General features: G+C 41.8%; 1 protein-coding gene and 1 non-coding gene across 2 annotated transcripts; both read left to right on the forward strand.

Moving 5' to 3' along the window:
* The first annotated feature begins 4,355 nt into the window (after positions 1 to 4,355).
* On the forward strand, positions 4,356 to 4,431 carry TRNAT-AGU (transfer RNA threonine (anticodon AGU)). Its single transcript has one exon. It is a non-coding gene; the product is annotated as a tRNA-Thr (tRNA).
* Positions 4,432 to 14,875: 10,444 nt separating this feature from the next.
* Positions 14,876 to 40,141, forward strand: F2RL1 (F2R like trypsin receptor 1). The gene is made up of 2 exons (XM_066273596.1): positions 14,876 to 15,235; positions 28,485 to 40,141. Exons 1-2 carry the CDS (start codon positions 15,154 to 15,156, stop codon positions 29,588 to 29,590), a joined length of 1,188 nt encoding a protein of 395 aa, XP_066129693.1. The 5' UTR covers positions 14,876 to 15,153; the 3' UTR covers positions 29,591 to 40,141.
* The last annotated feature ends 31,948 nt before the right edge of the window (positions 40,142 to 72,089 follow it).

Here is a 72,089-nt window from a genome sequence, read left to right on the forward strand (position 1 = left end):
AATCTTCCAAAACTCAATCTGGAAGAATCAGAAAACCTAAATGTACCGATCACAACAGGTGAGATCAAAACAATTTTCAAAAAACTCCCAAAAACAAATGTCCTAGGCCTGATGGCTTCACAAGTGAATTCTACAAAATATTTAAAGAACTAACTTTTATCTTTCTCAAGCTATTTCAAAAAATTCAAGAGGAAGGAAAACTTCTAAGCTCCTCTTATGAGGCAAGCATAATTCTGATTCCAAAACCAGGCAAAGACAACACAAAGAAAGAAAATTATAGGCCAATATCCCTGATGAATTTAGATGCTAAATCCTCAACAAAATATTAGCAAACCGGATCCAGCAATATATGGAAAAAATCATACATCATGATCAAGTGGAATTTATTCTGGGGAGGCAAGGCTGGTACAATATTCGTAAATCAATCAATGTGATTCATCACATAAACAAAAGGAAGGAGAAAAACCACAAGATAATTTCAATAGATGCAGAAAAAGCATTTGATAAAATCCAGCAACCATTCATGATCAAAACTCTCAGCAAAGTGGGAATACAGGGAACATACCTCAACATGATAAAGGCCATCTATGACAGACCCACAGCCAACACCATACTCAATGGGCAAAAATTAAAAGCAATACCCTTAAAATCAGGAACAAGGCATGGGTGCCCCCTTTCACCACTCTCATTCACCATAATTCTGGAAGTACTAGCCACAGCAATCAGACAAGAAAAAGAAATAAAAGACATCCAAATTGGAAAAGAAGAAGTAAAACTATCATTATTTGCTTATAATATGATATTGTATATAGAAAACCCTAAAGTCTCAGTCAAAAAACTACTGCACCTGATAAAGGAATTCAGCAAGGTAGCAGGATATAAAATTAATACTCAGAAATCAGAGACATTTTTATACACCAACAATGGACTGTAAGATAGAGAAATTAAGAAAATAATCTCCTTCACTGTTGCAACCAAAAAAATAAAATACCTAGGAGTAAATTTAACCAAGAAGATTAAAGACTTGTACTCAGAAAATTAAAAAACATTGATAAAAGAAATCAAGAAAGATACAAACAAGTGGAAGCATATACTGTGCTTATGACTAGTGAGAATATACATCATTAAAATGTCTATATTGGCCTGACCTGTGGTGGCGCAGTGGATAAAGTGTCGACCTGGAAACACTGAGGTCGCCGGTTCGAAACCCTGGGCTTGCCTGGTCAAGGCACATATGGGAGTTGATGCTTCCAGCTCCTCCCCCCTTCTCTCTGTCTCTCCTCTCTCTCTCTCTCTGACTGTCTCTCCCTCTCCTCTCTAAAATGAATAAATAAAAAATTAAAAAAAATAAAATAAAATAAAATGTCTATATTACCCAAAGCAATTTATAAATTCAATGCATTACCGATTCAAATACCAATGGCGTACTTCAAAGATATAGAACACATATTCCAAAAATTTATATGGAACCAAAAAAGAACACAAAAAGCCTCAGCAAAAGGAAGACTACAGCAGGAGGTATCACACTTCCTGATATCAAGTTATACTACAAAGCCATTGTACTCAAAACATCCTGGTACTGGCATAAGAACAGGCATAAAAATCAATGGAACAGAACAGAGAACCCAGAAATAAACCCACACCTTTATGAACAACTGATATTTGACAAAGGAGGTAAGAGCATACAAATGGAGTAAAGACAGCCTCTTTAGTAAATGGTGTTGGGAAAATTGGACAGCTACCTGCAAATAAATGAAATTAGACCACCAACTTACACCATTCACAAAAATAAACTCAAAATGGATAAAAGACTTAAATGTAAGCAGTAAAACCATAAGCATCTTAGAAGAAAACATAGGCAGTAGGCTCTCCAACATCTCTCGCAGCAATATATTTGCTGATTTATCTCCATGGGCAAGTGAAATAAAAGACAGGATAAACAAATGAGCAGATACATCAAACTAAAAAGCTTCTGCACAGCTACAGACAATAAGAACAGAATAAAAAGACAAACTACATAATGGGAGAATATATTTGACAATACATCTGATAAGGGGTTAATAACCAAAATTTATAAAGAACTTGTAAAACTCAATACCAGGAAGACAAACAATCCAATCAAAAAATGGGTGAAAGAAATGTATAGACACTTCTCCAAAGAGGACATACAGATGGCCAATAGGCATATGAAAAAGTGCTCAACATCACTAATCATTAGAGAAATGCAAATTAAAACCACAATAAGATACCACCTCACACCAGTCAGAATGGCGCTCATCAACAAAACAACATAGAATAAGTGCTGGCGAGGATGTGGAGAAAAGGGAACCCTCCTGCACTGCTGGTGGGAATGCAGACTGGTGCAGCCACTGTGGAAAACAGTATGGAGATTTCTCAAAAAATTAAAAATCGAACTGCCTTCTTGCCAGGGTGCAGCCCCAGGGGAAATCCAGGGGTCCCACAGGAAGAGACGGCGTCAGCGCAAGTCGAGTGAGAGAGCCAAATTCTTTTCTTTCTCTTTATTCTCTCGTTAGCATTTACTGCCAGGCATCTCTGCCAAATGCTGGTCAGCTTTCTTTTTATGCACACACACTAAGTTACAATCACATGGTATTTTGTTTCACTATGGTTACATATTTCCAGATAACAGTTAATTTATATCTATAAGCTATAAATCAGGTGGTAAGTCATTCAAAGTACAGTTATACAATAACTTGAATAGCAATAACAATATTGGTACAAACTTCTAAAAGATTAGTACTAATTAATAACTCTACCTTACTGTTGTTGTGAGTCAAGGGCGCAGAGAGAGAGATTAGCAGACAAAATCATCAAGGACTAGCAAAGGACCACTACTTGCTCAGGCAAATGGCCTTGAGTTCATGCAGTGTCCTAATTTTTTCACAAGACTACAAAAAGCTTGTTTTACTGAGAAATTGGCATAACATCAAGAGTAACTTTTGCTTAAAGATACATAGAGTGCACCTGCAAGATAGCTTAGTAGCAACATAATATCAGAAGGCATTAATTGCTATTGCTTCTATGGATCCCTCCACTTTCCTCTCCTTATTTGAAGGAAAAACCTAGGAAAGTACAAAAATCTCATGAGAATGTTTTACTGAGAGAAGCCCAGCAACTGCCTTCAGTCACAAAACAATTCTCTTAGCAAAACATTCTTTTCTTGCCAGCTGCGCTCCCATCCAAGGCCATGCAATGGGTTATTCCACTACACCTTACCTAAGATTTTATTGTCTAGTCAAATTTTATTTATTTGCTATATTCATACACTAGTTAAGTTCTAACTATATTCTTCTCAGAGTGTTCCACCACCTGCTGGTCAGGTATGCAAGAAGAAAGGAAAGTTTCTCTACTCTTTTTCTCTAGCCTTTTCTACACATGAAAAGGCTAGGGAGGAAAAGTGATGAATTAAGTGAAGGCTGAAAGGTGTTCTGTGTATAGTTACTGTTTCCTATCTATTCATAAGTCACAATCTATTCTTTCTAACATGATTAATAAGAAATTCTCCTACAAACTTAACCCTTTATGAGGGATATTATAGCCAGCCTCTTATGTTTATGAGCCCAGTTCAAGGGGCTTACAGGCTTTTCTGTGGAACTCACACCCTCTGTCTCATTTCCAAAGAAATTACTATGAATCTACAGGGAAAGCACGATACTATTATCCCTGTGCCATATAAATAATAGCACACACCCAGAAAAGGGGGGGATATAAGGCCAGATTAATTCAAAAGATCAAAGGAGGAAGTATCATTGTACCTTTCCTTTGTGGTGACTTTGTCAACGCACAGCCATTGGTCTTCACTGCGGTGACTTTGTCAACCAGCAGCCGTTGGTCTTCTCTGCTGTGACTTTGTCAATCAGCAGTTTTTGATCTTCTTCTGCTGTGACCTTCTCAGCCAGAAGTTGTGGGTCTTCTCCTGCTGTGACCTTGTCAGCCAGTAGTTGTGGATCTTCTCTGCTGTGACCTTGTCAGCCAGCAGTCGTTGATCAGCTCTCGACACCTTCTGACCCAGCTATACCACTTTTAGGAATATACCCCAAGAACACCATAGCACTGTTTGAAAAAAAGAAATGCACCTCCATGTTTATGGCAGCATTGTTCACAATAGCAAAGATCTGGAAACAGCCCAAGTGTTCATCAGTGGACAGTGGATTAAAAAGCTTTGGTACATATATACTATGGAATACTACTCAGACATAAGAAATGATGACATTGGATCATTTACAACAACATGGATGGACCTTGATAACATTATACTGAGTGAATATGTAAATCAGAAAAAGCTAAGAACTATATGATTTCATACTTAGGTGGGACATGAAAATGAGACTCAGGCCCTGGCCGGTTGGCTCAGTGGTAGAGCGTCGGCCTAGTGTGCGGAGGACCCGGGTTCGATTCCCGGCCAGGGCACATAGGAGAAGCGCCCATTTGCTTCTCCACCCCTCCGCCGCGCTTTCCTCTCTGTCTCTCTCTTCCCCTCCCGCAGCCAAGGCTCCATTGGAGCAAAGATGGCCCGGGCGCTGGGCATGGCTCTGTGGCCTCTGCCTCAGGCGCTAGAGTGGCTCTGGTCGCAATATGGCGACGCCCAGGATGGGCAGAGCATCGCCCTCTGGGGGGGCAGAGCACCGCCCCTGGTGGGCGTGCCGGGTGGATCCTGGTCGGGCGCATGCGGGAGTTTGTCTGACTGTCTCTCCCTGTTTCCAGCTTCAGAAAAAAGAAAAAAAAAAAAAAAAAAAAGAAAAAAAAAAAAGAAAAAAAAAGAAAATGAGACTCAGAGACATGGACAAGAGTGTGGGGGTTACGGTGTGGGGGGAGGAGAGGGAGGGGGTTGGGGGAGGGGAAGAGCACAAAGAAAACCAGTTAGAAGGTGACGGAAGACAATTGGACTTTGGGTGATGGGAATGCAGCATAATCAAATGTCAAAATAACCTAGAGATATTTTCTCTGAACATATGTACCCTGATTTATCAATGTCACCCCATTAAAATTAATAAAAAATTAAAATAAAAAAATACCAGTAAAAATTAGTCCCAAACAGCTGGATCTTGATGCATTGTTCTCTGAAAAGAAGATTCCCCATTGAGGGAGTCATCTTATAGTAGGTACTATTTCTTGAGGATTATTTATATACTGGGGTTCCTTGAGTTATAACACATTTCCGTTCCTGCGACAGTAATGTAACCCAAATTTTGGTGTATGTTGAAACACACCCTAGCCTAAGTCACTTACCTATCCTAACACAGCTGTAAAATCATAACCTAGAACATAAAAACACAACTAAGCCACAGAAAAAGGAAAAGGACATAAATATATACTGGACTCTACACTGTACTGCATATTCTGCTGTATGCAATCAAACTAGTTCACCTACGTTATCTCTAAGTATGACACTAACAGCGTAAGCTGAAACACATCTCAATTTTTAAAAGTTTTTTTATGGTAGTTAGCGTCTAAACTTGAAACATTGTATGTCAAGACATTCATAACCCAAGGCCCCCTGTACCAGGAATTGCGCCAAGGAGCATTTTATGGGCATTTAGAAAAGACAAATCCTAACAACCACCCTATAAGAAAAGTATTATGATTATATCAAGATTTCTGATGTAACAGTAATGGATTACAGAAGATGAAATGGAAGTTTAGAGAGGTTGAGGGGATGTCACAGGGATTATCTCCCCTAGTGGGGGGCCCTCAGGAATAAGCTAATCTCCATCAGGAGAACTGTCCCCTGGACAGGATGAGGCCTCCAGTGCTGCTTCTAGAAGTTAACTTTTTCTGGGAGGAAAAGAGGGCATAGGCTGATGCAAAATTCCATTTTGTAGGTAAGGAACCTAAAGCATAGAGAGGGTAATAATTTCTCTAGGGTCACACAGATAAGCCAGAATTTGCCCACAGGGTTAGATGAAGCAAGAGCTAAGCTCTTCCCACATTTCCTAAATAACTCATGTGAGCTATAGCTATGAGAGGTTTCTAAGAGATGGACTGCTTAAATGCAGCCACTGAAAAGAAGTGTCTCATACATGGGACAGCTTTCTGTGGCCATTCTCATCTGTGGATGTGTTGAGAGGCAGTCTATTTCTATTATTCAGGGAGTAAGAATTCTACTCTCATGGCTTGTTCAAGGCCATTTGTGTCTTTTCCTTTTTAGCTATTTATTTTTCTCCTCTGTGAGCTCCTCTGTCAGGGCAGAGGGAAGAGGTGGAATGCTAACCACCCACTTAGGTAACTTTGGGGAAATGTATCATTGGGGATATGGTTAAACAACTGGATAACATGACATTTTATAGAATTTTGTCTACCTGAATTCTCTGGAACCCACATTAGTTTTATTAATTTGCCCCATGGTGAGTTTAGTAAGAGGTCATACACAGGACAAAGGGCCTTTATCAGATATGTAAGCTCCATCCTAGAAATCCATGGGTTTAAGATTGTGGCCATTCAGTTAATGGCTGTTCAAAAATTAATGATGGTCATAGGCAAATGACTTGACTTTGGTCTTAGTAAGGTGACCAACTATTTTACAATGAAAAGGAGAACAAAAATAAAGTGAAGAAACATTTTATTCATTGCAACAATAATACAATATATGATAAATGCATAATAAACACATTTGTAATATTTTATATTGTAATTATGCTTACATGCCTTTAATTTTTAATAATAATTGTAAGAAATTGAATTCATTAAGTTTCCATTGAATGAATATTTTTTGTTAATGTATCATCTTGTAACAATATATTGGAAATATCTAAACAAGAAATACCCTTCATAATGAATTTTACAGCAAGTGCTGCAGCTAGACTATCAACATTCAATCTTAATTTCTTACTTGTCCAAAAATCATTAGCAATTGAAAAAACTCTTTCAACTGCTGCATTAGTTGCAGGGCAGCACAATGTAAATGGAACAAGAATAAATAAATTTTCACATGGAATATGTTCATTTTTAAAATGGCTGAATATTTCCACCCATCTTTTATCAATTTCAACATGTTCATTTTCCCATTGTATTAATTTTTCAGAATTTAAATATACATTCAGTCTTCTAATTTCTTCAAAGAGACAACTGTCATCTATTTTGATGTCTGGTATTTCTTTAGATAAAAACTCAAGACAAGATTCAATATCCATCCAATATATTTGTGATGAAGTAAAAAAAATACCATTGAAAACTATTATTTCCCATGATGTTTGTTTCAGACCATTCTTCGATATATTGAAAACATGTCTGGTAAAAAATTCTGCACTTCTTTGATAAACTTTTCTATTATGCCTGGATTTGATTCCTCTAAGTCTGGCAATTTTCTTTTTATAATTGAAGAAATTTTTCTTCAAAATGAGATTTATATTGAAGGATGAAGCCTTTCAAAATAAGACTAACTTCTGTAGCTGAAATGTGTTCACCTTCAATCTTTTGAATTGTTTTGTGGAAAATAGATGCTTGATTATGTACAAAATACATTAATATCTCAGATATTTTATTATTGAAAAATGATTTCAGGATTTTAGGACATTTGCCTAAACTTAAAAAGTATGAATAGAGAGGCTCAAATAATTGTAGAACTTGCTCTATAGCAGGTGTTAGAGTAAGCCATCTAACTTTTGAATATCCTGAAAGTTTTTTTGTATTCAACATTTGCTTCTTTACAAAATTGTTTTTTTTAAATTTTTTTATTTATTCATTTTAGAGAGGAGAGGGAGAGACAGAGAGAGAGGAGAGACAGAGAGAGAGAAGTGGGGGAGGAGCTGGAAGCATCAACTCCCATATGTGCCTTGACCAGGCAAGCCCAGGATTTCGAACCGGTGACCTCAGCATTTCTAGGTCGATGCTTTATCCACTGTGTCACCACAGATCAGGCTACAAAATTGTTTTAATATAGCAACACAAATGGTAAAACGATTAAAACGCAAATAAATTGTAGTTATTATTACTTCTGCAATTGGTATGGCACATGATGCTGTGTTGATTACATTTGACAAAATATGTGTTTTACAACCTATTTTTAGTATTTTCTTTTGGAGTAACTCTTGTAATTTTACATACACATTATTCACCCCTTTGCATCTTCGCCCACCAAAATGTGTATTTGTATTATCAGCCATTAGTGCAACAACTTTAGATTTCAAATTGTTTTCATTTATTACTCTGTATAGATGGTTTGGCAAAATTTCAGAAGTTTCGCCCTCAATGGATTTTAAATTTAAAAATTTTACTTGAATGCCCTTGGTAACATTAAAATATCTTACTATTATTGGATACAACTTAATTTCATTATGATTTGATGCATCAGATAAAATCATTACAAATGCTGCAGTTTCCAAGTCCTCTGAAAGTATTTTGTCACAGGAATTTTTAAATACTGATTTCAAAATAGCCTCGCATTTTGTTCTGGCATATGAAAATTTTGCAGTGTAAAACTTTTTAAATAATTTAGTCATACAATCCATACTATGAAAACTTTGATTGTGAATTCTGGTATGAAATACAAATGTTTCCTCCATTGTAGCCAACTGTTTTTCATCTTCAGAATAATTTGAAGTTTTAAAAAAACTCATTACTTTACAACTGGAAACTGATGCGTCTAATGATTGCTTATGTTTGTTGGTGGTCAAATGTTTCATTATCACTGCTCTGCCTCCAACTGCAATACAAAATTCTCAGCTGCAAATATTGCAAAAAACAATGATATCTTTCTTTGATATGAAGAATGAAAATTCCTTTTTCAATTTATTGTTGAAATGGCATTTTCTCTTTTTTGATTTTTGCATCCCTTAAATAAAATAAAAAATTAAAAATAATATATAGAGCTACACAAATGCTGCAAGCACATTAGGAACTGAAAACGTTACATCATGGTAGGCATATTTTCTGGAATCTAAATTAACAAAACTAAATATCCAACAAAACCACTAATTTGGAGTGATATTCAGGTGTATTTATCATTTTCTAATTAAAAAACATCTGCTTTATGCAACTATTTAATCAAAATGCGTTATTAATAGATATGGTTTGAAGTTTTCACTTTAAAACTCAAATTTCAGGAAAATACTTGTAAATAAAAGTATGTGTATTTGGAAATTATTAAATAGGTAATGAATTAATAAAATGTGAATTTTGTTTACCTGTCTGATTGAATATTCACTGAGAGGAAATAATTGTGAGTCTACAATGTCGTATGTGCTGTGGTTGTGTTTCAGTAAGAAGTACACAAAGCTATTTGTGCGCTCAGTATATCGTGCGCTCTCTCAAGGTCTTCAATGCAGAGCACAAACGTCTCATAATCTTGTCTTGCTGCACTGTACTGATCCTTGATGAATCATCATGTCAAATACAAATATGTCACATTACACGCAATGGATCCTTCCTGCATCAATCGAATACAAACATTTACAGATTAGTCTTCCAATATCAAAAAGGAGGACACTTTTCGAGGGAGGATGAAACTTACAAAAGATGAACTGTCCTCCCTAAAGGAGGATGATTGGTCTCCTTATCTTCTAGGGAGGATCATGGACTCTCAAGGTTCAAGGCTCTCATGAGGCTATCTGGACTCACTCAATCAGGCTCCTGAGCCAGGGAAGGAACTCCTTCTCCAACATGTTGGACAGATGCTCTGTTCCATTGCTACAAGCCATGCAATGATGTGACCCTCAACCTCATCAGGCAGGCTGAAGGACTGGGACCAGCTGGACTTATTAGGAATCTTTCTCCACTGAACCAAAACTAGCCTTCCACTGTGGCTTCCACCTTTCTCTTTTCTGCTCCTCCACTGCCCAGTAATTTATTTATTTTTTAAAGATTTTATTTATTGATTAGAGAGAGGAGAGAGAGAGGAGGGGAGCAGGAAGCATCAATTTGTAGTAGTTGCTTCTCATATGTACCTTCTTGACTGGGCAAACCTAGGGGTTTCAAACTGGGGACCTCAGCATTCCAGATCAGTGCTCTACTCACTGTGCACCACAGGTCAGGCTACTGCCCACTAATTTAAATGGATAACAGTAAGCTTTATTTTTTTAAAGAACAAGTAAAAATAAGACAACCAATATGATGAAGGCCCTGTGCACCCATCACCAATCTCACACTCCTTCTCTCTGCACCCCCTCTGTGGGATCCCAATGTGGAAGAGACCATGGTGGAAGCATTGATAGTGCTGTTATAAATAGAAGAAAGTGGCAGGCATAGGCTAGAATTTAAATGCAGTGGTATTTATAACCTGTGTCTATAAACTGCATAACTGTGGATAACCTTATCCAACCTTTCTAAGCTCCATTTTGTTGTCTGTAAAATGGAAATAATACACTTATTGCATGGGTTGTTGTGAGGATTAAATTGGATAGTGCTCTGAAATCATTAACATTTGGTTTTTTTTTTGTTTTGTTTTTTTTTTGTATTTTTCTGAAGCTGGAAACAGGGATGCAGTCAGACAGACTCCCGCAAGCGCCCGACCGGGATCAACCTGGCACGCGCACCAGGAGGCGATGCTCTGCCCATCTGGGGCACTGCTCTGTTGCAACCAGAGCCACTCTAGCGCCTGAGGCAAAGGCCACAGAGCCATCCTCAGTGCCGGGGCCAACTTTGCTCCAATGGAGCCTTGGCTGCGGGAAGGGAAGAGAGAGACAGAGAGGAAGGAGCAAGGAGGAGTGGAGAAGCAGATGGGCGCTTCTCCTGTGTGCCCTGGCCAGGAATCGAACCTGGGACTCCTGCACACCAGGCTGACGCCCTACCACTGAGCCAACCAATCAGGGCTAACATTTGGTATTTTAAGTAGCTGTTCCAAGGGTTTTATCTCCCTCCAGAACCTTGAAGAGGAAATGCGCCTTGAAATAGGGGAAGAGAAGATTTGTTGGAGGTCATAGTTAGCTTAAACATCCCAGATCCTGGACCCCTCTGACTGGGAACCCTTCCTACCCCTCCCTTGCCTCCCGCTTTCCATCTTGCCTCTGCAGATTAAAAACATACCTTTCACCCAAAGTGCCCACTTCTAATGTGACCAATCGTCCTCCTTAAAGGAGGACAATCCTTCTTTGGTAAGTTCTGTCCTTTCTAGAAAAGTGTCCTCCTATAGGTCCTTGTTGGGCAGATAAAATGTATTATGCTCACTTTGTGAAAGTGGCACTGCCCACGTGGAGGCCGTCGCCCCAGGTGATATTAATGTGTGTTGGGGGCAGGCAGAATCCTTGTAGCCTTGGTTTTGGGATTAAGCCTGTCCCACCCTTTTTGGTGTGAGGTGGTACAATCCTATCATGCCTCAGAGAAGTGACTTTGTATTAGAGACTTCCCTATTATGTATATTGGATTAAGGGTTTGGATTTCTACACTATAAAATGGGGGCAAAACGAGAGCTTGCGCTCTTGGTTCCTGAGATTATCATTAGAAGAGAGAGCAGAGGAGAGCAGAGAAAGGCCACGTGGAGGAGACCAGGAGAAGCAGCCAAAATGGCGGAGTGCTGAGTGAGATGCCAGTTTGTGTCGAGTTTGTATCTGGGATAAGGAAGGAGATGGGGAACAGAGGTGAATAAGTCTGGTGAGCTAGAAACCTTTGATTCTAGGAAACTCGGATAAGTCAGTAGCTTTGTGAGCACTGAATGTGATTGGGTTTTGGAGCCCAGTGTGTGTTTTTACTTGCCCGCCGGGTGCAAGCTAGAATTAAAGACTATGGCCCATCAGTTTTTGGCTCCGCTGTTTCTTTACCGACTGTCCGAATCCAATGCAAACCTGCATAGGCTGGGCTGCTCTGATGGTGGCCCTGGCCGTGGCTTCTGGCTTTACATTTGGTGTAGTCTGTGGCAGGATTCGATACAGATCGGCAAGGAGCCTTTGAGTGGTGGAGTAGAGGACTGGCTAGTGTTAGGGTTCCCCATGGCTGTCCTTTTGGGGATTGTAGGCTGGCTGACTTTTACAGCCATGCATGAGGAAACTGAGAGCTCTGTGGAAGAAGCTGCCCGGTACCTGCAAACCGAGCAGCAGAAGGAGCTGGAGCAAATGCAGGAGAAACTGATGCTGACCCTGGAGCTGGAGGAGGAGGCCGACCAGGTTTGCGAGATTCGCCTGGAAATGGAGCAGCTACTGGAGGAGGATTCAGAGGTTCGTGAGTTGCAGATTGCCCTGGATGTTGCGGAGAGCCAGCAGCGGCAGGAGGCCGGGGCTGAGGATGAGGCTGGATCCGGAGTTGCAACGTCTGCGGAGCAGAAGGTGGTGGCAGCCTGGGGCTTGAGCCCAGCAGCCGGAGCTGGTGTTTTCAGTTCCTCTTTGGAAGATGAGGAGAATCAGGCTGGAGTTGCAATCTGCAGTCTCCAGAAGATGGAAGCCCAGCTGGAAGGAGCACCTACTGTGGCCCCGGTAAGTCTGCGATCTTGGGGACTGTTGGGCAGGTAAAATGTATTATGCTCACTTTGTTAAAGATAACACGAGGAGGCCGTCGCCCAGGTGATATTAATGTGTGTTGGGGTGGGCTAAAGGCAGGTAGAATCCTTGTAGCCTGGGGCTTGGTTTTGGGATTAAGCCTTTCCTACCCTTTTTGATGTGGGGCGGTACAATCCAATCATGCCTCAGAAAGTGACTTTGTATTAGAGACTTCCCTATTTTGTATATTGGATTAAGTGTTTGGATTTCTACACTATAAAATAGGGACAGAGTGGGAGTTTGGGCTCTTGGTTCCTGAGATTAGCATGAGAGAGCAGAGAAAGTAGAGCCAGCAGCAGAAGGAGGCCACGTGGAGTAGGCCAGGAGAAGCAGCCAAGATGGTGGAGTGCTGAGTGAGATGCCAGTTTGTGTAGAGTTTGTATCTGGGATAAGGAAGGAGATGGGGAACTGAGGAGAATAAGGCTGGTGAGCTAGAAACCTTTGATTCTAGGAAACTCGGATAAGTCAGTGGCTTTGTGAGCACTGAGTGTGACTGGGTTTTGGAGCCCAGTGTGTATTTTTACTTGCCCGCCGGGTGCAAGCTAGGATTAAAGGCTATGGCCCACCGGTTTTTGGCTCCATGGTTTCTTTACCGACTGTCCAAACCCAATGCGAACCTACATGGGCCGGGCTGCTCTGATGGTGGCCCTGGCCGTGCCTCCTGGCTTTACAGGGACATAGGATGAACGTTATCCTGCTCTCCAGAGCCAAGATGGAAATGCTGACTGCCATTGCCATGTGCCCCTCTTTGGGACAGTGTAAGACCTGCCAGGACGGCAGGAATGAAGGGGGTGGCTGATGCCCCATGTGCATGGACTGATTTCCTGGACTATGATTGGAGTGGGCATTGGCTCCTTTGTTGGATGGACTTACGGATTACGGATTTTGGACAATGTAAAATACCCTGATGGGGGTGGGGGGTGGCTTTGCTGGAAGCACTCCCCTGCCCTGGAAAGCTTTTCCCGTGGCTAGAAAGAAGGCCGAGGACATTTTGCGCTTTTGGCAAAGTGCTCAGATATTGGTGAAATGTACCTTTGTAATTGTTGAAACTGTATGATTTTTGCTGTTGTAATTTGTGTAATGTTCTAATTTCCTTGCACAGGGATGCTGGTGGTATAGATTGTGGGTAGTAAAGTGAGCATAGGGGTGGATTGTTGGGTAGATAAAATGTATTATGCTCACTTTGTTAAAGTGGCACTGCCCACGTGGAGGCCATCGCCCCAGGTGATATTAATGTGTGTTGGGGGGCAGGCAGAATCCTTGTAACCTTGGTTTTGGGATTAAGCCTGTCCCACCCTTTTTGGTGTGAGGTGGTACAATCTATCATGCCTCAGAGAAGTGACTTTGTATTAGAGACTTCCCTATTATGTATATTGGATTAAGGGTTTGGATTTCTACACTATAAAATGGGGGCAAAACGAGAGCTTGTGCTCTTGGTTCCTGAGATTATCATTAGAAGAGAGAGCAGAGGAGAGCAGAGAAAGGCCACGTGGAGGAGACCAGGAGAAGCAGCCAAGATGGCAGAGTGCTGAGTGAGATGCCAGTTTGTGTAGAGTTTGTATCTGGGATAAGGAAGGAGATAGGGAACAGAGGTGAATAAGTCTGGTGAGCTAGAAACCTTTGATTCTAGGAAACTCGGATAAGTCAGTGGCTTTGTGAGCACTGAATGTGACTGGGTTTTGGAGCCCAGTGTGTATTTTTACTTGCCCGCTGGGTGCAAGCTAGAATTAAAGACTATGGCCCACCAGTTTGTGGCTCCGTTGTTTCTTTACCAACTGTCGGAATCCAATGTGAACCTGCATGGGCCGGGCGGCTGCTGTGATGGTGGCCCTGGTAGCCGTGGCTTTAGATCCTGGCTTTACAGTCCTCCTTTTTGATATTGGAAGACTAATCTGTAAATGTCTGTATTGGATCGATGTAGTCGATCCATTGTGTGTGATGTGATTGTATCTAAATGAGTACTTTTTTTCTTATAATTATTATTAAAAATTAATAGGCATGTAAGCATAATTACAATATAAAATATTACAAATGTTTTTATTATGCATTTATCATATTATAGTGTATTATTGTTGTAATGAATAAAATGTTTCTTTTATTTACAATATTGTTTTCTTCATTTTTGTCCTTTTCATTGTAAAAAAGTTGGTCACCTTACCACTTCTCAGGGAAGCCTCTACTAATTACCAACAATCACTGCAGTGAGCCCTGGTCTTGGCTTTTTGCCATTTAGGAAAGGGGAGGGAGGGTGACACTGGCTCGTAGTTCTCATTAAAGGTTAAAGGTAGTTCTAGGCGTAGCCTAAGCCTGAAGGAGCCCTCAATCCTAGCCTTCCTGCAATTTGCATTCCAATAGGGCTACTTCACTCGGCCAACCCCGCCCGCAGGCGCCTCGGGCAGTGACGGCGACTGCAGCTCCAGTCCCCGGAGCGGAAAGAGCGCGGGGACGCAGGGGTTGGGGATCTGGAGGAGGCGTAGCGCCCCGCCAGGTGGTTGGGAACTCTGCTCCCCTGCCGGATGGCCGAGGGGGCGGGGCCAGAGGGCGTGGCATACTGCAGGTGAGCCAGCCGCTCAAGTTTCACTGAAACTTAGCCGGCCCTGGGAGGAGCGCAGAGGCTCCAATTAGTGGCGGTTGAGAAGGTACCTTTCTTTTGGAGCGGAGAGTGGAGGCCTGGGTTCTAATAAGTGGCGGCCAGTTCCTCCGTCCACCCCGCGACGGGTCTGCTGTAAGGATGCGAATTCCGGGCGCGGTGTGGCTGCTGCGGGGCACCGTCCTGCTGGCGGCTTCCGCCTCCTGCGATCGCACCATCCATGGTGAGGAACACTGTGGACGGGGGTGGAAGCGGGCAGGGTGTTCTGCTACCGCCCACCACCTCCTCTGCATCCCGCAGCCTCCTCTCGGCGGCTTGGCTGGGGATCCCAGCACCCGGAGAGCAACCGAGTGGGGCCCCCGGGCGAGGCCGACGTCGACGGTGGGAGCAGGGAAGGGAACGGAGTGCGCGAGTCTGAAGGGTACCCGATGGGCTCAGCCTCCCTTCCCACGGGTGGCTTCTTTGGAAACACTGAGTCATTAGGAGCTTTTCGCACACCCTGGCGACCTCCTCCGGGATAGTCCCATGGGACCCCGGTCCAGGAGGCCCTGGAGGGGTAGCGAGTTGGTGGCTCGAGTAGAGTGGAGTGGGTGGGAACCGCCGGCCTGGAACCTTCTACCTCTCTTTTTTGCTACACCTTCAGCCTTTGAACTCCCCCTTTGGGATCGGCCCGTGGCGGTCAGACACCTCAGGGCCGCAGCTGCTCTGGCACGGGGGATCGCCAGGCTATGGAAGTCAGGACCCGACCCCGCTAGGTTTCCGGGGTAACCAGCGCTCAGCCTCAAGTGTGTTAGTCCAGTTGGGCGTCACGCATATTTATGAATGGAAGTCTTTGACCACGGCCTTTATTCGACCAGGTGACCTTAGGGCCTTGGCTTTCGATGGCCCTTCCATGCCACACTGACTGCCACTCGAGTCAAAGGCTGCCAACCCCGGGAACTGAACAGCACAAGAGCCACCTGGTGCTCAGGTGCCAAAGTGTGCAAGGCTGCCTGGTTCCGTGGGTGTGCTGCCCTGGGTGTGTTCCAGTTGTCCTGCGGCGGGTGGAATCTCCCTGGCAGAGCAGGACTCTGAGGGCGGGGGTTGGGGGGTGAGGTCGCGCTACTTGTGATGCTAACGGGCGCCTTGCTGTTTGGAGCTGCGAGGGTAGCTAGCCAGGGTAGCTACCCTTCAATGGGAGGTTTTTATTTCCCTAGGAAGTTGCAGACCTGCGGTAAAAGGCCGTTTCTCACTTTTATCCTTTTCATACAGACATTGTAAAAAGAGCAAATCACTGAATTAGATTGAAGAATGTGATTCTTTTACCTCTGGAGTTACAAAGTGTATTAAGGTGGATCCTTGAAAACTACCCTACTGTATACATTTTATTGTCAGCATTTATTCAATTCCAGGAAGTATGGAAAACGATGAACACTTTTCATTTGCCTTTGTCTTTTATAGTTGGAAACTTAAAATTCAGGAGCTGAACTTAGAATGTGCAAACATTTTGGACAAATATGTGGCTGCAGGTGATTTCAGTGTCTATATGATTCAGGCAGTTTCTATAGTAAGCTTGCTCTGAGTGCTGGTTTGTTCTTGTTTACAAAGTAACTGGGCTTGGATTAGGGGATTCCTGGAGTATAAGGTGAACTTAATTTAATTATTATTATTATTATTTTTTTTTTTTTTAACAGACAGAGAGAGAGAGTCAGAGAGAGGGATAGATAGGGACAGATAGATGGAAACAGAGAGAGATGAGAAGCATCAATCATCAGTTTTTCGTGGTGACACCTTAGTTGTTCATTGATTGCTTTCTCACATGTGCCTTGACTGTGGGCCTTCAGCAGACAGAGTAACCCCTTGCTAGAGCCAGCGACCTTGTGTCCAAGCTGGTGAACTTTTGCTCAAACCAGATGAGCCCGTGCTCAAGCTGGTGATCTCAGGGTCTCAAACCTGGATCCTCCACATCCCAGTCCGGTGCTCTATCCAGTGTACCACCGCCTGGTCAGGCAAGGTGAACTTAATTTAAAAACAACAAAATATCAAGTTACTTGTTAACCAGAATTATTTAATAGTTCACTTTGAGTGTTTTCTTTTTCCTCTGCATACTTTTATTCCTTTGTAGGGTAACTTTCCTTCCAACTTGAAACCAAATTGATTTTTTTTTTTTTACAGGGACAGAGAGAGTCAGAGAGAGGGATAGGCAGGGACAGACAGATAGGAACTGACAGAGATGAGAAGCATCAATCATCAGTTTTTCATTGTGAGACCTTAGTTGTTCATTGATTGCCTTCTCATATGTGCCTTGACCGTGGGGCTACAGCAGACCAAGTAACCCCTTGCTTGAGCCAGCGACCTTGGGTCCAAGCAGGTGAGCTTTTGCTCAAACCAGATGAGCCTGTGCTCAAACTGGCAACCTCGGGGTCTCGAACCTGGGTCCTCCGCATCCCAGTCCGATGCTCTATTCACTGAGCGACCGCCTGGTCAGGCCTAAATTGATTTTGATTAAGAAATTGAGCGTCACCTGTGTTTTTCTAGACCTCAGTCCATGCCTTTGCTCATCTCCTTTTAGTTGACTCTTACGTGTGCTCCTCAGTTTGCTACAAGACAAGTAACAGCTTTGTTGTTCTCCCCAAGGGCCTTGCTTCAAAAGACTGCCTCATGGAAGGAGACTCTCATTTTACGGATGTGGCCCAGTGAATTGGGAGGGGGGCAAGGAATGTACTCCATCAGGCTTCACTTTTTTTCCTCTCACAACAGTAATTGATAATTCTTTGTGTGAATATCTTTAATCTGTCTCCCCACTGGATAACTCTTGGAGGCCAGAGACACTCTTGTGATCTCCATTGCCATGGTCCAGTACAGACATTACCTAAGGGACCGCAGTAAATAGTAAATGAAGAATGAAGTGAGAGAACTTGCCCAGAGTTACCTAGTAGGTTGATGGCAGTTGGGTATTTAAATTGGTTTCTTTCAGGCACTTATTACTTTCTACCATATCCCAAGCCTGGGAGGTCCCTTATGATATAGTCATTCTGTTTTTCTTTTGTAGACGAAAACTTTTTTTCTCTTTGTTATTGGTTTTTAATGATATGAGTAATATGTAATCATTGCAGAGCAAAAATAAGGGGGGGGGTTCAGTTAAGTCACCCTCATGTACAAGTAACCACTGCTCAGATTTTGGTACATATCCTTTCTCATGCTTTCTTGCATCCATCCATGCATAAAATATGTATTCATAAATATAGAAAACCTTTTAGTACAAGTCTGGGATTATGTAAACATTAGTAGCATATCAGTAACTATAAAACACTTTTAATGACTTTAAAATATACTAAAGGTGAATGTATCAAGTATTTTAAATTGGTCCTCTGTTGCTAGACAAATGGGATATTTCCAATGTGTTATATATATAATAAGAGAGAACATGAAGGTGGGATTTAAAAAATTGGTGTTGTTTCCCTGGCTTGCCTTGTAGTTACTAATTAACCTTGGTAGGTGATGTTTTAGTAAAGTCTGTGTTTGACTTTCTTTTGGTTTTATTAGCTGGGCAAGTATTGAAAGGAAAACAGTTCATCCTGAAAAAAAAATCCCACATAATTTACTAAAGTGTACCTAGGAAGAGGTAATTAAAAACTGGAGCTTTTTCTTTTTCAGTTTCTGCTTTTAAAGGTTGTGAACAAAAGAAGATGTGGAGTGAGGAGATAGTAGGGAAAAGGATACAAGTGGAGAGTTAACACCAATCAAGTGCTTGCTTTATACTTGATTCAGTGGGGACTGCTTAAAATAAATGATTGCTTTGAAAGTTAAAAATTTTATATGCATTTTTTTTGCTTGACCTGTAGTGGTGCAGTGGATAAAGCATCAACCTGGAACACTGAGGTCGCCGGTTCAAAACCCTGGGCTTGCCCAGTCAAGGCACGTATGGGAGTTGATGTTTCCTGCGCTTCCCTCTTTCTCTTTCTCTCTCTCTTCTCTAAAGTGAATAAAGTCTTAAAAAATATTTTTTTAACTTTTATATGCATTTTTTCAAAACTGTACTAATCAGAAGTTTTAAAAAGTGAAAATCCCCTATTCTCTCTCCTTTCCACAGACTTCTCTATGCACAAATACATATTTTGTAACAATAGAAAGATAATATATGTGCTCTCCTATAATTTATTTAATTGAATAAATACATTCATGGTCAGTGTATAGAAATATGTTCATAACTTTTTTAAATCAAGTTTTTAATGTATAAGTTTGAATTCTGTCAATGATATATATATACACCTAGGTCAATTTCTTAGGTCAAAGTTGAGGCTAAATTCACTTTTAAATTTAATCCAAACAGCTGAGCCAACTAGCTCTCTGTATTTTGACAGCCTTTTCTCCCAATGAGATGAGTGTGTACTATAACTACCTGTGCTAAATCCATCATAATATTTATCATATTGTATTTTAATTACCAGTTTACCAATTACCCATTAGATTTCATTACCTTAAGAGCAGAGATTGTCATGTTCACTTTGTCTTGAAGTAGGTACCAAATTATTTGCTAAATGAATAGTAAACAGTATCTACTCAGGTAGTATGTATTGATCCATAGTTATTGAGCATTAATTGGTAAATATTCTATAATCTGATTTAAAATTTCTCAAATTTAAATAAGAAACTCATACCAAGGTTTTGTTTTACTTTGTGCTAAATTATTATATTTTTAAATTAATTTATTGATTTTTTTTTTTAAGAGAGATGTATTAGGCCAGGGGTCTCAAACTTGTGGCCCGCGGGCCGCATGCGGCCCACCGTACAGTTTTGTGTGGCCCGCAGACTAATCCACAAAGTTCAAAATATTTTGGATAAAATTAAGTAAGCCTAGGGGCCTACTTGTATTTTTAATTTCTCTAGCATCCTAGCTAGATATTAGCTTAGTTAACAGCAGTTGTGATGCGAATTACAGTTTCTGGTTGTTTTGTGACACTGAGTAAACTGCATGTACGATTGTGCTTGTTGTACTGATTTTTTTTTTGTTTTCAACTGCAGTGAGAAAAGTGTTGCGTAACAGTTGCCTTTTGTAGACCTAGTGTGGCCCGCCAAACGGCTGTGATCTTGCTCTGCGGCCCACATGCTGAGTTGAGTTTGAGACCCCTGTATTAGGCCCTGGCTGGATAGCTTGGTTGGTTAGAGCATTCTCCCAAAGTGCAGAGGTTGCTGGTTCAATCCCCAGTACATACAAGAACAGATTGATATTCCTGTTTCTTGCTCTCTCTCCCTTCCTCTCTCTAAAATCAATAAAATAAACATTGAAAAGAGAGAGAGGGAGATAGGAACATGGATCTGTTCCTGTATGTGCCCTGACCAGGGATTAAACCCACAACTTCTGCATATTGGGATAATCCTCTAACCAACCAAGCTATCAGGGCTGTGCTAAATTATTTTTTGAAGTTACAGCTTTGAGGCATTTAGTTATACAAAGCTAGTACTCATATTCATAAACTAATAACTTAAAATTGATCATACATTTACTTTTTTTTTTTTTTGCTTGACCTAGTTAATCTTTAGCTTCATTGATTTCTGGCTGCTCTATAAGGATACCTCCTATTGTCTTGGTGATTTAAAAGTGTAATTTGTCAATGAATATCTCTTTATTTAATTAAAAAAATTTTTTTGATTAGAGGGAGAAATATTGATTTGTTGTTCTACTTAGTTGTGCATTATTGATTGCTTCTTTTATGTGCCTTGACCGGGGCTTGGACCCACAACCTTGGAGTATCACAGGATGATGTGCTAACCAGCTAAGCTACCCCACCAGGGCAAATAAGCATCTCTTATGTTTCTTTTATTGGCAGTAGACCTTACACCTAGTATTAATGCTGCTTCCCTGTTTTGTTATTGTGGGTTCAAACCTACCTCTGTAATAGCCACCACTGAAGGCAGATTTTGGTAGACTTCGATAAACTTATTTGACTTGAGGCTCTGTATGCTTCATGGCTTGCAAAACATAATGACCTGCAAGTCCTGCAGCCAGTGACCAGTCCAACTGTTACCACTGTACTGACCATGGCTCCATTCGGCTCTATCTCCATCAAGAGTATAGTGCTGGTGTAAACAAACCTCCTGCACTGCCAGTCATATAAAAGTATAGCACCTCAGCCCCGAGACCACAGCCACGAACACCATACCTCTACCAGAAAACAATGCAGCCACCACTAGCAGGGACAAATGTCCCAAGAAAACACAGCAGTGGTGGCCTTTCCATACTTTTACAGAGGGAATACATGTATTACTCACTGTATAAATGTCATAAATTAATGAACTATAGTCATTGTACCACATTGGGTGCACTTGTGCATGGGGATACATTCTGAGAATGTGTTGCCAAGCCATTATGTTATTGTTTGAATGTCATAGAGTGCACTTATACAAATTTAGATGACATAGCCTACTACACATCTAGGCTATTTGATATAGCCTTTTGCTTCTAGGCTACAAGCCTGTACAAGGTGTTACTGTGCAAAACATGAGATTAAATCAAGTACAAGAGAACATGGTGTAACCAAGGGACACAGCAAACACGACATGTGTGGGGCTGCTGCTGTAACACGGCATACTGTTTTACAGCAATTTTTTTTTTTTTTTTTTTTTTTAGCGAAAGTGAGACAGAGAAAGGGACAGATAAGGACAGACAGGAAGGGAAAGAGATGAGAAACATCAATTCTTTGTTTTGTCACCTTAGTTCATTGATTGCTTTCTCATATGTGCCTTGACAGGAGTGGGATTGGGGGGAACTACAGCGGAACCAGTGGCCTCTTGCTCAAGCCAGTGACCTTGAGCTTCAAGCTAGCAACCTTTGGGCTCAAGCTGGTGAGCCCATGCTCAAGCCAGCAACCTTGGGTTTCAACCCTGGGTCCTCTGTGTCCCAGACTGACAATCTATCCACTCTGCCACTGCCTGGTCAGGCTACAGCAAACTTCTTTTTTAATAAGTAGAGTATGTTCTAAAATAACAAAGTTTAGTAAATACATAAATGAGTAATAGTCATTTATTGTCATTATCAAGTACTGTACATAATTGTATGTGCTACACTTTTATGACTGGCAGTGCAGAGGTTTGTTTATACCAGCATCACCACAAACACATGAGTAATACATTGTGCTGTGATTGTCATTTAGGTGATAGGAATTTTTCAACTCTTATTACATTCTATGGGACCACTGTCTTATGTGGTTTGTCGCTGACTGAACTGTCATTATACAGTGCATGATTGTAGTCCCTTTCTTGATAAAGGTTGAGACTAATATTTATATTTTACCATGATAAACAACATTCCAGTAAATATATTTTTTTAATTTTTCTATTGGGGGGAGAAGTAGAGCTAGAGAGAGAGAGGGAAACATCAACTCGTTGTTCCACTTCATTGTTCCATTTTTAGTTGTACACTCATTGTTTGTTTCTCATATGTGGCCTTTCTAGGGATCAAACCTGTGACCTTGGCATGCTGGAACAATGCTCTATCTACTGAGACACTGGGCCAGGGCCCAGTAGATATATTTTTTAAAGATTTTATTTATTGATTTTGAGAGGAGAGATAGAGAAAGGGTGAGGAGGAGCAGGAAGCATGAACTTATAATAGTTGCCTCTCATACTAGTCAAGTTGCCTTGATGAAGCAAGCTGAAGATTTTGAACAGGTGACCTCAGCCTTCCAGGTTGTTGCTTTACCCACTGCGCCACCACAGGTCAGGCTGACTATTCTTGTACACACAGTATTTTTGTACTTTAGCTAGTATACATGCGGGATAAATTCCTAGAAATAAATTGATAGGTCACAGGGCAAAACGCTGTATTTTGACATGTTTTGCCAAATTGCCCTCCAAATAGATTGTACTACGTAGTTTATACTCCTTTGAAAAAGAAACCCAACAATATGGAGAGGTGTGAAGTAAAAAAAGAAAATTCTCTCTTCTCTAGCCATTTTACTCCACAGACATAGCTTGGGTATCCTTCTAGATTCCAGATTTTGTAAATAAATTATAATTTTGTTATACAGATGGAAGCATATTGTTCTGCCGGTCAGAGGCAGATTTAATGGTGGGTGGACCAGGCGCTTGCCCTGGGCCCCGACTTCTGAAGAGCCCTGCAAACCCCCAGCTTGACACTTTTTTCTAATGGCACCAAGTTTGTTTCATATGTGCAATTTTAACATTAATAGTACATAATATTTTTTATTTATTTAAAAATATGGTTAACATGTATTTTTATTTTCCCTGTCTCTTTTTTTTAAGGGACCCAATATTTTCTATTGCACCCGGGTCCTCAACTGACCTTAATCTACCTCTGCTGCCAGTGCTTGTTTTAGTTGATAGTCTATGGTGTCTATCTTTCCATTTAAATATTTATTGAATAGTGTAGTATCTACTATATATTATAGCTAGGGACTGTGCTAGGGATATGGTGAGTCAGGAATGGGAGCTGATGAACTGTGCTTCTTTCCTGTTTGTTTATGGTTGGGATGGAGATGCTGTCCTGAGCATCTGTGGGTATGTATTTTTGCATACTTGGGCAAGTATTGTTGATTACAGCCCCCAAATGAGGATACTTTTATAGCCAGTATATGAATTTAAGTTTCATGTGTGCATTTCATTTTTTCTCTGTTCTCTGAGTTAAAGTGATTTTACCTGGTTTATAGGTGAGTTTTTTAGTTGGGATCTGGGATAGCATCAGGTCAGGACAAGAGTTTGGGGAATGGTAGGACACTGTACAGGGTAAAAGTCTGTACCCTCTGCTGAAGGCTTCAGGGACTTCTGAGCAGCATCTTCACGTTTACCAGTGGTACAACTTCAGACATGAGCAGCATGCTGTTTGTGTGCTCTGCAGCTGGTACAATAAACACAGTTAACATGAACAAGTTTATTATTATTTTTAAATTATTTTTATTTATTTATTCATTTTAGAGAAGAGAGAGAGAGAGAGAGAGAGAGAGAGAGAGAGAAGGCAGGGAGGAGCAGGAAGCAACTCCCATATATGCCTTGACCAGACAAGCCCAAGGTTTTGAACCGGGGATGTCAGCATTTCAGGTAGACACTTTATCCACTGCACCACTACAGGTCAGGCTATGAACAAGATTTTTGATTAACATCATTCATCGTTGTATGTTGGAATATTCTCAGAATTAATTTCTCCCTCCTTTTCTTCCTTACTCTCTTTTTATTTCTCCATACCTCCCTTCCTCCCTTTCTTTCTTTTTTGTTTTTGTTTTTTAGTATTTTTTTCTCTTTTATTTTAGCATTTTTATTTAAAACAGAGTTTGATCTCTTTACGTGAATCTTTCTGACCTGGTATATGCTCTTTTTCATGAAAAATTTAAAATATGAAAGTAGAATATTATGAAAGTGAATCCCATGCAGCCCTCACTAAGCTTTTTTTTTTAAAGACTTTATTTATTTTAGAAAAGAGAGAGAGAGAAAGAGAAAGGGAGGGAGGAGCAGGAAGTATCAACTCCCATATGTACCTCGACCAGGCAAGCCCAGGGTTTTGAACCAGTGACTTCAGTGTTCCAGGTCTCCACTTTATCCACTGGGCCACCACGGGTCAGGGTTAACAGTTTTATTAAGATAATTATGTCAACAATTCAGTAGCTTTTAGAACAGGGGTCCTCAAACTACGGCCCGCGGGCCACATGCGGCCCCCTGAGGCCATTTATCCGGCCCCCGCCGCACTTCTGGAAGGAGCACCTCTTTCATTGGTGGTCAGTGAGAGGAGCATAGTTCCCATTGAAATACTGGTCAGTTGGTTGATTTAAATTTACTTGTTCTTTATTTTAAATATTGTATTTGTTCTCGTTTTGTTTTTTTTACTTTAAAATAAGATCTGTACAGTGTGCATAGGAATTTGTTCATAGTTTTTTTTATAGTCTGGCCCTCCAATGGTCTGAGGGACAGTGAACTGGCCCCCTGTGTAAAAAGTTTGGGGACCCCTGTTTTAGAATATTCATAGGGTTCTAGATCTATCACCACAGTCAACTTTAGGACATTTTTATTACCCTCAAAGAACACCCCACACTACTTCTTAGGCTGGCTGGCACCTCCAACCTCCCTATTCCCCAGTCCCTGGTAACCATCAATCTAATTTTTGTTTAGAGATTGGCCTATTTAGGACATTTGCTATAGAATTACACAATACACATTCCTTTGTAACTGTTTTCACTTCTCATAATCTTTTCAATGTTCCTCCATGTGGTAGCATTTATCAGTACTTCTCTTTTATTGTCAAATAATATTCCATTGTATGCATAGACTGCATTTTATTTTTCCATTTATTTGTCCATTGACATTTGGGTTATTTTCTCTTTTTGGCTGTTCTGAATAGTGCTGCTGTGAATATTCATGTACACTTTTTGTATGGACATTTGTTTTCATTTGTCTTAGGTAGATACCCACAATGGGAATTGCTAGGTGGCATGACAGCTCTGTGTGTAACCGTCTGAATGTGTTCCACAGCAGGTGTGCATTTTACTTTCCCACCAGGACTGTCTCAGGTGCCAATCATTGTGTTATTTTAAAATAAACCCAGATATTTTAGAATATTTCAGTATATATTCATAAAACATAAGGATTTCTTTTCCAAACATAACCACTAACAATAATATCTTAGTCAAATATCCAATCAGTGTTCAAATTTCTAGTAGTCTCATAAATGTTATAAACATTATTTTAACACTTTAAATCAGGATACAGATAAGGTGACTCTGGGGAGTCTGATGATGACTTCAGCTCTGGTCTTTTGACTCAGTTTTTTTGTAACAAGTTCAATAAAAAGCTGAAGTTCTGAAAAACAAATTAGTGTTTATTGGTATTAAGGTGGCTTATACCTAACCTGTTGTGGAACAGTGGATAAAGCGTCAACCTGGAACACTGAGGTCGCAAGTTCAAAACCCTGCGTCAAGACACATATGTGAGCCTGACCAGGCGGTGGAGCAGTGGATAGAGTGTCGGACTGGGATGCAGAAGGACCTAGGTTTGAGACCTCGAGGTCACCAGCTTGAGCGCAGGCTCATCTGGTTTGAGCAAAAAAGCTCATCAGCTTGGACCCCAGGTCGCTGGCTCGAGCAAGGGGTTACTCGGTTTACTGAAGGCCCGTGGTCAGGGCACATATGAGAAAGCAATCAATGAACAACTAAGGTGTCACAACATGCAACGAAAAATTAATGATTGATGTTTCTCATCTTTCTGTTCCTGTCTGTCTGTCCCTGTCTATCCCTCTCTCTGACTCTCTCTCTGTCTTTGAAAAAAATAAAAAAGACACATATGCGAGTTGATGCTTCCTTTTCCTCCCCACCTTCTCTCTCTCTCTCTCTCTCTCTGTCTTTTTCTGACAAGCGCACTTGCACTTACTCCTATCTCTAAAAAATGAATACATAAAATGTTTAAAAAAAAAAGTGGTTTGCTTCGTAGAGTTGTACTCCTGTAACCCTGCTAGTGTCTGTGGTTTTGTGTGCTAACTGGGCCAGGTCAGGCCCTAAGGAAAGGCTGAGTCCCTCCCTGCCTTCACTGCTGGCTGGCTGGGCTTTTCCGTCCTGCAGGTGTGTGAAGCACCTATTCTATGTCCAGAGCTCTGCCAGGGGCTGTGGGGATCAGAAAGGAATTGTGACAGCCCTAGAACTAAAGAAACCTATGAGTCATATACTGGGACCTTTAACCATTTTGGGGCTTGGGCAAGTTCCACAGACACCATACCATCTGTCAATACATTGGTACTGTTCTCTGGGGTGCATCACAGTTGGTCACTGTTAACTGCGGTTTTGAAAAACATAAATGGTTCATGAAATCAATGTAGAAGGTGGTGACTGGCTTTTTATAAGAATGTATAGAAAATATCAGTGTTCCCTGCATAATAAGGGTAATTATTATTTTGTGAACCTTTTCTTTCTATTATGGATATTTGTATTGGGACTAGGTAACCATACCAAGTATGTTTCTTAATATGGGTTATCGTCAAGTATATGAAGAACACTGTAATATGTAAGATTATTTTTATTTAAAATAATTAATGTTCTTTTAAAAAATTATAAGAGAAATTGGAATAAGACATAGGTCTGTCCTAAGTGTATTGGTTTCCTATGCCATAGCAGATTGCCAAAAAATGATGGTTAAACAACAGAAATTTATTTTCTCACAGTTGTGGAGACCAGAAGTCTGAAATCAAGGTGTTGTCTCTGAAGGTTTCTAGGGGAGAATCTGTGTCTAGACCCCTCCAGCTTCTGGTGGCTGTTGGCACTCCTTAGCTTGTTTCTTGGCATCCTATCTCTGCCTCCTTTTTACACCTCTTTCTTCTCTCTTCTGTCTCTATCAAATCTCCCTCTGCCTTTCTCTTACAAAGACACTTGACATTGGATTTAGGGCCCACCTGGATAATCCAGGATTATTGCATATTAAGATCCTTCATTACTTCTACAAAGATCCTTTTTCTAAATAAGGTAGTGATCACAGATTCTAAGGATTAGGAGTGAACCCACCTTTTGAGGAGGCCACCTTTTAACCCGCTACACTAAGTGAAAAATTAAGTGTTGATCTCCATACCATCTATGCCTCTGCACAACCACTGATTCTGCGGAACATGGGTGCAGAGCTAGAAGGGAAAAAGTGATGGCCAAGCATAGTGATGATCAGATAAACTTGGGAGTAGGTTTTACATCCTCCCTGGCATGCCATGGTGAGCTCTGCCCTGTTTTCTCTGCATGATGGAAGGCCTGATCTTCCCCAGAATTAAAGTAAGATTCTTCAGTCTCCTCAAATTGCCCCCTCACTTTCTTCTGCAGTTCCATGAACACTTGGTTGGGGCAAGTTGTAGGCTGAATATGTCATTCACTTGTTTGTGGTTTCTAAAGTTTAATTTGTAATATGGGGACATGAGCACATAAGTTGTTAAAGCTTGCCACTTTCCTTGAAGGTCAGAACAGAAATTTGTCTTTGGTGCACCCATCCCTCCAGTCACCTTAAAGCCAGAAAGCTTGCCTGAGAACTAGCCTCCACAGGAAAGTCTTCAGGAGGCCCACACCAAAGCACGTGGTGGTGGGGAATTCCTGCCATGGCTGAGGCTATCCTTGTGGGTGGAGAGGGAATGTCCCTGTGCTTCTGGGAATCTCCCTGCTTTGGGCTGTGGGATAAGGAATGGCTGATCGGCTAAGGTAGATCCTGTCTCAGCCAGAGTAAGATGGCCATTATAGAAACAGTTAGGAATTAATGAGTGTAAACAGTTTGTAAAAATAAGATTTATATAAATCAGTGTTATATTCCACACATGCTCCATAACCCTCTGATAAAAAACAATACTATAAAACAAAAACCAGGCAGTAAAAATCTCAGTAATCCAGTCAGTCAAAAGAAAACCCATGTAAGCATTCTGTGTACCAATTCTGTCTCTTTATAAAATGGTTTTACTTGAACATACCAGCATTACTGTGGAAACATTGATTTCGGTAATGACTCTTGTCTATCTTGCCTTTCTTGTACAGCTGTCAATAAATCCTCTAGAGGAAGAAGTCTGATTGGTAAGATTGACTCATCTCAAATCCCTGAAGGAATTACAGTGGAACCAGGCTTTTCTGTGGATGAGTTTTCTGCCTCCCTCCTCACTGGAAAACTGACTACTGTCTTCCTTCCAATTGTTTACACGATTGTGTTTGTGGTCGGTTTGCCAAGTAATGGCATGGCCCTGTGGGTCTTCCTTTTCCGGACAAAGAAGAAGAACCCTGCTGTGGTTTACATGGCCAATCTGGCCTTGGCAGACCTTCTCTCCATCATGTGGTTCCCGTTGAAGATTGACTATCATATACATGGCAACAACTGGATTTACGGGGAATCCCTTTGCAAGGTACTCATTGGTTTTTTCTATGGCAACATGTACTGCTCCATTCTCTTTATGACCTGCCTCAGTGTGCAGCGATATTGGGTTATTGTGAACCCCATGGTGCACACCAGGAAGAACGCGAACATTGCCATTGGTATCTCCTTGGGAATATGGCTGCTAATTCTGCTGGTCACCATCCCTTTGTATGTAGTGAGGCAGACCAATCACATTTCAGCCCTTAACATCACCACCTGTCATGATGTTTTACCTGAGCTGGTGTTGGTGGGGGACATGTTCAATTATTTCCTCTCTCTGGCCATTGGAGTCTTTCTCTTCCCAGCCTTCCTCATGGCTTCTGCCTATGTGCTGATGATCAGAGCACTTCAGTCCTCTGCCATTAATGAGAACTCAGGAAAGAAGAGGAAGAGAGCCATTAAACTTATCATCACTGTCCTGGCCATGTACCTGATCTGCTTCACTCCTAGTAACTTTCTGCTCGTAGTGCATTATTTCATGATTAAACAGTGGGGCCAGAGCCACGTCTACACCCTGTACATTGTAGCCCTCTGCCTCTCCACCCTCAACAGCTGCATTGATCCTTTTGTCTATTATTTTGTTTCAGAAGACTTTAGGAATCATGCAAAAAACGCTCTTCTTTGTCGAAGTGTCCGTGCAGTAAAGCGGATGCAAGTATCCCTCATATCAAAGAAATCCTCTAGGAAATCCAGTTCTTATTCTTCCAGTTCAACCACCATTAAAACCTCCTATTGAGGATTCCAGCTTGTCTGATGGAAGTTTTACAGGAGGACTTGGAGTTTGCTTAATATTATGGGAATATTTCTGTGGTTTCCTAACCCAGTGGGTTTTTTATCACATACCATGTATATGCAGCACCTCTCAGGATTGCTGGAAGCTTCCCTGTTTGCATGAAGAAAATCCACCAAATTAACATAAATGTCAGTTTTAGAATTCCTCCACTCTGATTCTCCCAGAAATGAAACTTAGAGAAGCAGACTTTTTAGAAAGTGGCAGAAACCCAACTCCCAGAAACCTAGTCACTTGCAAAAACTGGTCTTGGTGTGGAGACTTAAGTTCTTAGCTGAAACTACACTTCTTCTACATCTGGGGTCAATCACAGTCTTACTAGAATTTAAAGGCTCTCAGAGTTGATCAATCCAATTGACTGACTTCACAGTTGAAGAAACTTTTAAAGAGGCAAAGGAGCTAGCTGCCCAGTCTCAGGCTTCTGCCCAATGGCAGTGGGTTAGGATTGGGCAGCAGAATTGAAATGGTTAGAAGGGTTCTTGTACCACCACCTCTTGAAATCATTGAGGCTATTGTTTAAGAATGCAGGTTTGTCAGACTCAGGAATGAGAGCTTAGTCTGGGAACAGGGCCCAGGAACCTGTATGCTAGTAAGCCTCCGTGTGAGGCTCTTGCACACCAAGTCTGGCTGTGGCTTCCACTTAACAAGGTGCCTAGGTAGTTTTTAAAAAGAGAAGACAGAATGCTGTGTGTTTCTTATGTTCAGCATATAATGAAATGAAACTATAGAGTCTTAATATTTTTATTAATCTTGAGCTTTTTTATGTTATCGTCACTTCAAGGAAAATACAAAGAGGATTTTAAACATGAATATACAAATTTTGTATAACATTTTACTGACTTCAGTGAAATCTTCAGGTAGCATGAATTTTTCAACTATGAATAGAATTTACTACTTAGTATTTTAAGAAATTATTGTTGGACTATTTATTGTCAGTTTTGTGCCATTATAAAATATGAAATTATAAAGACTTCACTGGATTTGAACCACATCTATTTGGAAAAGAACACTAAAATAGATGTGATTTGCAGTAATATATCTAAGAGATATATTACTTGACTCCTAACTGACTTTATACAACTTGTATTTGTGAGTTTTTGAAATAATTATTTTATTGTATGATTTATAAATAATACTATTTTTACAACTTCTTTCTGAATTGTGTGTGTGTGTGTGTGTGTTTGAGAGAAGGAATATAAAATGGGGAGCAACACTATTTTTCTGGAAGAAATGATAGAAATGATGTGATGCTCACCCCTTTTTCTTACTTAGAACTGTACTGTACATATTGCTCTGTGATCATTGTTTCTCATTTACTTACATTTCAGGATTGTTTCCAAGTCTGCATCTATAGATTATCCATCATTTTTAAAGGATACAGACTATTTAATATTTTGAATATATTGTGATGTATTTAGTCATTTCCCTACCTATGGCTTTCTTCCCTACTACCCACCCCCCATTAATATGGCACTTTATTGAACATCTGTGTGTGGACATTTTTGTGAGTGTTTCCTCAGGATGAATTCCTGAAAGTAGACTGGCCAGGTCAAAAGTTAGACACCTATTTTAAATTTTAAATTTTGGGCCTGATCAGGAGGTGGCACAGTGGATAGAACATTGGCCTGGGGTGCTGAGGACCTAGGTTTGAAACCCTAATGTCATAATCTTGAGCACAGGTTCATCTGGCTTGAGCACAGAGTCGCAAGCTTGAGCCCAAAAGTCACTGTCTTGAAGCCCAAGGTCACTGGCTTGAGCAAGGAGTCACTGGCTCGGCTGGAGCCCCCTGGTCAAAGCACCTTAGTACTACAACTATGAGTGACGCTTCTCATCTATCTGTCTGTCTTTAGCTAAAAAATGAAAATTTAAATTTTGGTAACTCTTGCCAGATGGACTTCAGTAATTTATACTTCTACCAAAAAGTACATTTATACCTGTTTCCTAAAATATTTACCCACACGTGATCCATCAATCTTTTGAAATTTTACCAGTCTGATTGGGGGAGGGGAGAATCTTGTTCTTTTCATTTGTTTTGCAGTAGCACAGCCTAGTGGCCAAGAATGTGGGCCCTGAGCTACCAGGCAGGGCTGACTTCTCACTCCATTTCATAGGGAAGATACTTCTCTGTGCCTCAGTTTCCTCACTGAGTTATTAGGATTAAACAATTGACACATTTAAGCACTGACACATATTATGTAGCATTATTATTATTCCTCTGTCTGCTAATACGATGTCACTTTCTGCCAGTTGTATCCTGCCTGCCTTCATGCTTTGTCTGCTTTGTGTCTCTAGAAGGCTTGTTGGGTTGTCCTCATTTTACAGGTAAGAAAGCAAAAGGTAGTTGAAGCAGGATAAAAGGGAGCAGAAACAAATGGAACACCAGTCCTATAGGTGTTCTATAGGGTGATCTAGTAGGAATAATCTTTGTGGTATAGTCATTTTCATAATACATGCTTTAAAATCAAACTGAACGAAACATAAATATAAAAAGTCTGTTGCTACCCAGGCCAATTCTCATCTCCCAGAAGGTTAATTTTATACTAATTTGTTTATATACAACATATGTATATAAACCCTTCAAAGAAGAATGAATATAGTAAAATAAGAAGGGATATGTATACATACATACATATATGTACATTTATATGTCAGTTTCACAATCAATTCATATGGATCTTCCTCATTTTTAGTGACCAAGTAGTATTCCATATATGTATAATCATAGTTTAATCATTAGACTAATGAAGATGAAGTATTTTTCCTGGTTCATTTTTACCAGGTCTTTGACTCTACATTAAGAAGAGAAAAATAAATAATTTGAGAAATATAATCATAAAGATGTTTTGGGCTGAAGCAAGTTTTTCAAACTGTACTTGTTTCTTGTGCCTTTGAGAAGCGGCTCATGAAGCCCTGGTCTACCTGAATTACACCCCATGGAGGAACTCGGGTTCTGAGAGAGCAGTGCCCTGTGTGTGGCTGCCTTTGCTCTTGTCTCAGCAGTCTTATTGTGGTCTGGTTTTTCTAAACTATCCCAAAGTTTGAATATTTTCCATTCTACTGGCTCTATTTACTGAGAGGTTCCTCTCAATTTGAAAGTGAATGTGGATTTGTGTCCCACTATGCAGGACACAACCTAAACTGACTTGACTGGATTGGTTTTAGTGGGTGTTTCCTTGTACATTATAGTTGTTCACAGAGGAGTTTCGGAGGTAATTAATTTCCTGGTTATCTCAATTTCATAAATCCTGGGGCTATCCTCTCATCAGTATGCATAGTTCAGTGATTACATCGTTGTTCCAGTAACTTTAAGCTTTTGGAGGCCCATGAGAGGAGTGGAATGAATATATTATCAAATCAAAGGTTCAGTTTGTCACTGCTGACCCCTGGTCCTATTGATTAAAATTATGAATTTGTGCTACAGAGGTTGAATGTCTTAAAAAAGAAGTTTCTGATTTCATACTAGTCAAAAGCATGTGTCTTGTCCACCCCCACCCCTAATTCTGAAATTAAAAAAGAAAAGAAAACCCTGATAGATTTACTTAGTTGTCTACAGTGTGTCCATAAAGTCATGGTGCACTTTTGACCGGTCACAGGAAAGCAACAAAAGACGATAGAAATGTGAAATCTACACCAAATAAAAGGAAAACCCTCCCAGTTTCTGTAAGATGATGTGGCAGCATGTGCGCATGTGCAGATGATGACATAACACCATGTATACAGCGGAGCAGCCCACGGCCATGCCAGTCGAGATGTGGATGATACAGAGGAAAGTTCAGTGTGTTCTGTGGCTCGCTAAATTCGAATCCGTGACCAAAGTGCAACGTGAATATTGGCGCATTTGTAACGAAGTGCCACCACATAGGAATAACATTACTCGGTGGGATAAGCAGTTGAAGGAAACCAGCAGTTTGGTGGAGAAACCACGTTCTTGTAGGCCATCAGTCAGTGACGAGTCTGTAGAGGCTACGGGATAGCTACCTAAGGGGCCCTAAAAAATCTGCGTGAGCCCACATCGAACTGCACTAAATAGGTATGAAATTGGGAGAGTTTTCCTTTTATTTGGTGCAGATTTCACATTTCTGTCATCTTTTGTTGCTTTCCTGTGACCGGTCAAAAGTGCACCATGCCTTAACAGACACACTGTATTTTATTCAAGCCTTGGGACTTAACTGAGCTCTAGTTAAATGTAAATAATTGGAGTCACTCTTTGGAAATGTCTTTATTGAGGAAGAGTAAGAAGAATTCTGTGGTTTGGGTATGAGCTGCCCTTGCCTCTACCACCTGATCAGTCTATGGCATATTTCTTAGCATCTGTCTTTACTGGTGAGAAATCAGGCACAACTGGAGTTGTGGGTCACCTGCAGAAACCCCAGCTCCATCGTGAACTCTAAGCAAACCATCAGCACCTAGCAGTAGTGTGAGTGTGGTTGTTCAATTATGCATCTCACACAGTTACTGCAACATTATTTATTGCCTTTTTAAATACAAATAATTAAATTGGAATACCTGTCTTAGCAGCAGTCCTGTCATGGGGTTGATATTCTCAGTGAAATGCATTAATATTAAAAACAAAAAACAACCAGTCCTCCAGGTTTTGGCTTACTCAAAAGCCTTAAAGAACAGCCCTTTTTTATTTTTTTATTTATTTATTTTTTAAATTTTTTTATTTATTCATTTTAGAGAGAGAGAGAGATTGGAGAGACAGAGAGAGAGAAGGGGGGAGGAGCTGGAAGCATCAACTCCCATATGTGCATTGACCAGACAAGCCCAGGGTTTCAAACTGGCGACCTCAGCATTTCCAGGTCGACGCTTTATCCACTGAGCCACCACAGGTCAGGCAAAGAACAGCCCTTTTAAAAAAAAAAAAATTTATTACTATCTTTTTTTGTGTGTATGAGAGAGAGAGGGAGGGACAGATAGGGACAGACAGGAAGGAGAGAGATGAGAAGCATCAATTCTTTGTTGAGGCACCTTAGTTGTTAATTTAGTGCTTTCTCATATGTGCCTTGACCCAGGGGCTACAGTGACCCCTTGCTCAAGCCAGCTACTATGGGGTCATGCCTATGATCCCATGCTCAAACAAGCGACCCCATGTTCAAGCAGGTAAGCCCGTGTTCAAGCCGGTGACCTCTGGGGTTCAAACCTGGGTTTTCTGTATTCTAATCCAATGCTCTATTCACTGTGCCACCACCTGGTCAGGCGAACAGCACTTTTCAAGGCAAGGTCTTGCAAGAGGGAGAAAGTCTAGGAAAACAAAGGAAAAGAAAGCTTAGGAAGGACCACTGTTGTGGCTTATCCCTCTTATCAGTTTTGCTTAAACCTTTTCAAAAGTAAACATTTTAAGATTGTAAAAGTAATGTGATTTTTGTAAATAAATCTGAGATTACAAGAGCATGGAGTAAGAAGTGAATATATCTCCCAACTCACCATGTCAGAACCCAGTTACTCCCTTTGTCTATCCTTTGAGATAGTTCTATGCGTGTATAAGCCTGTGCACCTATGTGCTTTGTAAGCAAAAGAGGAGTTATATTATGTATTATGTTTATACATAACCAATTACCTGAAAATGAAGTAGCTTAAAACAACAATAAACATTTACTAACTTGTACAGTTTCTGTGGGTCATGAATTTAGGGGCAGTTTAGCTCGTGGTTCTGGCCTGGGGAGCTCACGAGGGTGCAGCTGTCTGAAGGCTTGGCTGGGTCTGGAGAATCCGCGCCCAGTGTAGCTCCCTCACAGGGCAAGCAAGTTGGGGCGGGCTGTTGGCAGAGGGTCTTAGCTTCTCTCCATATGGGCCTTTCTACAGGGCTCTAGTGACCTCATAACACAAATGGTTTTCCCCAAAAGAAGTGACCCAAGAGAATAAGGGGGAATGTCTTCTAGAGCCTCGCCTCAAAGTCATTCAATGTCATTTTCACCATACTCTATTGGTCACACAGTCCTGTTCCAATTCAATTTGAGAGAAGACTACATAAGAGCTTTAAGAGGTAAAGATTATTGGGGATCATTTTGGAAGCTGGCTACCACAATACGTGTAAAAAAAATGGATCCATGCTAGAACAACGACCTTGCACATTTTATGCTTTAAGTATTTGGAGTGTTAAAACAAGGCAAAACAATCTTTTGAATGGGTCTAAAGCAACCTTGTATTCCAGAGAACTGTTTGCAAAAATACTAAAGCAGATACTATGAATACATCGAGACTACCTACTGGACCTGGACTGAAAATTAAAATCATTGCTTATAATCAACATCACTGTATTATCTGCACCAATAGAAATGCCTTCCTTCTATTGCTGTTATTGTTCTCCTTTCCTTTGTCATAAATGCCCATTGCCTTTGTCTCCTAATCTGAACATTATTTGGACTACTATCTTAATCAGTGTGTTTCAAGTAGCTAGCTATTTTGATCTCAAATCAATGCCTATGTCTCTAACGTTGAAAATCTCTTTCATTTTTAAGTTAATGTGAACATGTCTTGGACATTATTTCTGTATTAGCATTTATAGATATACTACAATTTAAGGTATCCTCCAGCTTTTAAGTAGTTTCTAGTTTTTGTTATACTTGTATTGCTACACAAGCAATATTTGAGAGACTATCTTTCTGTATCTTTACATACTTGTTCATTCACTATTCTTTCACCATGTGCTATGTGTCAAGTCATGTTCAACAAAATAGATAAGAACCCTGTACTCGCCTGACCTATGGTGGCGCAGTGGATAAAGCATCTACCTGGAAATGCTGAGATCGCCAGTTCAAAACCCTGGGCTTGCCTGGTCAAGGCACATATGGGAGTTGATGCTTCCAGTTCCTCCCCCCTTCTCTCTCTCTGTCTCTCTCTCCTCTCTCCCTCTCTGTTTCTCCTCTCTAATAATGAATAAATTAATTAATTAATTAAAAAAAAAAAGAACCCTGTACTCATGGAGTTTACTTTCTAATTGGAAAGAGTAAAAAGAAGAAAAATATCCAATGGTAGTAAATTCCAAAGAAGGGTAAACGTTGAAGATTTTCTATTAGGAGATCAGAGAATGTTTGTAAGGTAATGAAATTTAAGTTGCAATATAAAGAACAAGAAAGAGCCAGGCATGGGAGGTTTCCAAGCAAGGGCTTAATGGGAATAAGTGAGGGGGGAAATGAACAAGTCGGTTGGAGAGAGAAGCAGGTCCTACATGAACTGAAGGATTTGTAAGGAGCTTGATTTTCATTTTAGGTGAGAGGTCATAGGGTTGTTTTATTGGTAATTTAAAAAGTCACTGGCTACTATGAAGTATGGATAAATTATAGAAGGGTAAGAGGAGAAGCAAGAACAGGAGGAAATTCTACCAATACAAGCAAGAGATATGAGGAAAAAAAGGAATCAAAGATCATGCTTGATGGATGATGATGAAAATAATGAGAGACCAAGTTTAGGGGTTGAAAGACAAAATAGTTCTATTTTGGCCATGGTACCTAGAGTTTGAGATCCTGTTAGAGACTTAAGTAGAACTGCTGAGTAGGGACTTGGATAACTGAATCTAGAGTTTTAAATAGGGCTGTAGATGTAGATTTTGTCATATCACTAGCACTTTAAAGCAAAGGACTTGGTGAAATACCATAGGGTAGAGAATATAGATGAGGAAAAGGATCCCTAGGCCAGAGGCTGCTGGCACTTAAAACCTTTTGAGCAGAAAAGGAACCAGTAAAAGACTGAGGACTGGCCACTGGGGCAGGAAGAAAGTACAGAGAATATGCTGTCAGGGAAGCCAAGGGTGTGAAGGAGGGAATAGTAAGTCATGTGGAATAGTAATGAGAGGTCAAGCAAGATAGAAGTGAGCATTGGATTTTACTACATGGAGGATGTTGGTGACTTTAACCAGACCACCAATCTCTGTAGTGTGGTAGGTGGGGATAGGAAGTCAGAATAGGGTGTGGGACAGAGTGATGGCAGATGATGCCTTTTCATGGAGTATAATTGTGAAAGAGACCAGAGGGTTGTGGGGCAAGAGAGGCAAAGGGACTGTTATCCTAAGAATATGGAGGTGAGAGTTACTCAGTAGAGATGTAGAGATTGATGGTGAGAGTGTCATTGAATATACTGTGTTTCTAGGAGTAGAATTCTGGGTTAAAGGATATGTGTAGTTTTGATTATTGTTCTCTTGACATGACACACCAATTTACACACCTGTCAACAATATGAGTGTGTTTACCCATGCCACTGTAAACACGGAGTTTTTTTGTTTTGTTTTGTTTTTGTACTTTTTCGAAGCTGGAAACGAGGAGGCAGTCAGACAGACTCCCACATGCACCTGACCAGGATCCACCCAGCACGCCCACCAGGGGGCAATGCTCTGCCCATCTGGGGTGTCGCTCTGTCGTGACCAGAGCCACTCTAGTGCCTGGGGCAGAGGCCAAGGAGCCATCCCCAGCGCCCAGGCCATCTTTTGCTCCAATGGAGCTTCGGCTGCAGGAGGAGAAGAGAGAGACAGAGAGGAAGGAGAGGGGGAGGGGTGGAGAAGCAGATGGGCGCCTCCTGTGTGCCCTGGCCAGGAATCGAACCCTGGACTTCTGCACGCCAGGCCGATGCTCTACCACTGAGCCAACTGGCAAGCCAACCGGCCAGGGCCAACACGGAGTTTTCATGACCTTAACTACTTGTCCATATGAACTTCCCAAATCTGAGTGTAATGATCAAGCAGAAGTATGAGCTTCTTGAAAGAAATGAAGCTATGTCTTTCTTCCCTTTATTATTTCTTAAAATATTTATTGATTTTACATGAAGAGGAGAAAGAGGGGGAGTGAGAAGTATCACCTCATAGTTGCTTCACTTCAGTTGTTCATTGGTTGCTTGTCATAGGTGCCTTGACCGAGCAAGCTTAGGGTTTCGAATTGGCAACCACAGCATTCCAGGTGGACAGTTTATTCACTGCACCACTACAGGTCAGGCTTCATTTACTTTTGGGCATATTTTCCTCCTGCAATTCCTCACCACTTAAGGCTGTGACATTTGAGAGGTGCTGTCCTTGGGGAGATCCAGTCCCATTTCTCTTTGTGTTATGTCTGAAAGGAATCCTAAGTTATTCTGGTTGGGCTGTAGAAAATGTCTATGCCATTTGAAACACTCCGTGTTCTAGAAAGCTTTCTATCATTTTTTTTGTGTGTGGAAAATTTGAGGGAATGGTTTTAGCTAAGACAGCTGGTACCTAAAAGCTGAGAGATTAGCTCTTAGCACTGCCAGATCTGAGTTCCTCACACCAGCTTTACTACGTAGCCTGGAGTGAGTGACTTAAGTTCATAAAAGGGTTTAATTATAGCTTCTATTGAGGAGGGAGCAAACCTTCCTTCTCCCTTGAGAGGGGAGAAACCAGAAGAATACAACAAGGGAAAAGAGCCAACAGGGATAACTGAGTCAGCTAGTTATAAATTAACTACATCCCATAGTTCTCTAAATGGTGGCTTGGAGCCATCTGCAACACAAAGCAAGATCTGTACGTAGCTACTACCAGTGATCTGGAAACTCCTTCCCCCTTGCTGACCCCACCAAAATACCCCTCTCCTCTTCTTGAGTCCTGAGAAAACTTTTTTTTTTTTTTTTGATAAACAGAGACAGACAGAGTCAGAGAGAAAGATATGCAGGGACAGACAGACAAGAAGGGAGAGAAATGAGAAGAATCAATTCTTTGTTGTGGCACTTTAGTTGCTCATTGATTGCTTTCTCTTATGCAGTGGTAGTCAACCTGGTCCCTACCGCCCACTAGTAGGCATTCCAGCTTTCATGGTGGGCAGTAGTGGAGCAACCAAAGTATAAGTAAAAAGGTAGATTTAACTATAGTAAGTTGTTTTATAAAGATTTATTCTGCCAACCTTAGCAGAAATCTGACATAAAGTACTTGGTAAGTAATTATTATTATATGCTTTAACTTGCTGTAACTCTGCTTTATACATTTATAAAGTAAAGTTACTTCCCTACTTTATAAATCACCATTACTATAGAACCGGTGGGTGGTTAGAAAATTTTCCTACTAACAGATAGTAGGCGGTAGGTATAAAAAGGTTGACTACCCCTGCTCTTACGTGTCTTGACCATGGGCTACAGCAGACCGAATAACTCCTTGCTCAAGCTAGCAACCTTGGGCTCAAGCTGGCGAGCTTTGCTCAAACCAGATGAACCTGTACTCAATCTGGCAACTTTAAGGTTTCAAACCTGGGTCCTCTGCATCCCAGTCTGACGCTCCATCCACTGTGCCACCACCTGGTCAGGCTCCTGGGAAACCTTAAGCAAAGGAATCACATGCCATTGCTTGGATACTGTAAAGGTATATAATCTGTACAAAAATCTAATTCGAGGAGCTTTGCTTTGGTGCTACTAGCCCTATGTGCTCGGCAGGTTACTAATAAATTTTTCTTCCTTTATTAAGTTGTCTGAGTGTTCTATCTTCTGTTGGCTATTACTTCCTGCAATACTATGTAGCACTGAGTAGACTTAACCCTTTGAGTAATGAGTTTTTATCATGCTCGCTGACCCCTGGGAGTGAGTTTTGTTTTTTTTTTTAAATGAAATTAGTAACAGTTACAGTTTTGTTAATTTACAATCATGTTTATTTGATAACCAATTTATGGAAACTAGAAGAACATACATTTATACATTTGCCTTTTTTTTTTTTTTATAGAGAGAGAGAGTCAGAGAGAGGGATAGATAGGGACAGACAGACAGGAACGGAGAGATGAGAAGCATCAATCATTAGTTTTTCGTTGCGCATTGCAACACCTTAGTTTTCATTTATTGCTTTCTCATACGTGCCTTGACCATGGGCCTTTAGCAGACTGAGTTAACCCCTTGCTTGAGCCAGTGACCTTGGGCTTAAGCTGATGAGCTTTGCTCAAACCAGATGAGCCCTCGCTCAAGCTGGCGACCTTGGGGTCTCGAACCTGGGTCTTCTGCATCCCAGTCCTACACTATCCACTGCGCCACCACCCAGTCAGGCCATTTGCCTTTTTTTTAATGTTGCCTTACACATTTAAAATTTTTTGTTATTTTATGCAATTCTTGCGTTCCTTCCATCTGAAAATAAAAAAAGTATTTTTATTAGCAGAATCTCAAATATGTACTTGCATATGATGATATTCATAGGGCAATTTATAGGTATTTTTTTATTCCTTATGTTTAAAATTTTTCAAACTGTGGTATTCCTCAAAACATGGATGCAGCAAAGTGGTTTGTTACATTCAATGCACATCAGCCTTGTGTCCCTCCGTTTACGTCTCTTGTAGTGTGCTGACATACGGAGCATTTTTGTTGTGGCTTATCCTTTGAGGCTGTTGCAGGGACTGGCTTTGGGAAGTGATGCCCTGAAAGACAAAGGCTGTCTCCTACTGATGATGGTCAGCCTCCTCTGGGTGATTTCCTCTCTTTCACAAACTCCTCCAAAAGTTGGTCAATGAGCTTGATCAGCTTTGAAGTCATATAGCTGTGGTTTTCTTCCAGTCTTCATCTGATACACAATGTATGAGTTCAAAACAGCAATGTCAATTTCATTAAAAAAAGTTTTAAATACCATTTCATGTGAAACTTATTTGCATATCAGCCTTGTCAATCAAACCCATATTCTCATTATACCTAACCACACTTAGTGGCTTGGTAATGCTTTGCCCAGTAATGTAATCACTTTTGCCTGTTTCAGTCATCAAGTCCTCGTGAATTGTAGTTAGCCTGTTGATCTCTCTTTTATCACGCCGTCTTTGAGCTAACATGATTGTAGTATGTCTTGAGATGCATTCGCCCTTTTTTATATTCTTAGGAAACTTGGGCATTCCCTTTCAGTTTTTTCTAATAGTACCACAGGCACCAACCAGTTCATTTTCATGTAAATATTCAAACAAATTAGGACTTGTATACCAATTGTTAAGATAGATGTTATGGTTTTTTTTCCTGTGTAAGAAGTAATGTCTTCACCACAGAACCTGAGATTGCAACATTTTCATCATACTCAATCTCAGTTTTCTTCCCTGTATAAACTATGTGGTCAAGGACAAATGCTGTTTTACAGTCACAAAGAAGGAACATGTTTATCCCAAATCTATGACATTTAGATGAAATAAACTGTTTTCATTGAAGGCGCCCTTTCCAAGCCACTATGCTCTCATTGATGCACAAATTTTTAACTGGATAAAGAATGGACTGATATTCTCTTTTGAAATGGTCTACAACAGCCCTAATTTTATACAGTTGATCACCTTGGGGTTGATATTGTTATCACAAAAGTGCAACAGTCGTAGCATCAGCTGAAAACTATCCAATGACATAATTTTTCCAAAGACTGGTGTTTCAATCAAAGAATTTTTTGACCAGTAGTCCTTCAGTTTGTTCTTTTTTATATGTCCCATAAACATAACAAGAGCTAGAAAACATACAAATCTTCTACAGTAATTTCTTTCCACTTGTGTAACTTTGATTTTTCTTTTACATCTGTATTTTATTTTATTTTTAATTTTTTTTAATTTATTCATTTTAGAAAGTAGAGAAAGAGGGAGAGAGAGAGAGAGAGAGAGAGAGAGAGAGAGGAGAGAGAGACAGAGAGAGAAGGGGGGAGGAGCTGGAAGCATCAACTCCTGCCGTGGACCAGCGCAGCTTCCAAATAACGGTGCGGAATTAAGGAAACACACTTTGTCAGAACAAAACCGATGGGACCGGGAGGACTCCTCAAACTGCCTGGCAGCATCTGAGTGCCCCACAGCCTCAGTTCGCTTTATTATATGGACCTATGCAAATCAAGGACCCTGATACAAAGTTGCACATCAAAGGCTAAGACAGGAACTCTCCCAAGGCAAAAACAGTATACATTAGTGAATTTTACAAACATCTGAAAACAAAGAGTCAGAGGAAGAGTATGTATATTGCTTCCTGCAACCCAAGGAAGGAAGTGGAGTGGGTGCAAACACAGAGCATCAAAGCCAAATATGGAGATGGAGGGGGTAGAACTTAAGCCCCCTGCCAAGCCTTGAATCTATAATGGCTTTTTGCCATTACCGGTCCACAACAAACTCCCATATGTGCCTTGACCAGGCAAGCCCAGGGTTTTGAACCGGCGACCTCAGCATTTCCAGGTCAATGCTTTATCCACTGCGCCACCACAGGTCAGGCCACGTCTATATTTTAAAGAATAAATTCATGATAATTATTTTTTCAATTGTAATTTTGCTCATAAAACCTTTATCAACAATCTCTTTGAAAATTGAAATTTCCAGTCTTTTGTTGTCATTAGTGTCATTCAGTTTCTAAGAAAACTATTGAAAATACCTGAATTTAAATAATCAAAAACAGGAGAAATTGCTTGAAGAAATTTTCCTGCAAACATCCACTTCCTCAACACAGGTGGTTTATCTGGTGTCAAATGAGGCCTTTTTGCTTGTGTTGCTGGCCCAGGATCAGAAGAACTTTCATCAGATGAAGAATTGATTATTTCATCATTGAAATCACTATCACTGCAAGATGAATATTCATCATCAGACTCTGCATTTGTCAAGATATTAGGAATATCTTCTGGAGCTAGCCTTCCTGCCTGATGATGTCTCGACTTTTCTGGGGAAGAGCTGAAAATTTTAGACAAATGAGTGATGTATATGTTGAGGAAAAAGCAAAAAATTATAAAAACAACAGTTGTACCATGTAAGATCCTGAATATTGTGGTATTAGAACAACAGTAATAACTTATAAAGTGACAAAAACCAGCTGTGAGTGCTCTAAGTTCTGTCAGCAGAACTACAGCAGCTACATGTGGTATGAACGTACTCAAAGCTGAGTGTAGTTACTAGCATACTAGCATTATGGAACAGGTGGTAGCGCTCTTCAGAGATGCTTTATAGTGATAACTGGGCTCACCAGCCTCCAGGATAGACAGCAACACGTGCTGCAATACTTCTGAAAGGGAGGCGTGCATGCACACCTTTACTGCTCCAGCTCAAAGATGTACATGTACGATCGTACTCTGGATGGTCAGGAGGCATGAGGATATACATGAACATTTGTACTACTTAAAGGGTTAATCGTCTAATCCTGAGAAAGCAGTTTTAGCCAAGCCCTGTGTTCTGAGCTCTTTCAGAAGCCACCTGACTTCTCAGAAGGGACTGTGTCTAGTTCCTATTGGTAACAGATTTTCCCTCCAAAAATTTTTATACAATAGAAAGTGTCTTAAAAATATAATTTATCAGAATTTATGGTTTAAAAAATGCAGAGCAAGGAGGGAAATGATAACATTCCAATGATATTTTCTGTTAATTACAACTAAAATTATTTTCCTTCCTTCCTTCCTTCCTTCCTTCCTTCCTTCCTTCCTTCCTTCCTTCCTTCCTTCCTTCCTTCCTTCCTTCCTAAAAACATTGCACCCACACAGAAGTCAAGAAAATCATATAAGGAAGATTATGAACCTCTCATTCAGTCTCAACACCATCAACCCCTGTTCACTTCTAATCTGCCCACCTTTTCATCCCATTATTCTGAAACAAGTCCCAGAGATTATACTATTTCACTTGTAAATGTTTCAGTGACTCTAAAAGATAAGAAATTTTAAAATCATACCTTCAAAAAAGCAATTAATATCAAATATCCTGTCAGTGTTCAAATTTCCATTTATCTCAAATGTCATAATTGATTTCATTTTTTAAAAAAATTAAAATCCAAATAAAACTCCCACATTGCCCTTGACCTGTGTTTTTAAGTCTCCTAATTCAGGATTTATTTTGTCTTCTTGCAGTTTGTTTGTTGAAGAAATCAGGTATTTGTAGATTTCCTATACTTTGGATTTTACTAATTGCACTCCACTGGGAATTTAAAAACCAAACTACACAAGTTAAAAGACTGTTGACCAAGAACTGATTATCATTTTTCATTTGCACTTATGGGAAACAACTAGGCATACTATAATTCTTACCATTTTGCTCTGCTATGAGCTGGTTGTCTCATAGAGGCCTTAATAAGCTCCTAAGGATATGGAAGAACAAGACCCAGGCCACCATCTGGTTCCGCCTGGCTGAGTCTGGGGACTCCACAATGACACAATGTGTCCCTAACCAGTAATGCAGACATTTCTTATGTGCCTGCTGCTCCTGTAGACCATTCTGATTCTTCCAGAATGTTCATCACTCTGTGATATAAAGTTTGAATCCTCTTAATGCTCATGTTGGAGGGTAGAATCACTACTTCAGAAAGAGATGTGCAGTGTTCAGAGCTTACTCTGGAGGTCCTGCAGAATGTTCATCACTCTGTGATATACAGTTTGAATCCTCTAATGATCATGTTGGAGGGTAGAATCACTACTTCAGAAAGATGTCCAGTGCTCAGAGCTTACTCTGGAGGTCCTGCAGAATGTTCATCACTCTGTGATATACAGTTTGAATCCTCTAATGCTCATGTTGGAGGGTAGAATCACTACTTCAGAAAGATGTCCAGTGCTCAGAGCTTACTCTGGAGGTCCTGCTTTCAAGATGACACTGTGTATACTGGACACTTGCTGACCTGTGTCTGTCCATGTGTCCCTACTTGCATGACCGTTCTCCGGGCCAAGAGTATATCAGGCCCATGGCTGATGGTCCAGGCCAACCCCACACTGGCCACTCTGAGGAGGGATGCAAATGGCCTTTGTACCTTCTTGGGAGGGGTCTTAAACTGACATCTGGGATGACATGAGTTAAACCTCCTGAGACATCTTGGGATGACATTGAAGATTCTTCTGGATCCTTTGTCTGGACAGTAACATGAACCTGAATGTCTCAAGGTGAAGCAAGAGTCAGGCAGGAGGCCAGGACAGTCCCAGGAGCCAGAAGGAAATTAACTGTGTAGGGCCAAGGGCTATTGGAGCCCCAGGGCTCTGAGCCAATATCAGGCTGTTGGCGCCCTGTCTCTGTCTCTGTCTTTCCCCTTGTGGCCAAAGTAAAGGCACCTCTTAGACAGGAAGCTTCATGGCACCAGCCTCTGGCCTGTCTGCCCTTCCAGTTCCTATCCTGTGGCCCAGAGTCCTGCCAGCTCAAACTTCAACTACTGTACTGGATTTAGAATCTATCTCTCACCCTTGTTGTTTATAAACCTTACAGGAGACCCCTGGGGAGATAAGGTAAAGAGAATGCTCTTATTTTGATATCTGGGTGGAGATTAGCAATCTTCCTCCTGAGAGCAAGGGCAGTGAGGAGCCAGGCTGAGAACCTACAGGTCTTAGGAAGAAGCCTTGGCTGTGCGAGGGGAACGGCAGGCATGTGGTCAGGGAGGGAAAGAAGGAGGGCTGCAATTTATGACTTAGAGCTCATAAAGCTCTGAGGAAGCACCAGTAAGACACCTAATTTATTGGTGAGTCACTACCACCTAGTGGGGGAGGGCAAGGGTTCTGAAGCCAGGTGCCCTGGGATCGGATCCTCACTGCACTGGGGTGATTCGGGAAAGCTATGTAACCTTGTGCCTCAGCTTCATGAGCTGTCAGAGAGAACTCCTTATGGGACTTCTGTGAGTGAAATGAATGACTATATTTAAACTGCCTACAATGGTGTTGACCAGAGTATGCACTAATGTCAATTCCTGTGCATGGATAAAGGGAATGTGAGTATACTACGAGGGCTTCTTGAACATTCTGTGGACCTGAGGGATGTCATGGGGGCTTCCTTGGAGAATTGATGTCTGCGCTGAGTCAACTGAACTTTTTTAGAAATAACAAAAAATAGTTTATAATAAAATCTAACTCCTTGAGCTCCCAGGAACTCCTTATTTAGTTTTTTCCTGTCATTTTCCTAGCCAATTTTCAAAAATGGCTTCCTGGAAGTTTTTATCTAACCAGAATTTGAAGCAATAATGCCTTTGTTTGCCAAAAGATGTATCTGCCAGAACCAATTTCAACTTGTCAGTTATCTTTTGATAGTCCCAAAGGGTGGAGCCTTTCTTGAAGCAAGCAAAATGGTGTTCTAGAAGTATGTGAAACACCCAAAGTCCCTCATTCTTGGTCTTCTGCAATCTACTCACCAGCCCATAGATGGCACAAACTGGCTCAGGAAGCAGCATGCCAAGAGAGAGGTGAGGGGAGCTGGCAGATCAAACTGAGATCCAATGAATCCATCATCCAAGGACATCAATGATAAGCAGGGTGGGGGCCAACTGTTACAAAGTCTAAAGCACACATTCTTCAGAAGTAGCCTCTGAACTTTTATTTCACAACTTAAGTGGTGTTAAGAACTGTAAGGTCGGTGGATAGAGGGATGATCACGTGGGGAACCTAGGCCCGGGAATTTTGGCTAGGACCGCCCACAGTCAAGCGCGCCAAAAAGAAACTTCCTAGGACTCCTTGGAAACAAAAGCGACTGATTGTCAGCCAGTAAGATTTCTCTACATCATATTGGCTCAACTTCCCTAGAGGGACCCCTTTTTAAATATACCCGCGCGGTCTCTCCATGTGCGATTTTTTTCCTGACCTCCATCGTGCATGCCAGTGAGTCTGTCCGGGGAACGCTTTGTACTGAATAAAGCCTTTTGAACTTACCACACTTGGTGGCTCCGAGACCTGCTCCTTCCTTCTCGGCGGGGAAAAATACCTTACATTTTGGTGCCGAAAACCCGGGAGGAGTCAGAAGTCTGCAAGGACCGCTCCTCTCCCCTTCCCTCCGAGAAAGAACCAGGACCTCCAATTTTTCACCCACTTCAGTGCACAGTGTGGTAAGTTCCCCACCTCCAGCCTCCCCTGCCTCAGTTCTCTCCTCTGAGAATCCCTGTCCAAAACCGCAGCTGCGTCTGGGACTTCTCTTCCGACAGAGTGCATTTGCTTTAGAGACGTCCAGAGCATTTCCACTCTACCTTTTCCGTCCGTGGCCCGACCGTGAGTTTTTAGGATGCTAATACTCAAGTCTGACCACTCCAAGAACTGAGGGTGACTATGGGGGCAAAGGGATCCAAATCTGACTCTAAAACACCCCTGGGGTGCCTAATCCGGAATCTCTCAAACATTGATCGTTCCCTGAAAAAGAAGAAACTGATTTTCTTCTGTAGCGTAGCCTGGCCACAATACCCACTGGATAACCAGACCAGGTGGCCTCAGGAAGGGACTTTCAATTTTAACATCCTTACTAATTTATGGAATTATTGCCAGGAGGCTGTGAAGTGGTCAGAAATTCCTTATATTCAGGGGTTTTGGCATCTGTGTTCTCGTCCTAAACTCTGTGCCGGTTGCTCTACACCACACATTCTTTTGGCCAGAGAAACCTCAGCTAAACCCTCTGCTCCAGATTCCTCCTCCTTTTCCGACTCCCCCGAGGAACTCTCTTCCCCTCCTGCAAGACTCCCTCGGCTCCCTTGGTCCCATCGGACTCCTCCCCCCTCTTCACTAGATCCTGCTTCCCCACCTGCAGATGATGCTCTCTCTCTCTCCTCTCCAGTCAGCGCTCACCCTCAATCTCACTCCAGGCCCCAAGAGGAAGCCAACCTCCTATGCCCTCTTCGCGAGGTGGCCAGAGCAGAAGGAGTTGTTCGGGTTCATGTGTCTTTCTCCCTCTCTGATCTGTCTGCAATTGAAAAGCGTTTGGGGTCTTACTCTTCTAATCCTACCAACTATACCAAGGAATTCCAATATCTCTCACTCAGGTATATGACCTCACTTGGCATGATCTCTATATTATTATGTCTTCTACCCTTACCCCGATGAATGGGACTGAATCTGGATGGCGGCGTGAGCTCATGCAGATAAGGTCCACGCCTCAAACCCTCAAAAGCCGGTAGGCCCAGAGGCGGTCCCTGACACAAACCCCAACTGGAATTAACAGGCGGAACAAACAGGTAGGAGATGACGAGACCAAATGATTGAATGTCTTGTAGCTGGCATGCAGGATGCAGCACAAAAGGTAGTTAACTATGACAAGTTAAGGGAAATTACTCAGGGACCTGAGGAAAATCCAGCTCTCTTCTTAAATTGCCTCACTGACACTATGGTCCTCCACACTCGTTTAGACCCTACCACCAATGCTGGGGCCACTGTATTAGCCACTCACTTTATTTCCCAATCTGCCCCGGACATTCGGAGGAAACTTAAAAAGGCAGAAGAGGGCCCCCAGACCCCTATCCGAGACCTGATGAACATGGCATTTAAGGTTTTTAACAGTCGAGAGGAACACGCCGAGGCTGAACGCCGGGCCCGCATGCAGCAGAAAGTATCACTCCAAACCCACGCTCTCGTGGCAGCCCTAAGGCCAGAGCAACAAGGGCAAGGCACAGAGGGTGCTCGACCTAAGTCCAGGCCGCCAAGAGGATCCCCACCAGGAGCTTGCTTTAAGTGTGGCAAGGAGGGTCATTGGTCCCGGCAGTGCCCCTGCCCGTGGCTGCCCATTAAGCCCTGCCCTAAGTGCAAGCAGCCTGGTCACTGGCAGAGCGATTGTCCCCTTTTGGCATCAGGCTCATCCTCGACGTCTCTACGTGGAGGACAGGCCGCTCAGATGGGAGACCAAGCCAGCCAGGCGGGGCCATCATTTGAATTCCTAGGCCTCGCAGACGACTGATGCGGCCCGGACTCGGAGACCCTCATTGCTCTCTCTGAGCCACGGGTGATGCTACAGGTAGCGGGTAAGTCCATCTCATTTCTTGTGGACACGGGGGCTACCTTCTCTGTATTGCTTACATACTCTGGACTTCTAATTCCCTCACAGGTCTCGGTTATGGGAGTGGGCGGGACACTTTCTTCTCCTCTTTGCACACCACCTCTGACATGCAGTTTGGATGGAATTCCCTTTTCACACTCATTCTTAATCATGCCATCGTGCCCTGTACCCTTTCTGGGTCGAGACATTCTACCCAGTCTCGGGGCCACTATCCAGCTGACAGCATCTTCCCACTTCTACCACTCCTGACTAAAGACTCTTCCACTACCACAGATCACCCTAATCCAGTCACACCTCCTATTCCACCGGATGTTGTCAACCCTCAGGTCTGGGACACTTCTACCCCTGTGGTAGCAACCCACCACCCACCTGTACACATCCGCTTAAAGAATCCCTCCCAATTTCCATCTAGGCCCCAATTCCCTATTTCAGCAAGTCACCGCCAGAGCCTTAAACCCATAATTACCCGCCTCTTAAACCAAGGCTTACTCATTCCCACGGACTCTCCCTGTAATACCCCCATCCTTCCTGTTCGAAAACCTTCAGGAGCTTATCGCCTTGTACAAGACTTACACCTAATCAACGAGGCAGTAGTTCCCCTCCATCCAGTCATCCCTAATCCTTACACATTACTCTCACACATTCCATCAGACACCACCCACTTCACAGTCCTAGATCTCAAGGATGCCTTCTTTACCATTCCTCTACACCAGGGGTCCCCAAACTTTTTACACAGGGGGCCAGTTCACTGTCCCTCAGACCGTTGGAGGGCCGGACTATAAAAAAAAAAACTATGAACAAATCCCTATGCACACTGCACATATCTTATTTTAAAGTAAAAAAACAAAATGGGAACAAATACAATATTTAAAATAAAGAACAAGTAAATTTAAGTCAATAAACTGACCAGTATTTCAATGGGAACTATGGGCCTGCTTTTGGCTAATGAGATGGTCAATGTGCTCCTCTCACTGATCACTAATGAAAGAGGTGCCCCTTCCGGAAGTGCGGCGGGGGCCGGATAAATGGCCTCAGGGGGCTGCAGTTTGGGGACCCCTGCTCTACACCCTGACTCTTACTTTCTGTTTGCCTTTACTTGGACTAATCCGGACTCTAATTCAGCCCAGCAGCTTACGTGGACCGTCCTGCCCCAGGGGTTCAGAGACAGCCCACACCTGTTTGGACAGGCGCTGGCTCGGGATTTAGCTGCATGTGATCTCGAGACTATTACTCTCTTACAATATGTAGATGACCTACTTCTCTGCAGTCCCTCCCTGTCTGCCTCAAGAAGACACACAGCTACCCTTCTTAACTTTCTTGCCATGAAGGGATATCGTGTCTCCCCTGCTAAGGCTCAAATTCACTCTCAGTCTGTAGTCTATCTGGGCATTGCCTTGACTCCCACCACCCGAGGTCTCACCCTAGATTGAACTCAGACCATCCGCAGTCTCCAACCACCTACCACTGCTGATCAGATTCTTTCTTTCCTTGGTCTAATAGGCTTTTTTAGACACTGGATTCCTAATTTTGCTCTCTTAGCCAAACCCCTCTACGAGGCTGCAAAAGAGACTCCTACGGGACCTCTCACATGCCCTAACACCGTCAAAAGAACTTTCTGTACCCTTCAAGGTGCCCTCATTTTCTCTCCCCCTCTTGCTTTACCCAACTCCAGACGCCCCTTCCATCTTTTCACTGATGAAAAGCACGGTAATGCTGTTGGCGTGTTAACTCACCCTGTGGGGCCTATATACCGCCCTGTGGCATATCTCTCTAAACAACTGGACACCACTGTCAAAGGCTGGCAGCCCTGCCTCCGGGCCCTGGGTGTAGCAGCTGAACTCACCAAGGAGGCTACTAAGCTCACCCTTTCTCAACCCATCACTGTATTCTCCTCCCACAGGCTCACTGACCTCCTTTCACACAATTCTCTTTCTCTGTTAAGTCCTTCCCACCTACAAGAATTTCACCTCTTGTTCATCAAAAACCCTTCAATCACTCTTTTACCCTCTCCCAGACTCAACCCAGCCACTCTACTGCCAGCTCCAGCGACACTTCCGGAACCCACCCACTCCTGTACGGAACTAATAGATTTCCTCAACAGGCCTCGAGATGGATTATCAGATTCTCCTTTAAAAGATCCAGATCTAATACTCTTTGTAGATGGGAGTTCTGTACAGGGACCCAACGGATGATGATGGGCAGCCTACGCAGTGGTCACCACCTCCTCCACCCTAGAAGCTCAACAGCTGCCAGAGGGCACCACCTCCCAGAAAGCAGAACTGATTGCCCTCATGCGGGCACTCACTCTGGCCCAGGGAAAACATGTAACTATATATACCAGTGTTTCCCAAACTTTTTTGTGCCATGCCCCACCTTAACCTTTCTAAAATTTTTATGTCCCCCCCATGTAACATACATAATTTTTAACATTAAAAAATTGATTTGTTCACTTAATAAACATAAATGATAGGTTCTAGGAAGAAATCACTATGAAATTGTTAACAAAACACAGTAAGTAAAATTTCAAAACATATAATGAAAAACAAATTTAAATTCCAAATAATTTTAATACAGATTTTTCTATATTAATTTATTATTTTAATTTAGTGTGATCCTTGCACTTGATGCTTGCTGCACAGAGATTTTATATTAGGTTCCAATTTGGTTAGCTTTAGTCTCAAGTCTCCACGTTGTGTTATATCCAGCCGATTTCTTTTTTTTACCAGTAAATCATTTACAGCACTAAATCCACATTCAGCTAAAAATGAAGATGGAAATGGTAGCAATAGTTTTCTTGCACATTTGGTTGAGTTTGGGTATTGGATTTCTGTTTCCTCACAAAGCCATGCCATCGCTCCTTTGATATTAAATAAAGCTTTAACTGACTCATCATTTTGCAATTCTGCGAGTTCTTGATACTGCATATTTGATATATCAGACAAATCCACTAACGTTGGCTGCATCATCCATGTTGGGAAATCAATTTGTTTTAAATCAGAAAATCTTTCTTTTAAATCAGCCGATAGAATATTCAAATGATTGACAATAACAAGTAAAGCGATATCAGTTACTTCACATTTTTGGAGCCAATGAAACTGTTTCAAGTTTTTGTTGTTAATATGTTTCTGACAACTCAATATTGGTAATGAAACCAAATATCTTTGCTTTTGCATCGACAAGAGTTTTATTTGTTCCTTGAAGTTGTTTATTTAATATATTTAGTTTTTCAAAGATATCGGCTAAATAACTCACAAATGCTTTACCATCTATTGTTAACAGATACTTCATTTCAGGTTTGTCGCTTAAAAAATCACTAAGAGTATCAAACAGTTCCATAAATCTTTTCAAACAGTTTCCTTTAGATGGCCATCTTACTTCAGTATGAAGTAAAAGTCTCACATGGTCTTCATTTTGTTCTTCACAAAATAGCTTGAAAAGACGCTCACATTTGGCACTAGCTTTAATATCATTAACGCACTTTATTACTGTATGTAATACTTCATTCAGAACAGGCGAGATGTTTTTAGCTACCAAGTTTTCCCTATGAATAACACAATGCACAAGAATCATTTCTGGATTCGCATCTTTCATCAATTTTAAGCAGCCATTTTTCTTGCCCATCATATTGGGAGCACCAGCTGCAGCACAAGGTGTTATTATATTTTTTATTGGTATATCATTGACATCTAAGTAGTTTTTTAGCTTTATAATATATATCTTTGGAGGTAGTGGTGCTTTCTAATCTTACAGAACAACATTTCTTCAGCAAAATGTCCTTTATCAATATATTTTACATAAGTTATCAATACTGCCTCACTGTCTCTCAAAGTTGATTCATCCATTTGCAAGGAGAATTTTCTTGTTTTCAGCTTTTCAATAAGTTGTTTTTCAATATCCTCACTCATTTCGTCTATTCTTCTGCTAACAGAATTGTTACTGAGTGGCATAGCTTTTACATCTTTGTCATCTTTTTCAAGAACTGTTTTAAGAAATGCTGATATTGACGGTTTTATTAAATTCTCTCCTATAGGCCCTGGCCGGTTGGCTCAGCGGTAGAGTGTCGGCCTGGCCTGTGGGGGACCCGGGTTCGATTCCCGGCCAGGGCACATAGGAGAGGCGCCTATTTGCTTCTCCACCCCCCTCCCTCCTTCCTCTCTGTCTCTCTCTTCCCCTCCCGCAGCCAGGGCTCCATTGGAGCAGGAATGGCCCGGGCGCTGGGGATGGCTCCTTGGCCTCTGCCCCAGGCGCTAGAGTGGCTCTGGTCATGGAGGAGCGACGCCCCGGAGGGGCAGAGCGGCCCCCCCTGGTGGGCAGAGCGTCGCCCCTGGTGGGCGTGCCGGGTGGATCCCGGTCGGGCGCATGCGGGAGTCTGTCTGACTGTCTCTCCCGGTTTCCAGCTTCAGAAAAAAAGAAAAAAAAAAAATTCTCTCCTATAGTGTGATTTTCTCCAGTTTTAGCAATGAATAAAGAAATTTGATAACTAGCCTCAAGAACACAATTATTAGTTGAAGTATGAGCAGTAAATAGAGACTTTAATATTGTTCTTTTTTCAAAAATTTTCTTTAAAGTTTTAAAGTAACTCAAATCTGAATTAATATGAGCACTATGTTTCGCCTTCAAAGGTGCCTCAAGACGACCTCGTTTCATTGATTCGTTGGTCAAGCATTGCTGGCATAAAAGACAAAAAGGAATCCACTCATCGTGAACAGCGGGTATGAACCCAAATTTTAAATATCCCTCCGAATATTGACGAGTTTTTTTCTTGCTTGCTCCACTCATTTTACTATGGGCTATAATAAAAATAAGATCAATTAAAAACTAATATTAAAATATGTGTTAAAATATATTCAATGTGACATAGAGTAAACGTATACTAAAAATTCATATTGATTTAAATGTATATAACACATTTACTACACTACCACCGCAAATCAAAAGGTATCTATATTTTTTCCACTTGACAAAATTTTCTGGAAAGTTATGCTTCTAAAATTAAAATTGTCATGCATGCACTATTATAGCCCCAATAATATTTATAAAATATTAGTGCTTTCTAGCCCCGATGCAAGAAGTACTTAATAAAGAGTTTAATATTGATAAAAATAAAATCAAATACTTACCAATTATATCTATACAATATATATATGTATATTTATTAAATCAACGAGCTTTTACAACAGTTTTGACTGACACTTATTTCAAATTAACACCAACTGAATGATGTGAAACACTACAGAAGTTGCGATGGGCCAATTAAGTGAGAATAACTGCGTTGTTTAGAACGTCCGGGGTTCCCCATGGCAGATGGCATGCTCCATGGTGAACCCAGGATGAAGTTTACTTGACGACGCCAATCACCCAGTTGATATTTTGGTCTCGTCAAACGAAATTATACTTAATAATTATTTACCGCAATTATTTAAGAATTGCATTTTTTGTTAAATTTGGCACCGATATCTAGCATTGCATTTAAATGGCCCGGGGAGAAAGAGTTAAAGTCGTGTGAGTCCATTTTCAAATTCCCCCCCTTAACTATCGAATTGCCCTCCTGTGGGGCGTGGGCCCCACATTGGGAAACACCGATATATACTGACTCTAAATATGCTTTTCTTATCACCCATAGCCACTCTGCCCTCTGGAAGGAAAGGGGCTTCCTCACTACCAGGGGCTCCCCCATAATCAATGCTACCCTCATTTCTAAACTTTTGCAGGCATTACAGCTTCCCGCTGAGGTGGCTGTGGTACATTGTACAGGCCATCAAACCTCTCAGGACCTGGTGGCCTTGGGAAATGCTTGGGCTGACGCGACAGCTCGAAACCTCACCCTGGGAGCCTCCCCCTCTCCTCTCATGTTTCTCTCCACCTCCTTGAAACCTTCCTACACTTCTGAGGAAGAACAGATCCTCCTCAAAAAGGGTGGAGACGTGTGCAACCAGGGATGGATATTTCTCGGAGATAGAATTGCCTTACCAAAAGAACAGGCTGAAACTCTCCTTTCTGATATCCACTGTTCCTTACACATAGGGCCAAAAGCTCTCTATCGGTTCTTACAACCACTCTTTTTCCTCCCAGGCCTCCAGCAGACTATCGAAAAGGTACACGCAGCATGTGCTGTCTGTTCCAAAACCTCTACACAAGGGGGACTCCGCCCTCGCTTCCCTACTCATCAGCTGAGGGGGCACGTGCCAGGCCAGGATTGGCATATTGACTTCACTCACATGCCCCCTCACAAAAAATTCCGTTATCTCTTAACTTTTGTTGACACCTTTTCAGGATGGATGGAAGCCTTTCCAACTTCTCGAGAAACAGCAGATACCTGTTGCCTCCATTCTCATTGAAAACATCATCCTGCGGTTTGGACTGCCTACTACCATCCAGTCAGACAGTGGCCCGGCCTTCACTGCCCAAATAGTCCAGCAGGTTGCCACCTCTCTCAACATCACCTGGAAACTCCACATACCCTATCACCCTCAATCATCGGGTAAGGTGGAAAAGGCCCATGGCATCCTGAAGGGTCAGCTAACTAAACTTTCCATTGAGACCAGGCTCTCCTGGCCAAACCTCCTTCCCCTGGCACTCACCAGAATCAGGGCAACCCCGTGAAACCCCACTGGACTTAGCCCCTTTGAGCTGGTTTACAGTAGGCCATTCCTAATCAATCACAGCTTACCTGTCAACCCCCCTCCTCTTGCCACGTACCTCCCCTTTCTGTCTTTACTTCTCCATCTTCTCAGGGAACACACAGACCGGACCCTTCCTCCCATAGGGGGTCCAGATGAAACACAGCCAGCGGTCCCCCTCCAACCAGGAGACAGCGTTCTTCTAAGGGAGCTCCAGCCTGGCTCCCTGCAGTTCAGATGGATGGGACCCCATCGGTAATAATGACTACTCCTACTGCAGCTAAGCTCCTAGGGAAAACACCTTGGTATCATGTCTCTCGCCTCAAACTTGCTCCCATACAGGATTGCTGGGAGTCAGAACCACTGGGCCTTACTCGTCTGTGGCTCACAAAAAAATTGGGCCATGCAGACCCTCCTGTTGCTCTTGTCCCTCCCACCAGGAACCTGCCACCAGAGTGAGCTGAAGCAGGGAGCAATGCTGTTCAGTAAGACTGGCCTGATAAAAGAAGCTTCAATCTCCTCAACTGTCTGCAAGAAAAATTAAGCAAAAATCTCTCCTCTTACAACCTGCTTAACTCCTACTGGCAGCCACCTATTTTGACCTGGGCTGCCCCTATCTTACCTAAATCTTCTTCTAATTGTCAGTGTATAACTCATATTTGCCTCTCTTTTTTTAAAAATTCTTACAGAACTGCACCAACAAAGTTTCTCAACTCATGGCCAAACAGATGTTCCTCCTGACACCCCTCAAAACCACCACCTTCCGATCTCCCCCTCCCCATGATGCCCCTATTCAGCAGGAAGTAGCCAGACGAATAAGCGGTGCCCCTTATTAACACAAAAAAATCGGATTGTAAGGTCGGTGGATAGAGGGATGATCACGTGGGGAACCTAGGCCTGGGAATTTTGGCTAGGACTGCCCACAGTCAAACGCACCAAAAAGAAACTTCCTAGGACTCCTTGGAAACAAAAACGACTGACTGTCAGCCAGTAAGATTTCTCTACATCATATTAGCTCGACTTCCCTAGAGGGACCCCTTTTTAAATATACCCGCGCGGTCTCTCCATGTGCGATTTTTTTCCTGACCTCCATCTTGCATGCCAGTGAGTCTCGTCCGGGGAACACTTTGTACTGAATAAAGCCTTTTGAACTTACCACACTTGGTGGCTCCGAGACCTGTTCCTTCCTTCTCGGCGGGGAAAAATACCTTTCAAGAACTGCATAAGCGTGAAGGTTTTCAGCTCATATTCCTTCAGAGAGATGGTACAAAATGAGTAGCCACTGCGCCACCTCACCTAGCTCTCATGGGCCACTACATTGCTCTCCTCCCTTGCAGGTCCCATTCTGGTGCTCCTTGCCATGCTCCTAATCGGCCCCTGTGTTCTATGCACAGTGGCCACCCTAGTCAAATGCCAGGTAGGGCCACCAACCTCCTGGTTTGTCGACCTACGTTTCAGCCCACCTACCAGCCTCTCCCCTCAGTAGATACCGCGTTTTATCCTTCCATTCAGAGGGGGGAATGAGGAGCCACTGCGCCACCTCACCCGCAGGTGTTGTAAAGTACCAAAAGCTACAGAATCAATATTAATGGTTTAAGAGGCTTAAAGAACATTTTATTAATTTGGGTTAAGATGTGCAGAGAAATTTTGAGAATAGTCTCTGTACTGTGTGATTGGCATAAAACCAGGATGGCCTTTGGCATTGTATTGTAAATGCAAAGGGGAGGAAAACATGGATTCCCAGACATTCCACCACACCTGTGGGGAAAGGGTGAATGGCTAGCCAGGTGCAGGAAGAGAAAAGCCAAAATAAACCTTTTCTTATAGTAATGAGCCATTTGCGGGCATTTGTCTCTCCTATGTAAATGCATATGGTTAATACGTGTGACTCTGGACAGAGAGATGGCAGATAAACACTAGAAAATATAGGAATGCCTTTTAATATGTAAAGAGACATCTATCTACCATTGTGTTGACTTGTAAATTTTGTTTTCTCCAAAATGATGTATGGCTTGCAAATTGAACATGGTCCTATCATGTTAAGGACATATGACTATAACCAATAGTGGTAAAGGGCACCTAACTGCAATTTTTACTTCTGTACTTCCCACTTACAAAACTATAAAAACTAGGTAGAACAAAGGGCCGGCGCGCTCTCCCTCAGATTTCTGTCGGAGTTGCCGCCGCTTGGCCAAGCTAAACAATAAAGCTTTGATGTGTAATCGATGGATTTTGTTCATGTCTTCAATGTTTCGAGTCCCTTTGGATTAGGCTTAACACAAAGAAAAAATCCTGGTAAGGTGGTAACCTGTAAAAAGAAATGTTTTATTTTGGTGGATACACAGACTATTAAAAAATCTAAAAGATTATTCAATTGTAACCAAATCTTTTTTTTGGCTAGAGAAAAGCATACATTAAAGCATGGGATGCATATTAAAGCATTAATTATTAGGAGCAAAATCAAGAAAGGAGGATATTGTTATAATATGAACTTTGGAATCAGAGTTGACTAAAATTAGGATATTTGAGCCCATTTTACCACCATTAATTATTTCTGAATTGCTGGGGGAAGAAGGAGTTAGTATGCTAAAAACCAAATACTTTTTCTGAAATCCAGGTTTTTTTGCATTAAAAAAAACATAAAAAATGCAGGATCTTCACACCCAAGCCCCCACCCCCACTTGAAAGCCTTAGTCATGGGGAGGCAAATGTTGAACTCCAGGGAATCTAATGGTCTAGCAAGATGCAACCACAACTAGCCTTTGGGACTTTAAGTTTGTAACTTAACCCCAAACTGGCAAATAGAGTCTGTTGAGACCAATTCTTTGTGGAGAGAGACTGCTGCTTCCTGGGCCCAGGGCTAGGCTCCCTGGAGATCTGACCCACTTAGAGTTTGTATTGAATGAGGTGAGCCAGTCAGTGTTCTTAATTGCAAGCAACTGAAAGTGACTCTAGCTACTGAGGCAGAAATGAAAATCCCTGAAATGAACATGACGGGCTCATAAAACTCTTGTGCAAGCTGTGAAGAAACAGTGCTCAAGTGAATCTTCAGAAAGGATGTTCAAACTACACTTACCAAATTGGCTGAGTGAGAAAGCCAGTCCATCTGTGGCCACCAAGCCCTGGAGGTCATAGCTCAAACTGCTTCACTTTGCCATCATCGCTGCTGCAGCCAGTATAGATGCTGTGTCTACACAGGGACCTCTACCCTCATTTGTGGCAGAAATAGAGAAGAAATGGGTCACCCTACAGATCCAACTTTAGAGACAGAGAAGTTTTAGGATTTTTGTTCATTGAAGGAGGCTAGAATGGGGCAAGGAGAAACCTCTCTCCCTGGAGGCTGAGGTGGGCACCACCAGCTCAGCTGCTCATGGTGGGAAGCTTGGGAGGGGCTGGTGGAAGGCCTTTGGAATTCTCGTTACACAGTATGCACACAGACCCATAACAAATAAGTACTGATGCCCTTCAACAAACTTTGGAAATAATTCAAGTCTCTAATAAAGCAGGTATTGCTCAAAAAACACGAAAGAATGACAGCAATGCTGTTTTGTGATCTGAGTTGATGCTTTCAGAAGCAGAAAGTGATTTTTGGTTAAACTGACTTAAAAAATAAAAAGCCCTATATTAATTCTATGAAGATATTCAAGGAGGTCATTTGTAGAGAAGCCATTGCTACTTAACCCTAAATTTTTATTTCTACTTGGTGGAGAAAAGTGGGATAGCAAGTAGGAAACAGCACCCTCTCCTGGAAGAGCTTGGCATATGCATCCTGAAACCACATGAGACTTTCATCACTCACATATTTCTGAGAAATTCTAATGATCATATTAATTTATGTCATACCACTTTTATAAAGTCATGTAAAAAAGGTTAAATTTTCAACTAATAAATTATATTCTTTAAAAAATATTTATTGATTTTAGAGAGAGAAGGAAGAGAGAGAGAGAGAGACAGGAACATTGAACTGTTCCTGTATGTGCCCTGACCCAGGATTGAACCAGCAACTTCTGTGCGTTGGGATGATGCTTTAACCAACCAAGCTATCAGGCAAGGGCAAAAATATATTCTTTAAATTATCTATCACTGCATAACAGTTTACCTTTAATTTAACTTGAAACAACATTTATTATCTCAGTTTCTGCAGGATAGGAATCTGGGAGCTGTGCAGCTGTGGTTGTAGTTTGGGGTTTCCCAAAGGTCAGGCTGCAGTCACCTGAAGGCTGAGGATTCACTTCTCAAGGGGCTCATTACATGATTGTCAGGTTGGTGTTGTTTTTTGGCCAGTGGCCCAAGTTTTTTGCCACATAGATCTTTCTGGATGGCTTCTTGGTGTCCTTCTGACATAGTAGCTGACTTCCCCCAGAGTATGTGGTCCAAGAGGAAGCAAAGCAGAAGCCATGATGTCTTTTATGCTCTAGTCTTACAAGTCACACACAATTTCCTATTGGTAACACAGGTCAGCTCTGTTAAGTGTTTGAGATGATACTTGATAAATATGTGTATTCCAAACTGCCCTCTTGATGTTCCGCTTATCTGTCAGACCTCACCCTTACTGAACTACTGTCCCTGAGACAGAGGAATTCCAAAAAGCTGACAAGCCGCCCCAAGGAGGGGCTCCGGACATACCAGGACTTTTTTTTTTTTTTTTTAATTTAAAATTTTTTTTTCATTTTTTTATTTTTTACAGAGATGGAGAGTGAGTCAGAGAGAGGGATAGACAGGGACAGACAGACAGGAATGAAGAGAGATGAGAAGCATCAATCATTAGTTCTTCATTGCGCGTTGCAACACCTTAGTTGTTCATTGATTGCTTTCTCATATGTGCCTTGACCGCGGGCCTTCAGCAGACTGAGTAACCCCTTGCTGGAGCCAGCGACCTTGGGTTCAGGCTTGTGGGCTTTTCCTCAAACCAGATGAGCCCGCACTGAAGCTGGCGACCTCGGGGTCTTGAACCTGGGTCCTCTGCATCCCAGTCCAACGCTCTATCCACTGCGCCACCGCCTGGTCAGGCCATACCAGGATTTTTAATTCAACCCCCACATGCTCAAAGCTCCCCAAGGAGGAACATTCCGGACATACCAGGACTTTTGCCTCAGTATCCCCTCAGGCTCTCCCAAACACTATATAACTCACCCCTAGTCTGTAACCCAGTGCACTTCTCCTGGAGGAGTGCCCTGGCAGGTCTTTCTCCTCTAATAAATCCTGCACATCTGGTGATCGAATGCCGTCTCATTCTCACATCTGGTGCCGAAACCTGGGACAGGGTACTAACTGCCTGGATGATCCCTCTTTGCCGTTCAAACTTACAACCAGGGAAGCAATGGGCAGTGGCAGCTCATCCTGGGCTTACTCCCTGATTCTGTTTGGACGTGTAATTGTAGGTCAATTGTCCGGCAGTCTAATCCTGTCCTGAACCTCTGCTGGACCAGAAAGGTAAAGAGTTTCTCCCTTCTCCTTCCCCGGTTGGCCTCCAAATTTCTCTCTAAAAACATCCCTTTCTGGTTGGATGGTTTTCTCTGACACGCCTCACATTTTGAGGGGTTTGACTTTCAGTCTCAGTGGACTGCATGGAAGACTAGTTGCCTAGCCAAACCTCTCCACTCTCTAGGACTTCTCATCCTCCGAGCTCTCTGACAGGTGGTGACAACCTCTATCAGGGATGACTCCCCCACACAGAGATTCTCTCTTCTTTGGACAGTGACAAAAGGTGAGGACACCCCCTCTTGCTCATCTGTCTCCACTATGGGCTCCTCAGAGTCTAAGCCTTTCGACCAGAGTCCTCTAGGATGTCTCATAAAAATCTTCACCAAACTCGGTCTCTCAGACCTCAAATTGAAGAAATTAATCTTCTTTTGTAACACGGCATGGTCTCAGTACAGACTAGACAATGACTCCCATTGGCCTGAAAACGGGACATTTGGTTACACTATACTAAGACATCTTGACAATTTCTGCCACCGGACGGGGAGGGCATCAGAAATTCCTTACGTGCAGGCTTTTCTTCTCCCTTCTCTCCTGTCCTTAATTTCTGTGCCTTCTGTTCTACATGCAGGCCATTTTTGGCCAAAGAAACCTCACGTAAAACTTCTGCTCCTAATCTTTTCTTATCCGCGGACTCCCAACTCTCTCCCTCCTGCCTGACCCTTGGGGGCACCCCTCTCTTGGGACCCCTCTCTAGTCCCTTAGCAAATCTTTTTGCTGGAGTCTCTTCCCTCCAGAAAACCCCCTCCCTTCACTAAATCCTGTTTTCTCATTTCACCAGTCTCTCTTTCTGCTCCCCTGCTGGCTGGGGGCCTCTCCCTTCTCCACTGTGTTCTTCATCATCTCCCCTCTCCTTAGAAGCTGTGGCTCTGGCTGCATTGCCTGTCTCATCTCTGACCTCTCTTCCCTCCTTACAAACTGCAGTTCTGTCTGTCTCCTCTCCGACCCCTCCTCCCTCCTTACAAACTGACTGTGCCTCTTTCCTCTTCGCCCTCTCCCCTCTCCTCAGAGCTCTAAATCCTTTTGACTCCTGACCATGTGGCACCACACCACAGTACTTTAACTTCCTCCTCCTCCTGCAGGTTCTGACCCTCCTTTCCATCCAGCTGCTCAAACTGTCCATCCGTCTGCTTTCTCTCTTCCTCCCCTCTTTGCTGGCAACTGCCTGCCATCTCGAAAAACTTAAAAAGCAGAATTGTATATTAAGCTATGTGAGTAAGTAATCCATCTTGTCTCTTTGTTTGTCAGAAAATATCTCTAGTATAATTTGAATTGAAATAAGTAAAGCACGCTCATTTACATTTCTTAATTCATAATATGTGAAGTCTTTGTTTAATGTGTAACTGTGTCTTTTTTTAAGGCCTTAAACCAATAATTACCCACCTCTTAAATTAGGTTTACTTATCCCCACAGACTCTCCCTGCAATACCCCCAATGAGGCAGTAATTCCCCTCCATCCAGTAGTCCCTAATCCAGGGGTCCCCAAACTACAGCTCACGGGCCGCATGCGGCCCCCTGAGGCCATTTATCTGGCCCCCGCCGCACTTCTGGAAGGGGCACCTCTTTCATTGGTGGTCAGTGAGAGGAGCACATTGACCATCTCATTAGCTAAAAGCAGGCCCATAGTTCCCATTGAAATACTGGTCAGTTTGTTGATTTAAATTTACTTGTTCTTTATTTTAAATATTGTTCCTGTTTTGTTTTTATACTTTAAAATAAGATATGTGCAGTGTGCATAGGGATTTGTTCATAGTTTTTTTATAGTCTGGCCCTCCAATGGTTTGAGGGACAGTGAACTGGCCCCCTGTGTAAAAAGTTTGGGGACCCCTGCCCTAATCTCTATATGTTACTGTCACACATTCCCTCAAATACCACTCACTTCAGGGTTCTAGACCTCAAGAATACCTTCTTTACCATTCCTCTACACCCTGACTCTTACTTTCTGTTTGCCTTTACCCGGGCACTAATGCAGCCCAGCAGTGTACCTGGATTGTCTTACCCCAGGGGATCAAGGGCAGCCCACACCTGTTTGGGCAGGTGTGCTAGCTCAGGATTTGGCAGCGTGCAGTCTTGGAACTGGTCTCTCTTGCAATATGTAGATAAACTACTCTTCTGGAGCCCCTCCCTGCCTGCCTCAAGGAGACACATTACCACCCTTCTTAACTTCCTTGCTATGAAGGAATATCATGTCTTCTCTGCTAAGGCTCAACCTCATTCTCAGTCCCTAGTCTATCTAGGCATCACCTTAACCCCCACCACCTGAAGTCTCACCCTAGATCAAACTCAGACCCTCCACAGTCTCCAACCACCTACCACCGCAAATCAAATCCTTTCTTTCCTCAGTCTAATAGGCCTCTTTAAACACTGAATTCCCAATTTTGCTCTTAGTCAAGGCCCTCAGTGAGATCTTCTGAGCATGGCTTTTAAGGTCTATAATGACCAAAGAAGTAACAGAAAAGGCGAATAAGGCCCAAAAGAAGTCAGAAAATACCAACTTTTGGCTCCAGCACCCTAAGGGGCTTCATAGCATTTCATCAAGGCCCTGCTCCAGAGTGGAAAGAAAGGTCATTGAACTGAAGCCTGCCAGGCTTCCCGGCCCCACCGGTTGACATACCTGTGCTGTGGAAAGAGGGACATGAGAAGGTAAGCTGCCCCCTTGCTCCATGGAGGGAGGATTCAGTCTCTTCTAGCCCTGCTCCAGCTACCTGTGACCTGACCTTGCCCAGCGTGCTGGGAATTGCCATTGAAGGCCCAGGGACATGTTCACGAACCTAAGGTATTTCTTCCAAGTAGCAGATAAGCTAATCTCATTTCTTATAAACACAAGGGATATCTACTATGCCTTGCTTGAATATTTAAGTTTTATTTATCCCTCAAAGATCTCTACTATGGGTATTGACAGTCTGATTTTATTGCTTTATTTAATGTTTAGTATCTCTTTTATTTCTCTTATCTCAATGCCCCATGCCTATTATAGGCTGGGACCTGCTGCTAATTCCAGCTAGAAGCTGTAGTCACTAGGACTTAAACTCTAACTGCAAAGTGTAGAAATGTAACCACCCTTTCCCTAAGTACTTGCAGGATTTATAGGTTACTCAGCAAACTGTTCAAAGACTGTCCAAGAGGCACTTCCAGCATTACATCACCCAAGGACTGACTTTCACATGGACAGGTCCATACACCGTGATCCTGACAACTCCCACTGCTGCTAAAGTAGAAAAATGGCAAGCCTTACTCCAACCACAAACCTGAAGCTGGTTGGTCTACGTATCGCAAATATATGAAAAAACTAAGGACTCTTTTAATCAGGCTTTGGGAAAAGGGAAACTAGGATAAAAAGAAAGTCAACTTAATTATCACTAAAAGGTTAAAGATTTTTAAATCAAGAGTTCTGACTAGAAAGGAATTGTATGGTTTTGATAATAGAAGGTATAAGGTATGGAAATACTTTTGAAAGAAAGAGAAAAAGCAAGTTATTATGAAGGCCAGTTATTTCTGGATAAGAAAGTGCATGAAAGTTGAAGGTTTATGTAAGTTGTAGAAGGTTTGTGCAGGTTGTAGGAGATTTGTACCGAGAAAAAAGAATTTGTACAGTCAGAAAATTGGTTTTCAAGGAATGTTTAATTAGTCACCCTAGCTAACAATCCTCTACTCTTCTCACTTATTGAGATGACTCTTTCCTCCACCCTGAACATCTGGAGCTCAGAAACAGAGAGAAACAAAACCGACCCCTTGTCCTTCTATTCTCTATTCACCTCTCAACCTACCTCACCAAATCAGGAGCCTTCTACTCGTATGGGACCAACACCTATATGTGTCTCCCTACTAATTAAACAGAAACCTGTACTCTAATCTGTCCACCCCAAATATCAACCTAATCAACTCACCCCATGAGCCTCTTTCAATTCCTAGTACACTAACCATCAATCTAAGGACCAAACAATCTATACAGGTAATTTCTCCTCTTGTTGCTTTAAAAATTTCTACAAAAGTAGGTCTAGGGACAGGGGGACTAGCCACACTGCCCTGTCTTATTCCTACTCTCTCTCTCTTTCTCTCTTTTTCTCTCTGAAGCCCAGCGAATTCGTAAACATGGAGTCAGTGGTTTCACACAACCTGAGTATCTTGACAATTGCCTTTCATTAGTCCACTCACTCTCCTATTTATTTTTCTAACTTTTGAACCATGCCTCTTTTTTTTTAAAATAAATTTTTATTAATGTTAATGGGATGACATTAATAATTCAGGGTACATATATTCAAAGAAAACATGTCTAGGTTATCTTGTCATTAAATTATGTTGCATACCCCTCACCCAGAGTCAGATTGTCCTCCGTCACCCTCTGTCTAGTTTTCTCTGTGCCCCTCCCCCTCCCCAACCATGCCTCTTACATTTGTTTACTAGTTTCTTACAGAACTGCATGCAGACCTTCGCGAATCAGAAAATTGGAAAAATCTACCTAACCCTACACACCACCCCTGAAACCTGCCCTCACAAAACAGAAAAATCTAAAACCCTATATCAGCAAATCTCCTAAATTCTATTTTTCAACCCCTACAGGTCCCCTAAACCTAAAGCTCTCCCATATCCCTGAAGAACTAGGAGAATAAATAACATTTACCTCTTAATGCTTCTCAGTCTTTTTACCCTTCACATAGTAAGGGAACAAGATCATTGGGTCTTCTTGGCTGAAGAAGAGCCTACAAATGGACATGAAACATTTTTTTTAACTCAAGCTAACTGCTCTCTCCAGGGCTGCCAGAAAAGAATATCTCTAACTTTACCATGGAAGAACTTTCACCCCCGCTATACAACCCTCCTTATCTCTGCATTCCTAATCTCCAAATACTTGCCCCCTTCTTTATCAAGTTCCTACAGGCCTGGATGAGAGAAATCTCTAGGATTACCTACAATCAAATGCTCCTACACTTCTATTTTCCAATACCCCAAGGAGAACTTCACGAAGGAAATATCAAATAGGTAGGGATGACAGCAGGAAGAAGCCGCCCCTCAGCCCAAGAGGTTCCCTCCTGAATGTTTTCCAAACCCCCTTCCTTTTAAACCACACATATTCAGTCCTTCTAAAAACTTACACCAACAAGTTCCTTGTCTCTTAAAATCTCCACATGTCCTCTCATTTGAGAGGAATCAGACCAGCATGTCTCATGAGGTTCACCCAGGAGACCATGCATCACCATGTCACTCTGTTCATTTGGCACTTGCAGCAAGCAACTAACAATTATTACCTCGCAATTTTTTTTTTTTTACTTCCTCACTCAGGTTTTCAAAGACATCGCCTGGTTCAGAACTTACAGCATGGAAATTGATAACCTCCTTAACTGGATGAGGGACTTGGCTTGGCAAGGTTCCCTTTTTGAGTTCTCTCCAGAAGAAGCAATAATTTTCCAATTTTTTCTCCTCTTTCTCATCACCCCTCACCATATATTATAAAATTAATAACTGCCTTTCTTTTATATACAACCACAGAGTTGAGAAATGATAGATATGTGAATTCCAAACTGCCCTCTTGATGTTCTGCTTATCTGTCAGACCTCACCCTTACTGGACTATTGCCCCCGAGACAGAGGAATTCCAAAAAGCTAACAAGCTGCCCCAAGGAGGGGCTCCAGACATACCAGGACTTTTGATTCAACACCCACATGCTCGACGCCCCCCAAGGAGGAGCATTCCGGACATACCAGGACTTTTGCCTCAGTATCCCCTCAGGTTCTCCCAAACACTATATAACTCACCCCTAGTCTGTAACCTGGTGCACTTCTCCTGGAGGAGTGCCCTGGCAGGTCTTTCTCCTCTAATAAAGCCTGCACATCTGGTGATCAAATGCTGTCTCATTCTTACAATACTGTTAAGCCTAATCCGGAGGGACTTGAAACATTGAAGACATGAACAAAATTCATCAATTCCACACCAGAGCTTTATTGTTTAGCTTGGCCAAGCAGTGGCAACTCTGACAGAAATCTGAGGGAGAGCACCCTGGCCCTTTGTTCTACTTAGTTTTTACAGTTTTGCAAGTGGGAAGTACAGAAGCAAAAATTGCCATTAAGTGCCTTTTACAACTATTGGTTATAGTCATATGTCCTTTAACATGATAGGACCATGTTCAATTTGCAAGCCATACATCATTTTGGAGAAAATAAAATTTACAAGTCAACACAATGGTAGATAGATGTCTCTTTACATATTAAAAAGCATTCCTATATTTTCTAATGTTCATCCGCCATCTCTCTGTCCAGAGTCACACACATTAACCACATGCATTCACATAGGAGAGGTAGTTTCCATGGGGACAAATGCCTGCAAATGGCTCATTACTATAAGAAAAGATTTATTTTGGCTTTTCTCTCCCTGCACCTGGCTAGCCATTCACCCTTTCCCCACAGGTGTGGTGGAATGTCTGGGGATCCATGTTTTCCTCCCCTTTGCATTTACAATACAATGCCAAGGGCCATCCTGGTTATGCAAATCACACAGTACAGAGACTATTCTCACAATTTCTCTGCACACCTTAACCCAAATTAATAAAATGTTCTTCAAGCCTCTTAAAATATTAATATTAATTCTGCAGCTTTTGGTACTTTACAACACCTGCGGCTGAAGTGGTGCAGTAGCTCCTCAATACAAAAGTATGACTATGGGGAGACAAGGACCCTTGGGGGCTGTTTTGAAGGTTGGCTACCACTGGAACCTTGTTTCAGCATCATTGCAGAGAATGAGTGTGATTGTAGCTGAAAATGGAAGTGTAATTGTTGCACTTGTTAATAGCTAGTCCTGAAAATAAATGTGAGCTACAGTTAAGACCTATGGCATGGATGTATGCTCCTTGCGTGAATACAGTCTACCTGCTTACTTTCAGTCTAGTCAATGTGACTGGCTAAGGTTCAGGTCAAGGTTCACCCACCTCCTTTGGCCCAAGAATAAATCTGAGCAACTATTAATGTTCTACGGCTTGGCCCTCAGTCTGAGTAACTCAGTTTCCCTCTCCATTTTCAGCTATACAATTTGTTTGGCTATCTTCTCCTAGTAATCAATTTCAGGGTTAAACATCTATCATGAGTAGAAATATTTTTATTCCTTTATTCTTATTTAAATTATTATTTTTATCTGATTGTAGTAGTAAAAACAAGCAATGGCAACTTCTCTATACAACCCTCCAGATACCCAAGACCAGTAAGTGATTTCTCTTCCTCTGGTGAGATAACCCCACTTTCCTTAACTTTTTTCTCATCTTGATAGGATGAGAATTGTGCATGTATGTGTGCATGTGTGTAAACACTTTTTATTAAGAAAAATTTAAACTTGCAGGAAATAGAAAAGTAGAATAGTCTAAGTGAGCTCCTGCGGACTTAGCCCCCAGCTGCCACAGCTGAATGACTCATGGCCCATCGAGTGTCATACCTTCTCTGCCCACTTCCCACCCTCCCACCTCCCACACATGAATTATTTTGAAGTAAATTGCAGAAATCTTCTGGAGTTTTTACACAGGGAAGTAAATGTTTGTCCTGTGAAAGGAAAATTAATAATCAAACTCTTGCCTTAATAATTCCTGTTCTTTTGGACTCTCAGCTTTAGCCCATGGATAAAAGGAAAGGTAAAATGCCTTTAGTTCAGCAGAGGAGACATCAATCAAGAGAAAGAGAAAGGACCCCTCCTATCTGTAGTTCCTGGGGTACAGATATCTGAATTTCCTGAAATTCCAGAAAGGTGTGGAAAATTCTCTAATCCTGTTTATCTGGACCACCAGTGTGAGGACAAGAGTGTGTGGTCCTGTCAAGGTTATCTTTGAAGTTCCTGGAGGGGACCCCGGCCCTTCACTGTCTGCACTGTTTTCTCAGGGACGAAAACCCACACACCAGCAGCCTGCTTGTACATACAAACTTACACACACACTGATCCTTAAACTAACTGTGGAATAAAATTTTTTTAAAGGATTGAATTCAGCACTATTTAGCCCAAGGCTGTTATTTTCCTTTTGTAAAGAAGGAGTATTTAATAATACTAAATGTATTTTTCAGTAAAAATTTGAGCTTGAGTCCTGATAATCTCTTATAGACTATATCCAGATCTGGGCACATGCTTGTTACTTCATAGTGTATGTGGAAAAGGCTTTACAAGCCGGAAAGAGCTGTAGGAAAGTTAGTGAGTATTATAGCCAAGTCAACATGGGGTGGTTCAAACTCTTTTTGTCAATTCAGTAATTTCTTTCTTAGAACTTTTTAAAACAATTTTATTTATTCATTTTTAGAAAGAGAGGAAAGAAAGAGAGAGAGAGAGGGAAAGAAGAGCGGGAGGAGCAGGAAGCATCAACTCCTCTATGTACCTTAACCAGGCAAGTCCAGGGTTTTGAACCGGTGACCTCAGCATTCCAGGCTAATGCTTTATCCACTGCGCCACCACGGGTCAGGCAATTCTGTAATTTTAAAAAATACATCATGTTTTGTTATAAAAGTAAAATATAGCCATTGCTAATGATTTAAAATGAATAAAACAAAAAAATAACACAAAATGAAAAAAATTACCCTTAAGAAAAAAGGCCTAATAATATTTTTGCCTATTTGCTTTATCTTATGAATATATGAAGACATGGTCATTTTGAATCTAGAATTTTATTTGCTAAGTTTAAAATTCAATTTTATATCTGCCCACTCTGGGGTTTTGTCACCTGTGAATTTGTGTCCCTAGCCTGGCAGAGTCCTATAGAGCCTTTTAACATTCTCTTTGTTTCTGAGAGGCTCCTGAAGGGCAGAGGCTGGCTCTGGCTCACATTACAAGTGAACCTCTGAAGAAGAGTCATTCACCAACAGTTTCAACCATGTTGTGAGAATTAGAGGGCTCCCAGATACACTCCTACAGCATGACACTAGGGGGCAGCATGTACAAAGGAAATAGCTAGCTCTGGTTTTAAAGCCAATTGCTTTTATATCTCAACAACAAAGGATGTGGAGGCCATCTCAACTCTTGAATCAGATTATGACATTACAACTTATTTTATTGATTGACATATTTTCAGGTGTACAATATGGTGATTTGATATTTATATACAGTATGAAGTGATCACTACCATAAGCCTTAGTTATCTTCTGTCACCATACAAAGTTATTATAGCATTATTGACTATATTCTTTATGCTCTTCATTACTTCCCTGTGGCTTATTTATTTTATAACCAGAAATTTCTATTTCTTAGTTCCCTTCAGTTTTTTTACCCATCCCTCTGGCAAACACCAAGTTTGCTCTCTGTATTGTTAAATCTATTTCTGTTTTGTTTTCAGATTACATATATAAGTGAAATCATATGATATCTGTCTTTCTCTGACTTATTTTACTTAGCATAATACTCTCCATATCCATCCATATTGTCACAAATGACAAGATTTAATTCTTTTTATGGCTGAGTAATATTTCATTTTAAATGTACATAAATATCACATCTTTATTCATCAGTTTATGGACAATTAGGTTGCTTCTATAACTTGACTATTATAAATAATACCACAATAAATATAGGGGTGCATATGTCTACAACATTACAATTTTAAATATCTATTAAGAATTTTGCCTGCCAACTGAATTCTCCAAGTATGCTTGAACATGATTTAAATATAAAACTGCTGAGACCCACATACTCTTTAAGACACACATTTTTTTAAAAAAAGATTTTATTTATTTATTTTTTAGAGAGGGGAGAGAAAGAGAGAGAGAAGTGGGGAAGGAGCAGGAAGCATCAACTCCCATATGTGCCTTGACCAGGCAAGCCCAGGGTTTCAAACCAGCAACCTCAGCATTACAGGTCAATGCTTTATCCACTGTGCCACCACAGGTCAAGTCTTACTCATTTTTTTTTTGTGTGTGTTTTTTTTTTTTTTTGTATTTTTCTGAAGTTGGAAATAGGGAGGCAGTCTGACAGACTCCCACATGCACCCGACCAGGATCCACCCGGCATGCCCACCAGGGGGCGATGCTCCACCCATCCGGGGCACTGCTCTGTTGCAACCAGAGCCATTTTAGCACCTGAGGTGGAGGCTATAGAGCCATCCTCAGTGCTTGGGCCAACTTTGCTCCAATGGAGTCTTGGCTGCAGGAGGGGAAGAGAGAGACAGAGAGGAATGAGATGGGGAGGAGTGGAGAAGCAGATGGGCATTTCTCCTGTGTGCCCTGGCCGGGAATCAAACCCAGGACTCCTGCACACCAGGCCAATACTCTACCACTGAGCCATCCGGCCAGGGCCAAGGCTCACTCCTTTTAATGCATTTATAACTTCAGCAGCTTAACCTTTAAAATGACTATTTTCTTTCTCTCTCTCTTTTTTTCTTTGATGAAGGAATTTTTTTAAATTTGGAATAAAAACAGTCAAATAATTATTTAGACAGTTAAACAAGACAAGCCTTAACCCTTTGGAGATCTTACAGTCTTTCTTTCCAAGTTATTTGCTCATCACTCCATCCATTAACAAAGGTTTCTTTGTGTGTATGTGTGACAGACACAATGAGAGGGATAGACAAATAGGAAGGAAGAGAGATGAGAGGCCTCAACTCTTTGTTGTGGCACCTTAGCTGGTCATTGATTGCTTTCTCATATGTGCCTTGAATGGGGGGCTACAGCTGAGCAAGTGACCCCTTGCTCAAACCATCGACCTTGGGCTCAAGCTGGTGAGCCTTGCTCAAATAAGATGAGCCCGAGCTCAACCCAGCAACCTTGGGATTTAGAACCTGGGTCCTCCGCATCCCAGTCCAGT

The sequence above is a fragment of the Saccopteryx bilineata genome, chromosome 4, assembly GCF_036850765.1.
Source record: "Saccopteryx bilineata isolate mSacBil1 chromosome 4, mSacBil1_pri_phased_curated, whole genome shotgun sequence".
Classification (NCBI taxonomy): Eukaryota; Metazoa; Chordata; class Mammalia; order Chiroptera; family Emballonuridae; genus Saccopteryx; species Saccopteryx bilineata.

What these genes read in the sequence shown, in the direction of transcription:
- F2RL1 (XM_066273596.1), top strand. Translation starts at nt 15,154, where the DNA reads ATGCGAATTCCGGGCGCGGTGTGGCTGCTGCGGGGCACCGTCCTGCTG. An exon ending in CTGCGATCGCACCATCCATG is followed by an intron (nt 15,236 to 28,484) that starts GTGAGGAACACT and finishes TTTCTTGTACAG; the next exon opens with CTGTCAATAAATCCTCTAGA.